At 40.3% G+C, this 52,214-nt stretch overlaps 4 protein-coding genes and 1 pseudogene across 6 annotated transcripts; 2 read left to right on the top strand and 3 right to left on the bottom strand.

The window, feature by feature from the left end:
* Nucleotides 1-18,395: 18,395 nt before the first annotated feature.
* LOC306747463 (trace amine-associated receptor 13c-like) lies at nt 18,396-19,537 on the top strand (annotated as a pseudogene). Its single transcript has 2 exons — nt 18,396-18,565; nt 18,722-19,537. The product of its transcript is annotated as a trace amine-associated receptor 13c-like (transcript).
* A 3,536-nt stretch (nt 19,538-23,073) lies between these two features.
* LOC306748190 (G2/mitotic-specific cyclin-B2-like) lies at nt 23,074-26,319 on the bottom strand. The gene is made up of 8 exons (XM_079231325.1): nt 26,206-26,319; nt 25,949-26,059; nt 24,902-25,171; nt 24,646-24,804; nt 24,337-24,573; nt 23,483-23,623; nt 23,291-23,401; nt 23,074-23,213 (listed from the first exon to the last, which is right to left on the bottom strand). The coding sequence occupies exons 1-8, from the start codon at nt 26,230-26,232 to the stop codon at nt 23,103-23,105; spliced, it is 1,167 nt and encodes a 388-aa protein (XP_079087451.1). The 5' UTR covers nt 26,233-26,319; the 3' UTR covers nt 23,074-23,102.
* A 4,319-nt stretch (nt 26,320-30,638) lies between these two features.
* On the bottom strand, nt 30,639-38,220 carry kmt5b (lysine methyltransferase 5B; the record flags this gene model as incomplete). Its single annotated transcript, XM_079231260.1, has 10 exons — nt 37,925-38,220; nt 35,602-35,847; nt 35,354-35,501; nt 35,028-35,193; nt 34,835-34,944; nt 33,893-34,059; nt 33,588-33,607; nt 32,725-32,861; nt 32,304-32,503; nt 30,639-32,152 (listed from the first exon to the last, which is right to left on the bottom strand). Exons 2-10 carry the CDS (start codon nt 35,756-35,758, stop codon nt 30,639-30,641), a joined length of 2,619 nt encoding a protein of 872 aa, XP_079087386.1. The 5' UTR covers nt 35,759-35,847; nt 37,925-38,220.
* A 4,734-nt stretch (nt 38,221-42,954) lies between these two features.
* pole3 (polymerase (DNA directed), epsilon 3 (p17 subunit)) lies at nt 42,955-46,179 on the top strand. The gene is made up of 4 exons (XM_079231334.1): nt 42,955-43,213; nt 44,437-44,522; nt 44,733-44,851; nt 45,302-46,179. Exons 1-4 carry the CDS (start codon nt 43,148-43,150, stop codon nt 45,496-45,498), a joined length of 468 nt encoding a protein of 155 aa, XP_079087460.1. The 5' UTR covers nt 42,955-43,147; the 3' UTR covers nt 45,499-46,179.
* A 643-nt stretch (nt 46,180-46,822) lies between these two features.
* Nucleotides 46,823-49,694, bottom strand: rpl12 (ribosomal protein L12). Of its 2 annotated transcripts, none has more exons than XM_079231171.1 (6): nt 49,556-49,694; nt 48,304-48,377; nt 47,669-47,767; nt 47,500-47,581; nt 47,307-47,393; nt 46,823-46,971 (listed from the first exon to the last, which is right to left on the bottom strand). In XM_079231171.1, the coding sequence occupies exons 1-6, from the start codon at nt 49,590-49,592 to the stop codon at nt 46,853-46,855; spliced, it is 498 nt and encodes a 165-aa protein (XP_079087297.1). In that variant the 5' UTR covers nt 49,593-49,694; the 3' UTR covers nt 46,823-46,852. The 2 variants fall into 2 exon arrangements, with proteins under 2 accessions (XP_079087297.1, XP_079087298.1); XM_079231172.1 differs by having other exon boundaries at nt 49,435-49,564.
* Nucleotides 49,695-52,214: the final 2,520 nt, after the last annotated feature.

The raw sequence follows: 52,214 nt of genomic DNA, 5'->3' as shown, positions 1-52,214 counted from the left end.
TCAATTTTAAGGACCCATTAAAGGGCACTTTCTTACATTTCCTCCACTGTAGCGGGGACATCATGTTTTCTCCACTGGAAGATAATTGAAAATAAATAAATACTGTATTGTGACAATAATGCTTTATTGCTTTCCAATGCACGTTTATAAGGCTGAGAGCACAATCAGTGATTTTTGTTCTCCTCAGCTTTCCTGCAGAGCCACATCTTGGTAAACTTTACCGGCAAAACACCATCATCATTTCCTGTGCTGGCACACACTTTCCATGACGGCTGTGAGAAAGTGCACAACTATAAAGGTACGTTTTCCAGCGTGAGGGTGTGTGCTCACTAGCTTTTTGTGATTTTTGTTTCGTGTCGGCCTCTCTGATTCACTGGAGGATGTTCCTGGGCCACAGTGTGATGGCATGGGTTGTGTTGACAGTCCTCAGCCTCTGCCGGCCCGTGTGGAGTGGTGAGTACAAACTGACTTATGCTGATGTGACTCTAGTCAGAAACCCTGACCTCTATGGTGACCCCATTTATAATCCTCAACCAAAAAAAAAAAAATACTTTTTCATATTTTCAGAAAAGATAACATTGTGTGACATACTGTACACACACTAATGTTCCACTCGTGTGCTCTGGTTGAGCAGTTATAAGAAGACACTTCTGTCCTCTATGTCTCTATGTTCTCTATGGGAGAGCCACCTGCTTTCAGAATCAGAATCAGAATCAGAAACCGTTTATTGCCAGGAATGTTTACACAAACGAGGAATTTTGCTAGGCGGAAGGTGCAAGCATAAGACGAGACAAACAACAATCAACAGTCAACGACAACAACAGTGCACTGATATTTAAAGTATAAGATAAAGTGCTCAGACAAACAGATAACGTTAATAATGTGAGTGTATGTTAAAGTGACGTGTGTGTTTAAGTTAAAAAGTGTATGTTGAGTGGCATGAGTGTTTAAATATGAAGTGTGCAGTGGAGTGACCGGTGAGAAGAAAGAAAAGAAAGAAAAATTGTCCGAAAAAATGTCCGAAAAATAGTCATTTCATTTAGTATTGAATACGTAAATGTTAAAAAATAAATAGTAACTACACTCATTGACAGTGCATTGTCAAAAGAATAGTACAACATTTCTGGAAATATGTTTTGAAGATTTATACCAATTTGGCTTCAGTAAACATGTAGCTTGAGTTAGCATGTGGTTAGCTTAGCACAAAGACTGGAAGCGAGGGGAAACAGCTAGCCTGTCCAAAGCTAACAAACTCTCCCATCCAGCAGCTCTACGACTCAATTATTAACATGGTATCTTGTTTGTTTGTTAACCAAGTATAAATTATATTTATGGACTATTTCCTTTAGTTTTTAAGATAAGCTAACTAGCTGCTGGCTATATTGCATTTCCCACACAGATGTGAGAGAGGTGTTCTCATCTCACTCTCAGCAAGGAAGAAAAAAAAAGCATTTTTTCCAAAATGTCAAACTATTCTCTTCAGTCTTTCCGTCTGAAGGTGGAAATTATGCTAAAAAGTGCTCGAGAAACTTTTCTCTCACGTCAAACTGCTTTCTACCAAAATAAGGTCATTGAGGTCCTGTGGTGGTGAAACTGAAACCTGAAACGACATATTTTACCATTCATGTCGTTTCTGTTTGTTACGTCTTAATATTAGACTTAACACATTGACATCTTACAGTGGGCCCTGTTTTAACTTTATCTACTTACGCTAAACTGTTAAGTCGTGTTGGGTTATCTAATATGTTTCTGCATGGCCTACATTGAGGGATCACCTGCAGAGCGGCTGCCGAACCACATGAGTTTCATCTTTTTATGTCTCATGTGTGGAACACAGGAAGTGTCGTGTGGGTGTGGAGAGTTCTTTAGGATTTTATATTGTGTTATGATTTGGGTTAGAGAATGTTCACATATTGAGCTATGATTTGGGTTAGAGAATGTTCACATATTGAGCTATGATTTGGGTTAGAGAATGTTCACATATTGAGCTATGATTTGGGTTAGAGAATGTTCACATATTGAGCTATGGTTTGGGTTAGAGAATGTTCACATATTGAGCTATGATTTGGGTTTGAGAATGTTCACATATTGAGCTATGATTTGGGTTAGAGTTGGACCTTACAGCTGCATAATTTCAAAGAAATAATCATCCTGAAAGTGATTATTTTATAGGCGGACCTGAAACCTTTTAATTTTTTTCTGTGTGTCATCTTCATTTACTCTTAACCAGTAACATATAGACTGATATTTAAACACCTGAACAAAATCTCACATGTGTACATTTTATTATAACACCAACATTATTCAAATAGCCCTAGTGGTTGCAGAGATTCACCCTTTATAGTTTGGGGATGACATTTTTGAGGAAAGGGCCTAAAAATAGGATGGTTTAAAAAAAAGAGTAAAGTACAGTAATGAAATTTGTAATTTTTTAAGTAACTGTGAAAAAGAAATTAGCAGCCAATGACCAATTTCCACTGTCCGCCTCTGCCTTTAATCTTTAAAGTTAGTATGTTGCTCCTTTGCAGACAGCTGTAATAAGGACAATACCCTTAAAATAAAGTTTATAATCATGGGGTCAAAACTCTGTGTGGACATAACTTATCTTTTATCTCTCCGCTTTCCTCCGCCAGCTGTGAAGGTGATCCAGCCCTACAGAGTGCTGAGCACCAACGGTAAGGCACAGATAAAGTGCCTCGTCCAACCTCAACCCTCCTTCCACCAGCTCCAACCCTCCAGTGACCAAACCCCGCCCTACCCGTACCCGGACCCCGAGGATCTCCGCGTGGCCCTGCTGAAAGGCCTCTACGGGACCCGGGAATTCTGCTCCTCCTTCATCAACGTCAACGGGCGGAGGGAGCCGGTTGTGGAGAAGGAGGGAGAGGTTAGTCGGAGGGTGGATGGATGCTGAACTAAAATAATGAAACCTTTTTGCATATTTCATGAGAGAGATTTTCTGTGTTTTTGTTCGGTTGGGAAAATGCTGATTTTGCAACTTTTCAATTTGCTGGAAGTGGCTTTTCTTGCCAGGCCGACTGTCAATCAATTCTGATCAAACCACACACTCAAACCAGTCCTAGACAGTTACTAAATACTGTAATCATATTCCCTGAACTTTAACTTTGATCTTCTCTCAGATAGTCGTGAATAAACCAAGTTTACTTATAAAACACATTAGAGCCACAAGGCAAATCAAAGTGCTTTATATATAAAACCTATCAAAACAAAAAAAAACAAAGAAACACAGCGAAAGGGCATTCAAAAGGAATTAATATTAGTATTATTAATATTCAAATATTTAAATATTTAAAAAAGAACCAAAGAGAATCATCATCATCTATTGCCGTCAACATTTCATATGTATTATGAACTGGCCTCACCATAATCCTAAACACCCCGGGTCAAGGGTCAATTAACCAACAGATGAAATAGAAGAATACTCAAAAAAAATATAAAAAATATATATAATAAAGGTCAAGTGAAGATTTCTACCACAACTTCATTTTTCTGTGCATGGAGAATGGGAACATTCTTAAAGGTCACAAGCCGAAATGAGTTAGACTCCAAAAAAATAAAAAGTATAAATCTTTCTACCATAGGGCAGCCTGTCTGGGACTACATCTTCTCTAGTGGAAGGCATCGTGCTACAGGCTCTACTTCCTCACTTCTTCACCACTGCACAGGGGGTTTCATCACCTTCCATCTACAGGGGCATCCAAAGAGGCTCTTCTGAGTTGTTTGCCTCTTTGGGAAAAGTCTCCAGCAGTGTTCCTGACGGCACAGTACACTTTTCACGGATGCAATTTGCAACATACACCCAAGTGTTGCTATTTCAAGATCCTTACTGGAAGTTGGAATAACGTTGTCAGCTTGATCTTGAGGAAAAGTCAATGTCACATTTGTGTGAGAGGGCTTTACACAGGGGTTGTGGGTGTCATGAATGCATTCAGCAAAATGAATGTCAATATTTTGTATCAACAAATGCACAATTTGGCCTGAGGGTGGCGCCAGAGATCACACTGTCCAACGGGAGAAGGGAGCATTATTGTGCTGAGTAAAAAAACACAATGCTAGGCAATTGTTCCGTCTTTAAACAATATGGGTGACTGCGTTACACAATGCATGTGAGTGCTTCCTCGGGTTGTCTTCACACAGAAATATACAAACACGTGCATTTCAACTCCAACAGAGCCAGTGGGTGCAGCGGGCAAGAGGCACCCGCACCTTTCCTTTTCCCAGGACTTGTGAACCTTTCGTAATTTGGCCTGAGAGTATTTGGAATAATTTCTTCCCCATCTATTTCTAGCCTCCTACTTGTCGTTGTTCTACTTGGAAGCCCATTTTCGCCGGTAGAAGTTTAAATTATGAGATAGAAAGTCATAATTATGAGATAGAAAGTCGAAATTATGAGATAGAAAGTCATAATTATGAGATAGAAAGTCGAAGTTATGAGATAGAAAGTCATAATTATGAGATAGAAAGTCAAAATTATGAGATAGAAAGTCGAAATTATGAGATAGAAAGTAAAAATTATGAGATAGAAAGTCTAAATTATGAGATAGAAAGTCATAATTATGAGATAGAAAGTCTAAATTATGAGATAGAAAGTCATAATTATGAGATAGAAAGTCTAAATTATGAGATAGTAAGTGTGCATGTGCTTCAGTGGCGCTGGCTTTTTTCATAAAAAATGTTTTTCACCAGATAACAGGAATAATTTCAATTTTTCTTTCTCATAATTTAGACTTTCTATCTCATAATTATGACTTTCTTATCTCATAGTTATGACTTTTTTATCTCATAATTTAGACTTTCTCATCTCATAATTATGACTTTCTATCTCATCGTTTTTTTCTTTAGGTGGGGATGGGCTTCCATAAATATCTCATGATTTAAACCAATATGTATATTATTATCTGCTGGCTCTAACTCAGGTGAAATGTGTGTTTTAGGTGCAGTGCTGTGCTCAGATGAGAGATGGCGTCGTGGAGGTGACGGTGTCCGGAATGAGGGCCACAGACACAGATTTGTACCGCTGTGACATTGAGATCTTCTTCCCGCCGCCGTACCTGCGGCTCACCGGCAACGGCACGCTCGTTCACGTCTTAGGTGGGTCGCCCACACCGAGACCCGCAGACAGCTCACACATCTTCCTGTCTCACTCTCAGCCTCACTTTCCCCTCCATCCATTTCCTTTTGGTCCACAGGCAGCTCCGGCTGTCCCGTGCCGGCTCAGAGGCAGATATCACACCGGGGTGATGAGGAGGAGGAGGATGAGGAAGGCGATGAGAGGATGGCACCAGTCAGTGTTCCTGTGGTTGTGCTGGTGATACTGGTCATCTTTGTTCTCATCATCATTATCTACTTCCAGGTCAGAACATTATTATTCGATTTTGATTTACACATGTTATTGTTATTTCATTTATTTAGTAGTAGTAGTTATCACTGGCGGATGCAGACAGTTATAATTTAGCGCACACAACCTGGACTTTAACCTAAATACCATATTTTACAGGGTCAAAATAATCACACTTGACAACACATTAGCACTGTGCAGGTGCATCTTCTTTTTTGGTGTGCAAATAAACACCGTAGGATTTTGAAAAGTGGCTAAAGTTGAGAAAAAAAAGACACTTATACACATTTAAACATACATACAAGTTGAATGTGTTTGTTGAAGACACATATGGTCAATTAGAAATGAATCCTAGTATGAGAGTACCGTAAAAGTCGGGTTACAAGTCGCTACTACCTCCTGTCAGTGTTCCCGCTGTAGCAAGCTAGGAGCAGGGCTAGCTAGCACTGCTGCTAGCGCTGCTGCTAGCTCCCCGCTGCTGCTGCTCCTGCTCCTGCTCGCGTCCCCTCTGCCCAAGTCGGGGGTCGAGCCGGGGCTGGTCCCGCTACCTTCGGTGGGTGTCGGGGAGCTAGCAGAGCGCTAGCGGAAGTTAGCGGAGCGCTAGCTGGCTACAGCGGGGAGCTGAAGGGGACACTGACCGAAGGTAGGAGTGGCTTGTAACCCGACTTTTAGTATGATTGGCACAATAAGGGCCTGAAACTGCTTGTTTCAGCATCTATCAACAGTAAGGCCTTAGTGATGCCGGCTTAATGCTTCCGAACTGTATTGAACAGAGTCGTCTTCTCTGACCTTCTTTGCTGTTACTCTCTAATTTAATAAGCGGTAACTATCCCCTTTTGTTTATGGCATTGACATCGGTGTGTTTTCTATTTGCAGGCTCTGCAGTGTGAACGGGTGAGGAGGGAGGTTGCCAGGCCGGTGCCTGCTGGGCTTCACAAGGCGGATGCTGCTGCATTTTCATGTTGAAACTTTGCATGAAACACCCGCTGAATAAACACTTCCCAAAGCCGCATTGTATCAGGAGAGAACCATTGATTTTAAATGGAGGGTCGGAGGAATTATCACCTCTGTTTTGATTGAGGTTTTTATTTCATTTGTATTTTACCGCAGCTATAGAAAATGACATATTTGGTGTCTGTGGATATCTTACTTATTAAGTATAATATAATGTTTACATTGTTGTAAACACATATTTTATTATAAAGCTGAAGCTTGATTGAGTTTTTATTTACGTCGTTGAAACTCTCACTCTGACACCTAGCTCTGAGGCTAGCACGGCTAACACTGTGTATGAATGATTACAAACTGAAATGCTTGAAGTTAAAGTTGGTTTAAAACAGATGAACAAATGCAATGCTTTGCATGATTAAGGCGCATTACAGCAAGTTTACATGTGAATTTATTGATATCTTATGTCAGTTAATGTTGTTGCCATTGCAATGTTCAGAAAATATTCATGTTGTGTATTTCCTGAGAATAAAGTTTCTTTACTTTAAATTGTAGATTTGTGGAGCGTATTATTAGTTGGAATATCCTCTTTTTTATTAAACTTATTCAACTTCCGCTTCTTCCGTACGGATTTTGAACCTCTAAAACTTCTTCATGTTTTCATCTACAGAAACCGTTCAACTATTAAAATATTCCGCTACTTAAGCACACGTAATCATACGTTCAGCTAAAGACCGCTTTTATACTTTATTTTTTGTTGACAAAACCTTCAGCTATTATTCTATAATTTCATATTTTTTATATTCAGCTATATTCAGCTATTTTCAGCTAAATTCAGCTATATTCCGCTATTTTCAGCTATATTCAGCTATCTTTTCAAATATTTAAGCGTTAAGCTTCAGCTTTTAGCATTCCAGCGCATTTTCAGCAGGAAATGCAATTTCTAATTATTATTATTACCATGAGTCTGTACATATATTTAATTCCAGTTATTTGTATTCTATTTTATTGTGTGCATATATATATATATATATATATATATATATATATATATATATATATATACATATATATATATATATATATATATATATATATGAATATATATATATATATATATATATATATATATATATATATATATATTTATATTTTACTTTATTTTAATTTAATTTTGTTTGTATATATCCCTGTTGCTTCTTTATATATTTTATCTTGTGTGTTTATTTGTATCTTCAAGTTGTAAGGCGCTACTATGACAACAAATTTCCCCTTGGGGATTAATAAAGTATATATCTATCTATCTATCTATGAGTCAATCCCCATAGGCCCTCATGTTAAAACTTTACAGCAAGAAATAAAACATTTTACAGAATCGGTCTCCATGTCGTTGTCCTGTTCATGACCACTGGGTGTCAATTTTTATCCTACTCACCCATTTAAAATATATTAAGGCTTAAAATTAAACCATAAACCGTGAAGACGTGCACAGACAAACATACACAGAATCTAATCATGAGCTCCAGAAAACCGAGATGTTGTCAGTTTGCTTTTGACTGTGAGGCAGTTTGTTGGAGGGAACATCATCAAAGCTCTCAGAAGAACGCTCTCTAGGTCTGCATCTTATCCTGCATTCATCTTGAACAGCAGACTGGCCATTATGACGATGGTATTTATTTAGCAAAAAGTAATGCATCCAAATACAGACAGGGACAGGTCAGTGATGTAATGAAGAAGTGAAGAAGACGTATGGCTGGCAGGCTGGAGCACAGGAAGTGGTGTGATCTACAAATCCTGCTGTTCCGTTTGAAAAAAACAAAAACAAAAAAATGTTCGCGACAGGAAAGAGTGCCGCCCACAGAAACTGTGTGTTTGAGTCACAGCTGAGTGAGCTACAACGTGGGGAGTCGTCAAAGCACAGAGGCAAAGACTCATCATCCAACCTCAAAATGTCTGTTTTCCTGTCAAAGAAGGAGCTCGGTATCCGACTGAGCCGTTTGTGTCTCTGCAGTTTTCACCACAGTGAGAGAAGGAGCAGACACTCATAGCCACGAGATGACAGCCGGCAGCTCGAACACCTTCATCGTCTTCATCATCTTCCCCATTTATCTGAGCTTCATCTTCCACCAAAGCCATGGTAGGACTCTCCATTTCACCAAATACTGCCGATCGCAGTCTCGATAGTTTTACCTTGAATTCTGACGCTCATGTGTTGTGTTATAATAAACACAATATGAGCAATAGCAGCCTAATAATTCACCTATTGAGCCAATATAATGTGGACTTTGCATATGCTGCTGTTCGAAGCTGAGATGCTTCTACATTTGTTGAAGTACAATTATGTGTTATTAACACACTGAATAAAGAACACATCGGGACACCACTCAGTTTATTACAAGAAAAAGAAGTACAGACTGAAAACAGAAATCTGAAGACAATTTCTTGGGTTGAAAATGGACAAAGAAAATAAGGCACACTACTTTTTTTTAAGCTGAAACCTTTTCACTCGTCAGGCTTTGAGGTGATCCAGCCTCAGAACCGGACCGTGAACCCAGACGGGTCGGCCTCCATCAGCTGCGAACACACCGCAGACGACAGCTGCGTCCAAGATGTTCGACTCAACGTCATTTCACCGTACGTATCATAATTATAATATTTATTTTTGTATCCGTTATTGTACTGCATCATTTCATCGGCAAAAAAAACAACCCGGTGCACATTCGAAAACACAAAATATTTATAGATTTTTTGGCCGGGTGTGCTATCAGTCTTCTCGTCTCCAACTCTTTGCAAGACAGTGAATGAGTGCGTCTCTAATTCGTCCACTGGTCTGATTAAGGCCTTCAGGTCTAAGGTGGGACACACACGGTGTGATTCTTTGTGCTCTCTCAGAACAGACAGACCTAGAATGCTCTGCCAGAAGAAGAAGAACGACTGTAGGAACGTCACCATGCACCAAGAGAGTCCACAGAAATGGCTGTTCATCTTGCTCAACGTGGGGCCGGAGGCCATGGCCGCGACGTACGAGTGCGAGGTCTCAGTGAACGAAAATAATTACGATAAAGAAAAGAAAGGAACGCCAACCAAACTTCTGCCCGGTACGTTCAGCCTTCAGAACAATTACAGTAGATTTGTATTCGTAGAAATGTTGTCAAATGCAACACACATGTATGTATTCACGTTCATATTCTATACAGGTGCCGCCTTGAGTCAAAGAAACACAAAGTAAAAGGACAGTTATTCCTTTTTTGTTTTTAATAACTGAATGAAATGTGTTTGTGACTTAAAATGTAAAAGAAAGCTTTAAGGGGATAATCACTTTCCAAATACTTCTCTGATGGTGTTTTGCAATGTGGAACCTGTGTGTGTGTGTGTGTGTGTGTGTGTGTGTGTGTGTGTGTGTGTGTGCGTGTGTGCGTGTGTGTGTGTGTGTGTTATGGATCAAACACATCAACACTGTACTTATGTTGTAAACCAGAAAAGTTTAAGCGTGAAGTTTCCGGACCATGTTTTTTATTCAGGTCAAAAGGAAGCGGCCTGCCTCCTGCGGCCTTCGCCGTCTCCTTGTCCTCAGGCTCCTCATTCTCCTCAGCTCTTCTGGATTCTGATTGGTCTGCTGGCTCTGCTGTTCCTGTGCAGCTGTGTCATCACCTCCTTCTACATCAGAATGAGGGTGACTATGTCTCAGTCTCACTTTAGGTCTTTGGTATCTGTGTGTCTGTCTCTAAAAATAAAAAGACACCAACAAACATCTGATTAAGAAAAGAAAACCTTGAGTAACATGTTGCTGTTCTGTTTCTGTGTTTCAGTGCAGCAACTACGAAGCTGAGACCTCCACCTACGTAGAAATGAGGAAAGCCCCTCGGTCAAGGAATCCACCTCTGGCCTCATGCTCAACATAACGAGAGAGAAAACTGATTTTTTTCATGCATCTGACATCCTAGTCTCAAGATTATGTATATTATTGTATATATATATATATATATATATATATATATATATATATATATATATATATATATATATATATATATATATATATATATATAAGTTTATATTATATTATTAAATGAGTTTAAAACTCCAGCACAACTGAAGACAAACAGTCGTGCCTGGTCAAACGAATGCTGAATGTTGAGACCTCCTTCCTCTCTGCTGCTGTTAGCCACGGTATTCATTGTATTCTCCATTACATGTATTCCTCTATGTTGTCTGTTTTATCACAATGTCTTAAATGTATCTTTTATATCTGTTTACATTGTATCAATACAATGAAACAGGAAAACCTGATCCAAAACTATCCTTCCAAACTCAAAGCTAAACAGGTTAAATGTGTAGAAATGACATGACAGACATTTAACTGAAATGACAAAGTATAAGGTAAGAGATAATCTTTTCATCCATCATCCATCTATATATATATATACAGTGAACAATATTACATAGTGGAGCAAAACGATGTTATATTCAACGAATGAACATAAGGTGATAACAAGATACGGGACATGGCACAAACATGTAGTGCAATAATATTAAAATATAAATAGTGTAAATGTTTGCGTGTCACCATCTTGTAAACTTTGAGGACTAGAACATAAAATGTATGCAGGTAGAAGCACATGTACAGCTCCTGCTACTTGTTAAAGGTGAGTGTCTCACCGGAGGGCAATTTTTATTTTTACATTCATAACATATTTTCGTCATAAAAAAGGCAACCAGCAATTTCTATACATTTTTTATAATCGTTTTTAACAGTGCAAATATATATATATATATATTTTAAATAACTTATTGAAACTGCACCAAACCAACAAATGCAAAACCTGAATATATTTGTACTTTATTCTATTTCTTGCCAGACACCTGGCAGCGCTTCTGCTCACACAGCTGAGCCACATTGACCCTGATCCAGGTCACAGTGAAACCTGATCCAGGTCACATTGACCCTGATCCAGGTCACAGTGAAACCTGATCCAGGTCACATTGACCCTGATCCAGGTCACATTGACCCTGATCCAGGTCACAGTGAAACCTGATCCAGGTCACATTGAACCTGATCCAGGTCACATTGACCCTGATCCAGGTCACATTGACCCTGATCCAGGTCACAGTGAAACCTGATCCAGGTCACATTGACCCTGATCCAGGTCACATTGACCCTGATCCAGGTCACAGTGAAACCTGATCCAGGTCACATTGAACCTGATCCAGGTCACATTGACCCTGATCCAGGTCACATTGACCCTGATCCAGGTCACAGTGAAACCTGATCCAGGTCACATTGAACCTGATCCAGGTCACATTGACCCTGATCCAGGTCACATTGACCCTGATCCAGGTCACAGTGAAACCTGATCCAGGTCACATTGAACCTGATCCAGGTCACAGTGAAACCTGATCCAGGTCACAGTGAAACCCTGATCCAGGTCACAGTGAAACCTGATCCAGGTCACATTGAACCTGATCCAGGTCACATTGACCCTGATCCAGGTCACATTGACCCTGATCCAGGTCACAGTGAAACCTGATCCAGGTCACATTGACCCTGATCCAGGTCACAGTGAAACCTGATCCAGGTCACATTGACCCTGATCCAGGTCACATTGACCCTGATCCAGGTCACAGTGAAACCTGATCCAGGTCACATTGAACCTGATCCAGGTCACATTGACCCTGATCCAGGTCACAGTGAAACCTGATCCAGGTCACATTGAACCTGATCCAGGTCACATTGACCCTGATCCAGGTCACATTGACCCTGATCCAGGTCACAGTGAAACCTGATCCAGGTCACATTGAACCTGATCCAGGTCACATTGACCCTGATCCAGGTCACATTGAACCTGATCCAGGTCACAGTGAAACCTGATCCAGGTCACAGTGAAACCCTGATCCAGGTCACAGTGAAACCTGATCCAGGTGACAGTGAAACCCTGATCCAGGTCACATTGAAACCTGATCCAGGTCACATTGAAACCTGATCCAGGTCACAGTGTAAACCCTAATCCAGGTCATAGTAGAAACCTGATCCAGGTCACAGTGAAACCTGATCCAGGTCACAGTGAAACCCTGATCCAGGTCACAGTGAAACCCTGATCCAGGTCACAGTGAAACCCTGAGTACAGCTTCACGATGGGCATCACTAAGCCTGGACCTGTACTTGCATTTATTAAAGTTCATAGTGGTGAAAGGTTTCTCACAGATATGTGCTTCCATAAAGGTACATTACCCGACTGATACCTTTTGTCAGCTCAGGGAAGGATGGAGGCAATTCTCTCAGAAATGGTCCATCATGTCTGGTTTTCCTCTCTGAGTTTATCTTTTAGATCTCTGTTGCAAGTCAATAAATTCCATTTGCAACAGACTCAGGACTGAGAAGTGACTTCATACTACAGATCAAGCTTCATGGTGTGTGCACATGGAACATTAATATTACAACAGTTTTCAAAATATGTTCTATAGAAAAACAAACTATTTCCAGTGTTGACACAATGTGTATGTTTCAGTTTCGTTTTTTCAAGAACAGTTTTCAGAACAAGAACAACAAATGTACTCTGTATGTATGTGTGTACTATGTACTCTGTATGTATGTGTGTACTATGTACTCTGTATGTATGTGTGTACTATGTACTCTGTATGTATGTGTGTACTGTGTACTCTGTATGTATGTGTGTACTGTGTACTCTGTATGTATGTGTGTACTGTGTACTCTGTATGTATGTGTGTACTGTGTACTCTGTATGTATGTGTGTACTGTGTACTCTGTATGTATGTGTGTACTGTGTACTCTGTATGTATGTGTGTACTGTGTACTCTGTATGTATGTGTGTACTATGTACTCTGTATGTATGTGTGTACTATGTACTCTGTATGTATGTGTGTACTGTGTACTCTGTATGTATGTGTGTACTGTGTACTCTGTATGTATGTGGGTACTGTGTACTCTGTATGTATGTGTGTACTGTGTACTCTGTATGTATGTGTGTACTGTGTACTCTGTATGTATGTGTGTACTATGTACTCTGTATCTATGTGTGTACTATGTACTCTGTATCTATGTGTGTACTGTGTACTCTGTATGTATGTGTGTACTGTGTACTCTGTATGTATGTGTGTACTATGTACTCTGTATCTATGTGTGTACTATGTACTCTGTATCTATGTGTGTACTGTGTACTCTGTATGTATGTGTGTACTGTGTACTCTGTATGTATGTGTGTACTATGTACTCTGTATGTATGTGTGTACTGTGTACTCTGTATGTATGTGTGTACTATGTACTCTGTATGTATGTGTGTACTGTGTACTCTGTATGTATGTGTGTACTGTGTACTCTGTATGTATGTGTGTACTGTGTACTCTGTATGTATGTGTGTACTGTGTACTCTGTATGTATGTGTGTACTATGTACTCTGTATCTATGTGTGTACTGTGTACTCTGTATGTATGTGTGTACTGTGTACTCTGTATCTATGTGTGTACTGTGTACTCTGTATGTATGTGTGTACTGTGTACTCTGTATCTATGTGTGTACTATGTACTCTGTATGTATGTGTGTACTGTGTACTCTGTATGTATGTGTGTACTGTGTACTCTGTATGTATGTGTGTACTATGTACTCTGTATGTATGTGTGTACTGTGTACTCTGTATGTATGTGTGTACTATGTACTCTGTATGTATGTGTGTACTGTGTACTCTGTATGTATGTGTGTACTGTGTACTCTGTATCTATGTGTGTACTATGTACTCTGTATGTATGTGTGTACTGTGTACTCTGTATGTATGTGTGTACTATGTACTCTGTATCTATGTGTGTACTATGTACTCTGTATCTATGTGTGTACTATGTACTCTGTATGTATGTGTGTACTATGTACTCTGTATCTATGTGTGTACTATGTACTCTGTATGTATGTGTGTACTATGTACTCTGTATCTATGTGTGTACTATGTACTCTGTATGTATGTGTGTACTATGTACTCTGTATGTATGTGTGTACTATGTACTCTGTATGTATGTGTGTACTATGTACTCTGTATTCATGTGTGTATTATGTACTCTGTATCTATGTGTGTACTATGTACTCTGTATGTATGTGTGTACTATGTACTCTGTATCTATGTGTGTACTATGTACTCTGTATCTATGTGTGTACTATGTACTCTGTATCTATGTGTGTACTATGTACTCTGTATGTATGTGTGTACTGTGTACTCATATACTCATATTGCATAAGTGCAAAATGAAAGCCCTTGCACACAGGTGTCCGTAAACACACAGCTTTTGAGGGGATTGGAGTGTTGGTCCACTTTGCACACCGCCTACTTTGACTTGAGGAGCCGGTTGCACCAGTTATTTCGTACGTTTCAACAAAAGCTTTGTCCCCAACGCGAGCATTTACTAGTCAGACTTAATCGCCAATTTGGAACGAGTTGCACCGCACAGACTGAGACTGTGTGACGGACACAACATTAGCTGGTTAATGTGCGGCCTGAAGAATAAAACTGGTACATGGAGCACGGTCCATATGACCTGACACTAAATACATTATGTTTAATAATGAACGTTGATTGTGGAGACTTAAAATGACACTTCACTAAATAAGTAAAGTAGCCAGTTAGCATAGCATAATCATATATTTTGCTCTCATTATAAACTGTATGAATTGTTCTTAATCAAATAATGCACATATTTCTCTATTTGTGCAGACAAAAACAAAAGCACATGGCAAAGCAGTGGCTTGCAGAGCCTCCATCGTCACACTATGGAGGACAGAAAATGACTTAAGTATAAATAAATGCAGGAATAAATACAGGAATAAATAAATAAATGCTTAAATAATTTTATAAATAAATACAGGAATAAATGTATAAATAAATGCAGGAATACATAAATAAATTCTTAAATAAATGTAAAAATAACTACAGGAATAAATAAATGTAAGTTGATACATAAACAGAACATCATTAAATAAATCTATTTATACATTTCTGTATTTCTTTATAGTCTGTATTTATGTGTCCGTATGTATTTCTTCATTTATTTATGCCTGTATTTTTGTGATACAGGCATAAATAAATGAAGAAATACGTGTGGACACATAAATACAGGCATAAATAAATGAATAAATACAGAAATGTGGACATAAATTTATTTAATGATGTTCTGTTTAGGTATAACTGATATTTATATATTCCTGTATTTATTTATTTATACATTTATTTAAGCATTTATTTATTTATTCCTGTATTCATTCATGCATTTATGTATTTATACTTAAGTCATGTTCTGTCCTCTATATCACACAGCCTCTTCTGCCGGTAAGACATCTTTCAGAGCATGGAGTTACACTCACAAGGTGCAAGTATTATCAATGTTCACCGTGGGTAATTGTTGGTCTTGTCAGACGAGGTTGCATCATCTGTTGACAGGCTACATTCTTTTCTCTCCTCACAGAGTTTACATCATGGGTTTATTTTACATCATCTGTTTACTTTGGAAGATGAATGACTTTCTTCACGCCTGACTGGAAGGATCCCTCTGAGATCAAGAAGTGAGCAATCATCCGACATCGACCCAAGAAGGTGTGAATCCTTAATGAGAGCGTTTCACCAGAGAGCGGTGACTGTACGAGGATGTTTGTTGTGTTATGTGGTTGACACGAATGCAGTCTCATGGGCTTGGGTGTGTGTGTGTGTGTGTGTGTGTGTGTGTGTGTGTGTGTGTGTGTGTGTGTGTGTGTGTGTGTGTGTGTGTGTGAGTGTGTGTATGAGATGGAGAGAAAAGAATATTGTAGGCAGATTTTTTGTTAAGCATGAAGCAATTTCGGTAAAATTAAGATTTCTAGCTCTCTTTGTCTGGCAATGTTTAATCTGGTCAGTGCTCTCTACACGAAACCCACATTTGAGTCATTTTTTTTCAAAATAAAAGACCCCCAAAATCCAGTGAAAAGGCCGATACTGACAACAGCTGAGAAGGCGAATAAATAGCACGTCACTTTTAAAGATATTTTGTGTATAATGTCTGTGTAACGTCCAGTTCTTATTCCCAACTCGTCACATGGGGACTGATGGGTGCAGTTTTTAACACGAGGTTAACGTTGGGAGTTCAAACAAACTATTTGGTTGGATTTCACAAAGGATAATGGTTCGTGCTTGAATAAATACAATTAAGGTAATGCACGTAAGTCAGGGGTGTCAAACTCATTTTCACCCCGGGCCACATCAGCATCATGGTCGCCCTCAAAGGGCCGGTTGTAACTGCACAGTGGCGGGCCGTGGATTTTCTACCTGCGCATTCAGTGGATCAGCTGTTCGGCGCTCCCTCCCCCCCGCAAGCTAAAAATGTAAATGTCAGTTCCTGTGGGATTCCTCGTGACTTTGTTGGTATAAGTCATCCAGTGTGAAACACTGCCTCTGGCGGTCAGTAAGGATGAAATAGAACAAAAGTTACGAAGGTAACTGCGGTTCTATGAATCCTGGATGACCGCCAGAGTTCTTGGTCACTCGGAATCTCGTGATTTCGCGAGAAGATTCCGCAGAACCGAGCTTGGGATGACGCGGTAAGTTATACCCGGCTGGGGGTCACCCGAGGTCACACGTGACTTTGTTGTTATAATTACTCGATATTGAACACATCCAGTGTGAAACACTGCCTCTGGCGGTCATCCAGGATTCATAGAACCGTAGTTACCTTCGTAACTTTCGTTGTCTGATGTTGAGAGACCTCAAAACTGCCCTAACGTCACATGATGATGCGTCCCAGTCGGATTATCTGTCCGCTGCCTCATGCCGTTGCCCAGCCAGATCTTTGGCTTCTTCTGTCGCCGGCCCTCAGCCCTTCACTCCAGCGGCCCACCTGTGCAGCAGACTGCCCCTACCTCTCGCCTCCTTGCCACCCTCCTCTGCCTACACATCTGGTGCCGTATTCACACACGTTTTAAGGTCCTCTTAAACATTTGACCAAAGAGTCCCAGCTTAAGGGTGATTTAGGAAACGTATCCAAGCAATGGCAAGAAAGGGACATTTACCTTAGTGAGGAAATGTGTTTGACCCTCGTGCTAATTATGACCTTTTCTTTGAAAGAGGTGTGATTGGTTGATCCAAAAACAGAAAAGAAAATGCACTGGTAGTGACAGACTGGACAGTGAGCTCAAGAGGTCGGAGCTCAGACTTAGCTTTCATCAGTTTCTATGATTGCAGGCCAGCAGGTGGGCAAATACATCTGTAACCAGCGAACACTGTTTGTGTTGTCATCTTTTTCATTTCTGGCATAAAGCGTTACTGCATTGGATGAGAGATGCTTACATCTCTAATGTCCTGTCCCTGTGTGATCTATTCTGTAGCGTTTCTATATATTCAACTCATAGTCATTTAGCGTTTGGAGAATATATCTTGTACTTAATTGTCTTTTCCACTGTTGTTATCCTCTGCTTAAGAAACTCCTCTGCTCTCTTAAGGGCCTCAAGATGTTTTGTGAATAGCTTTACATTTTTACCAGGATCTTGTCTGAACTCATAAGGGGGAAATTCATGAAATAAGAACTCTTTGTCGGGAGCTTCATGAATAAGGCCCCTGGCCTCAAGGTCTCAGCAAGGAGGGAAACTTGGGAACTCCACAACACTTCCCCAATGTCTTCTGCTGGAGAATTGGCTCAGAAAAACATCATACGTGATATGATTTAAATGGATAGCTGACACTGAATGAAACTTTCACTTTGCCCCAGACTCACAGCTATTACCACTTAAAAGCCATGTGCTGTGGATGTCATCCGTCCCTGTTGGGGCCATCTGGGTGTAAAACCTATAAATGAGGACAAGACTGTACATGTATGACTTCAGCACAGCCACATTTGACCCCCAACATTTGGTGGATGGCCAAAGGTGAACATAAAAACTGATCACAGTCACCCCCAACATTGAGGAAGACGAGCACAGAAGCTATTGTACTTCAATCTCTTTGGAGAAGACAACAGCAGCAGAGGGGAGGAAGAAGGAGGCGTGGGCACTGAGGACAGAACTACATCAGCTGTGTGACAGAAAGCTTTGGCCAGACCGCTGCCACAGTTCAGTGGCTTCTCCTCTCTGGTGATGGAGGCCTTGGAGGGAACTGAACATTGCTTCCCACAACTCAACAACTCCTGCAGAAAGCCATTTCGTCCTCACCTTGAAGACATGTTGACTGACATTCTGTTGTCCTCCATCTCTCTGCTCACTGCGGCTCTTAACCTGCTGGTCATCATCTCCATCTCACACTTCAAGTAGCCAAATATTTCATTTATTTGTGAAACTGATAGATAGTAATAACAAGTGTGATTGCAAATTAGTAGACATTGCAAACAATTGTATTGGGTATTTTTTTCTGAATGATTAATTCTGTAAATAATGATGCAAATATTGCTGGTTTTCCCCTCCAGGCAGCTGCACACCCCCACCAACCTCCTCCTCCTCTCTCTGTCCGCCTCAGATTTCTTCATTGGTCTCATCATGTTCTCTCAGATTATGCTCTTAGGCGGCTGCTGGTTGCTCGGTGACCTCATGTGTACTCTGTGGCTGTATCTAACATACACCATTACGTCTGCCTCAATAGGAACCATGGTGCTCATATCAGTTGACCGATATGTGGCTATTTGTGATCCTCTGCATTACCCCACCATAATCAAGCTAACAAGAGTTCAAGTCTGTGTTTGTCTGTGTTGGATGTGTTCTGTAATCTTCCACAGTCTGGTTCTGAAGGATGTCGTAAAACAACCAGCCAGGTATAACTCCTGCTCTGGAGAGTGCATCTTTGCCACAAACTACATCGCCAGACTTGTAGATATTATTGTTTCTTTCATTGTTCCCATTACTGTCATCATATTTCTGTATATGAGAGTGTATGTGGTGGCTGTGTCTCAGGCTCGTGCCATGCGGTCTCATATAGCAGCTGTGACGAACCTGCAATCAGTGAAAGTAACTGCTAAAAAATCTGAACTGAAAGCAGCCACTAATCTTGGTGTGTTGTAGTTGTGTTTCTGATATGTCTCTGCCCGTATTATTGCGTCACTCTTGCAAGCCAAGAAGACCCGATCAGCACTTCATCTGCATCCATTGTAATCTGTTTGTTTTATTTCAACTCCTGTCTCAACCCTCTGATCTATGCCTTTCTCTATCCCTGGTTTAGAAAATCAATTAAGCTCATTGTTACTCTGAAGATACTGAGGCCCAATTCCTGTCTGGCCAACATGCGTTAGAGAGATGCTGCATGGGGTCTAAGATTAGACCCTAACCTGAACAGAAATATGTAGACTTTTATTCATGTTTTTATGTATTTACCACAGACATTACGCATTAATCAACATGTCAGTTTCCACCTCAATTTAAAAGTGCCAGAGTTAGCTGAGAGAGAGCTCATTTCTGTCTGTAGTGCCTGTGCAGGTTATTAAAATGTAGTGGCCTATACTATAATACTATACAATGCAATACATGTGTTCATTACAAAAGTAGCAGAGTTTTAAAGCAGTGAATATATGTAACGGCGGTGCCAGAGATGATGTAGTATTATATATTGTGATTGCAGGTTTAGTTTGCTGCCATCTCTTTAGTTTTTGTTTAAAAGTTAAGTCAATAGGAAAACTGTAATGGTGGCAAGCATCTGCAACATGTACAAAACTATTTAAATCTAAAATATTGTGCTTTTGAACTATATGACATCTGTTGAATGGGATATGAATTTTAGTTTTGCTGTATTTGAAGAAGTAACGAGATATGTTAAATAGACTTGTATGTCTATGAGGATTGAGTTGTTTTTTCGTCTGATGACTCAATCAGGAGAGACTGCATTCATACATGCAATACATGGCGCACGATAAAGGTTAAATCTGTATTTACTTAACTATTTATATTGTAATTAAGGCAATCAAGATCAACCGATTTGGCCATAACTGCAGTTGTATAAATCATGATGTCATAACCAAAAGAATTGAAGAAGCTAGAATATCTGTGGTGTCCTGATTCCTGCATTGAGTTGTGTGTGCGGTGAAATCACAAGTGTGTGTGTGCGCTGGTTTATGTTGTGTGTGTGTGAGTCTTGCTACTCACCTGAAGTGTAGCGTTAATCAATTCAGAGGAAACAAACACTGCAGCCTCACATCCCCCAAAGAGGGCCTTACAGCAGGAGTTTGGGAGAATTTGAAATGAATTTGAAATGACATGGGAGTCATGTGAACCGCGGACTAACTAAACAGTATAAACACCATAGTGGGAAAAAATACGACTCTGGTATGAAGGTTCCATTTAGTGACGTTGTGGTGTGTTCAAGCTCCATCCAGCAAAATAATGCATGAAAGTAATATATCACGTTATAATGGTTGTGGTGAGAAACTAGAAAAAAGCCAACGCTTTGAATGATGTTTTCAGAGAAACATACATATTGGAGAGGGAACTATGACCTGTTTAACTAGAATATATCTAACCTGCTTATAATACATTGTCAAAAATATTACTATCAATAAAAATGCAATCTTTTATTTCCCAAACATTTGAATTGTGTATTTTTATTCCAATCACCACTATAGAGGACTTGAACAAAGTAAAAGGAAGTAGTTGATTATTGTACTACATATTTGTTGTTCGCTAGCTTTAGGCCTATTAGACATATTATTGTTAATAGTTGTGAATACTCTGAAACCATGATATTTCCTATACATGATATTGCATTTCTAACAATGTTTAGGAAAACCGTGCACAGATTTCAGTTTAAATCATTTGAGTCTCTTGTCCTTCAGTGAAAAAGTCATGTTTTTTTATATATATATTTCTATTTGGGTGTGTTGAGATGTACTTGTAGCGAATTTTTCAGTCTGTGTATATTTTCTTCAAATAAATATTATATCTTTTGAACAGAAGCAAGAATTATTAGTCATTTCTCTTTTATAAAGCAAGCACACTTTCAATTATCAGTCAAAATAACGTTTATTTGGAAGTTGAAACACATTTGGAATGTAAGTCCTCTTAACTTGAAATGGCAAGTTGTTTACATGGTGAAGTTATTCTAACTTGTAACTGTGTGTTACATAAAAGCTCTAATGTGCGTTTGTTTGACTAGCTAAGGAAAGTTTTCTTGAACTGATAATGTAAAAACATATCTTCTCATCTTGGCCCTTTGACCTCTTCTGTACCTTCAATGCAGGATTTAAGTGACAAATCAACGATGTAGGTCAATTATATGCGTGTTTAATAAGAATAAACCAACCGTCTCTTTACTTTTTTAATTGTCATTATTTATTGCCTCATGAGCAACACATGCTCACTCTTCCATGTATGTTTGGTTCTAAAATAACAAAAATATAACAGTAAATACATGATGTATGCAACTCTGCTGCAAAGTAACCATGAACATTACATATCAGAGGAAATAAACGGCATTAAATACATCTGTATCAATAACCTAGCTAATTAACAAAGACAAGTAAATGTAACTTAATGTATACACGTATACTGCCACCTGCTGGTAGAAAGGTGAACCTGCACTCTGGTCTCCTAGACAATGAGATGGAAATATAAATATGATGCTAACAGCAACAACTCTACACACATTTTGATTAAACTATATTACGAACTGTGTTGCAATGCAACGATTAATTGAAAAGTTGATTCGTGCCGTGTCCATGACATGCACATTAAACTGCCTGTAGTCACTACTGTTGCGAACAAACTCACGCGCCACAGTCCCTCTTTTAACCTCGAAAACCCTACTGCGGCTGCGCGGCGCTGCAGTAAACACAACGGGCTACGCTGCAAAAACAAAGATGTGCTTACAAAATAAACACATTCTTAATTAATTGTATTTTTTTTGTCTTTCAGGAATACGTTTATACATTGAGAAAATATTTGTTTAATTTGAGGCTGATTTCCTGATTGTTAAAGAAAAAAAGCAGGGGGAAATAAATTGAGGATGCAGGGATTTGTAGTTTTACATAAGTCAAATAATTAAATTTATATTTGATAGGAATACAGTAAAGATAATATATAGTAAACTGAAAATAGCCAACTGTTGAGGTACTTTTACTACCTCTATGACTAATGTAAATATTGTTTATTTACTTCACTAGTCATGAAAGCTTTAGTTTCTCCACAATACAACATGTTTTACAAATTAAACGGTATAAGAGTAGAGCGTGACAGAAGTTTGATTTAAGTACATTATGGAAATCCTTGTTTCAGATTCCCTGCACGTTGTTACTTTAATGTTTGGACAAAAACATTTCTAATCCACTGCAAAAGGTACAATAGAGAAATAACCGTTCCTGTCCAGGAGGAACGACGCCGTGACCTCAGACTCAGTCGCTCACTTTGGGGGTTAACGTCGCAGTGGCCTCCATTAGGTCTCCTCACCCACGAAGAGGCGTCGCATGTCAGTCAAGTACTCGGCTCATTGAGCGCTACAGTGCAAAGAGGTTTTTGTAGCTACATTAACGCACATCTAATAAAGTTGAGATTTATTTTTAAAGCAAGCAGCATCCAGAAAATGTGTCATCTCGTAAACCACTAGTTTAATTTTAGTTAAGGATGAACAGGCTGCTAAACATTACAAAAGGTGCACTGGAGTAAAATCTGAAACACCAAAGATGTGCCATCAATAAATACAAATAAATCAGCGTCCAAAGATTGAACAAAAATCACAAAGCAAGGATGAAAAATTAAAAACATTTTATTTAAAAACTAGTCTAGAGTCTCAACAGATTGTGATCAATCTAAAAAAAAAATATATATAAAGTGCGAGTGTGACGTCCGCTGACGAGAAGGGAGCCGACCGCCTCAGGGCGCCTTGGGCAGAGCGGCCGCCATCGTCTTCACGGCGGCCGACGACAGCTGAGGGACGAGGCTGATCTTCATCAGCTTGCTGCTCGAGTACTTGTTCTTGACGGCCTGCGGGACAACAACTCGCGTCAAGTTTCCAGTCTCAAAAAGATGCATAAAGCCGTCGCGTCAAGGCTTCAACTCACCTGGAATTTCGACTTCCCCTCGTTCACCGTCACAACGTTTCGGGCGATGTGCTGCATGATGGGCTTCAGGTGGGCGGCGTCGTAAGTAGAGTAGTGCTGCTGAGCGGGAGACTGAGGAGACGGAACGAGTCAGACAAGACGCGCTCAACAAAGTGGTTCGAGTTTCCCGACGGGGGATTCAAGCAAACTCACCCAGGGCAGCGCCTCGAGCAGCAGCTGGGAGAGGCCCAGCGAGGCGGCGGCGATCTCAGAGGGCCGGTAGTGCACCATGTCGTAGTCCAGCAGCGTCAGCTCCATCAGGTACTTGGCCAGCGTGTGCCTCTCTACGTCAGACTGAGACAAAACAGCCAGCTTACAAATCCTGTGGACCTTTTCACAACTGTAAATATGAAATAAAGTTATTTGTCATGATTTCTGCATTTAAACGGCCGATTAGTCGCAAAGATTTAAACACGAGTCTCACTTTTGGCATTGAGAGCAAGTAAAGAAATACCAAGTCGACTTCTAGGTCACCAAAAAGGTTGTGGACCGACACTTATTCAGAATAAATGAGTCGGATCTCCCAGTCGTTGCCACTCAACATTAACGTTATCTGAGCACTATCTTATAAAATAAGATAATCCTTTATTAGTCCCTCAGTGGGGAAATTACAGGATTACAGCAGCACTGCTCACAAATGAATGAAGATAAAAAGCAAGTAATATAAATAAGTAGTAAAACAGTAGAATATTAATATACAGACTGAATAGAAAAGTATATATATATAAAAAGTACTTAAACGTAATATTGCACTTGATTTAATATCATTGCACTGTCGTCTAACGTCTCATGTTTGCACCTTCCGCCTAGAAAAATTCCTCGTTGTGTAAACATTCCTGGCAAATAAACCGTTTCCGAATCTGAAAAGAATTACATTTTCTTTAAAGCAATGAACTCGTGTACGTGGGTCGAGGAGAGTGAAGCGCAAACTGCAAAAAAAAAAAAAAAACCTGTTTGACACCGTCGTTCCACATTAAATTATATTGCCGTAATAAACCCCAACTCACACTGGCCACCTTGGAGGCCCGTCGGAGGAAGTGCAGCGGAAGAGGTCGTCCGAGGGCAAAGTTCAGCGTCTTCAAAATCTGCTGCTCCATCTCCAGAATCTGGGCCGTGGAGAAGGCGTTGTCCGTGATGTAAGCGAAGTCTCCGACCTCCGGCGCGTACATCTCCTCGTACTTGCAGGCCACCAGCATGGCGGTGACGCCGACGAGCTGCAGCTTCCTGCGGGTGACCGGCTGGTCCTGCGGGCAGCCGGGGGTCGGTTACACAGCTCACACACACGGGGAAGAGGAGACCAGAGGGACGGTTCCTACCTGGAGAAAGCGATCCAGGATGGCGACCGTGAGGTACAGAGTCTCCTGCAGCAGCTGGAACCTGGAGTGGACCTGGACCAGCCAGTCCACCAGAAGGGCCCGCATGCGCGCGGAGATCTCGTAACCCTGCATGTAGTTGGCTCGGACGGCTTGCTCCACCTGTGGAGACGGAGAGCGATGAAACGCGGAATACAAAATAGGTGAGCAGAGAGCTCGGCTGACGGAGAGGGGGGGGGGAATAAAATAAACGCGTCACCTCCAGGACGTGCAGGTAGTTGTAGATGTCTTTGACGTACTCCGAGCAGAGCTGCGGCTGCTCCGCGTCGTGCTCGTCCACGTCCTGCACGGTGAGCAGCGCCTCGGAGAACGCCTGGCAGAGCGCCTCCGCCTCCCTCATGGACACGTCGGCCGACTCCTCCGAGGTCTCGGGGAGGGGCTCGGCGGGCGCCGGGACCCGGACGACCGGAGGCACCGCCGGTCTGTCCTTCTGGGCGGGTTTGGCCGGTGCTTTGGCCGGTCCGGTCCTCTGGGGAGGCAAAGTGAAGGCAGCTTTATGTAGAATGCTCATTGTGACCACTGGATTTCCATGAGCAAACATGTGAAGTCTGGGTGTAAACAGTAAAAAGTGAGTAAATGTAGTATTTAAACTAACAATGAGAATACAAAGCACACAGTAAACCTTAAATGACTGAGACAATAGTTTGATTAAAAGAATAAACATTTATATAAATGCCTGTATGTATGCCTGCTTATATCTTGAGTTTTTTTAAAAGCATATTCATTATTTCAAACTCGGCATAAATGAACAACATTTCTCCCCCCAGGACTTTTCCAGAACTGGAAATAATTTAAATTCCATGACTTTTCCAGGTTTTCTATGACCGTAAAAACAGTCATAGAAGAGAAAAAAAATATTTGGGAGTTCTGGAAGTTTAGAAGGATCTTTTTAAATGTAATGCTGGAAGTAACCAACCAAACTAAAAGAAAACATTTTTTTTTTTTTAAAGGTGGCAACCACATGGTTGAAATAACTTATTGCAAGTTGCTTTAGATTAAAACAATGCATCAGCTAGATAAATCTAACTGCATCTTTTCCTAAAGTGCACATAGTTGCACTAAAACATTACACAAACAGACGGTCCACTTCCGGAAAGCTTTCCACGTGACTTCCGTCTTGGACTACACGAGTGTCCACATACTTTAGGCCACTTGGTGCAGCACGTGCCCAGGTGTGTGTGCGTGTGTTAAGGTCATGATGTGCTTCACAGAAACGACAGTCAGATAGAGGTCATCGTAAGGTCACCTTGGTGTTGACTGCTGGCGCTGCGGTGAAGTTGGTGATCTCTCCGAGAGCAGCTCTCCTCACACCAGCGGGGTTTTTAGCCATTTTCCCCGGGTTCTCTGCGGCCGGGAGCTGCTTAAAAATAATTAAAAAGACAATACTAAAAATTAAGACATGCTGCCTGGTGCAAAGCGTCCGTTAAACGTGTTCAAGCGCAGGAGAGACAGAAAGCCACACAGGCGATAACGTTAATGGCGAGATGGCGTCGGTTTACTCACCACAAGACGAGCGTCAACGGAAGACATGTCGAGCAGGAACGAGGACAAACTGCGAGTTAAAGCTGCGGCGCGAGGGGTTTCTTTCTGGGTTTCTTTAAGCACGCGATACCGACAAGCTCCGTGGACACCGAGATCTGCAGGTAAACAGCAAAGGCACGAGCCGCGTTCAAATAGCACTCCGACGAATCTGATTGGTTGCTGCGTCGAGGAGGTCGCTCCTGATTGGCTGACAACCCAAACGAAGGTCACGGGTACAGTTGTGGTGATATTTAAATGTAGGAAATTATAGTTTTTAAAGATACTGTCGTTCAGTTGAATGAGTACAACTCTGACGTGGTTACTGAGCTCAAATTTGAATGAATTCAAAACGTCATTCTAGTAAAAGTACATAAGTATTCGCAGCATAATGTACTTAAAGTACCAAAAGTACAAATTAGACCCGTTTCAGATTCATATATTATATTACTGAATTACTGATTATTGTTGATTCAGAATGACTTTGGCATCTTTTCCCCACATTTAAATCCATTATTTCCAAGTGTTGAATAACTTGGACTTAATAACTAATTTCCATCTCATGCTATATTTAATACTTTTACTCCACTACATTTTGAGCCACTATATTAATTTGACATCAGTTACTTTGCAAATTTGCATACACAAATAAGTAACGTATGATGTACTATTATACATTAAGCTAAAATATAATTATATAAATATATGTACCAAAAGCCATGAACACACTGATGCATAACTAGAATCCAATAACACACGTCCATTTACAATGAGCTAATGTGTACTTTTGTACATTCACAGTGAGGAAGACGACAGCAGGCTCGAGTTTGGTGTTTTCGCATTAAAATCTGTGACTTTTAAATGCCAAATATATGTGTGAACATCTGGGAAAAGATCAGGGGGAGGGGAAAAAACTATAGCTGGATAAAATAAAAATAAAACAACATTTGTATTTATTCCCTCAGGGTTTGAGCTGAAGTCATACATGTGTTAAATGTTCCACTGTCGTCACCAACAGCCTCTTACCTGTTGACTGGGTTTATGTGCAGATAGTTTATTCATCAGAGCTTCATTTGGTGAAAACACGAAGAGAGTGAATAGAAAACATTAAAGTGGAAAGCGACATCATAAAACAAACAGATTCCCATCCCAGTTCATTTGATCCTTTGATAATACAAACAGAACCAAACCTCGTCACACACTAAAGACGACTTACTGTTGCAAAGAGGGACTGTCAATGAAACTTATATTCAAAGCATCATTTGCAAACTTTCTTATCTTTAAATTGTGTGGTCATGTCTGATTTAACTGTTTCTGAGCAGGAGACTTTGCTTCTTTTTTTTTTAAACAAACCGAGTTTTCTGCAAACTGAAGTTATTGGTGGGATTCAACAGTGAAGATGTGTACTAACATAAAATATTATCAAATACACAGAGCTCTATTGTGGTTAAAAGTTATTGAAAAAACATAATGGCTGACATGCTCCTATATCACTGTGGAGTATTTGGACTCAATCACCAAACACCGTCCGGCTGCCACAACTCACTGAGCACCAAATGTGGATTCATCCACCACTGAAAATAGTCCCCAAAAAAAGCACTATTTTCTCCCACTGATTTGATTAAAACCAGCTGATTTAGGAAATAACTGATACTAGAAACATTCATATATATATATATATATATATACACATATTTTTATATTTATTTCTATGATATATATATTTCAATAAATATTTTGTATATGTATATATTTCTATAAATAATGATATATATAAAATGATATGTATAATTATATATAAAAATACATATATTTATATAGAAAATGTATATATAGTATATTTAGAAATAAATATATAAAAAGGATGTTTAATTATATATAAATATACATATATAAAATGATATGTATATATTTCTATAAATATACTTATATATACATACACATGAATAATGATATATACATACATTTATATTTATTATACATATAAAATGATATGTATAATTATATGTATATTTCTTTAAATAATTATATATAAGATGATATATATATATATATAAAATAAATAATTGTAAAGCTTTACATCTTCAGTAGGAACCAATGGGCTTGGAGCTGAGAGCGACAAACAGGAAGTCAGAACGTATTAAAGACGGTCTACTTTTTTTGTCGGATTTGTTTCCAATAAAAAAAAAAATATAGATCCTAACTAATATCTGCAACAGAAAATATAGACACAAACTTTGCCGTCAACATCCGGTGGACCTCAGAACAGGCTCGGGGGAAACAAGAGTCACAAAGAAACTTTATATAGTTTTCAAGTATTCAAAACTGTTAAATAAGTACAAGATGTGTTGACAAGATTTACATATCGGACAATATATGCACCGTCCATTTTTAATTCTCTTTACGTTTCCCACTACCAACGCAACACGCTAAAATGTCCGCATACTATTCACATTTGTTTTCCTTTTTTCTTCTCCTTTCTTTTTCCTTTTTGGATCAAGTGGCGATCTCGACAGCGGTCTGTTGGACAAAGAGCACACAGACGGTACACCTGGAACAGTTTACAGTGATGAAGACGTCCGACGAAGGGGAAGGACAGACTGAGCCAGGTTCAGAACGGTGATTAGCTGCTGGTGATATGAACAGTACGTATTAACACAAGGAGACGTGGGTTAACATTCAATCTCAGTTGATCCCTCGATCTATTGGACAGCTCATTTATAATCCACACAACAAAAATAAAATAATATACAGAGGGACTGTTGAAGTGTTTCAATATCTCAAGGGGAAGCAGATGGCTCAGCATCGTCACTCTTCGTTGATTAGTCACAAATTTGGTCTAAATGTGTCAAAAAGCTCTTTGTTAAGGCACCTAATGCTGTTGGATAGACAGTTTTCTACATTGCAAACAGAAAAAGAAAAAAGCACCTGTGAGTAAAAAAAAAAAGAAAAACAGGAACTTAAATATGCTACGAACACAACCGATAAAAGACGTGTATTTCTACTGAATTTTGGGGGCCGGTTGACGTTAATGCTGCCGCCATCTACCAGTGAAGAGTCCCCCGGGACAGGAAGTCAACCCAAGATGGCGAGGAGATAAGAAGTAGCACCGTAGAGGAAAACAAGTCATGATTCTACGCTAGTTAAGAACATTTCACATGTGATTTATTTTCCTCCCCAAACCCATAGTGTCGAGTGGACATCTTCACCTCCAAAATGTCTGATTAGGTAAATAATAAAGTGAGAAAAGAGACGTTCAGTCGAGGGACGCGAGTCGGTCTCTGTCCATCACTTTCCTTGATTACGGGTTTTTAAAAAAGAAAATAGGTAGCCTTCATGTTTGGGATGTGGTTTGAACTGCTGACGCGTGCCATGTCACCATTACACAGTAATAACCCGTGTGTGCTTTTATTTCTTGGAACTCTGCATCTTAATTAATGTAATTTATTTACAGCGCTCTTAGGGAAGGGGGAGGGGGAGGGGGGGTCAAAACAAAAAAAACTACTAAACAAAAAAAACGTTGTGCAACTCCGTTATGTCTCTCGTGTGACGACGCGCTGTAGTTCCACACGCGTGTCGTTCCACACGCGTGTCGACGTCGTGTCAGCGGCCTGCAGTTCATTCACTTTTGGTGCATGATAAACACACATCACATATACATATATATATATATATAAAAAACCGTCTGCCTCAGCAGCTCTTTCTATGATGAACAATATGATTTGCTTCAAGGGGTGTGAACATTGCATGATTGGACTCAACAGGGTGATTAACTTACACAGTAAATAATGTTGATAATTAATGAATTACTGAAATTCAAAGTGGTTCTTTACCAGGAGAACTACTGGGATAATGGCAACATGGCACCTGGATCCAAATGATCTGAACCGACTGATCTCATAATGCCTCTGGACCAACCGCACCGTGCCACGCAAACAAAAAGAAGAAAGGAGAAAAGAAAGTTACAAACTAAGACAGAAATCAAAAGTTCCATAAAAACCTGCCTATGAGACAGAGGGGATAGTCACCATACTGTACACTTTCTACAATATCCATGTCCTTCATGGATATAACAAGTGCATTCACTTAAAGGAACCGTTTAACGTAAAACAAATACTCCTTATTCCACTTACGGTCAGATTATTCAGAAACTATAAAGAGGACAACTTGACAAATTGCTGCGGTTTAAATTTGGAATAGTGCGCGGATTGAAGGGCAAGTTAGCTGTTTTTCTTAAATAATGTTATTTCAAGAACTTGATGATGAACAACAGAGATTTGTTTTAGGTCAACAGCACCTTCCATCAGAATTTTTCAGCGTTTTTTTGTTTGTTTTTAAATTACTGTACTTCTTTTACATCAACACAACAGTTGATTAGCGAGTCGTCTGTATTTACAGGGAGTGATGAGCTCCACAGCTTATGCATTGAGCCTCAGGGACTGATCCTCTCTCCTCCTGGAGGAGATATCGATGTCTATGGAGTCTTTACCCACGATGAGTCGGAGGCGCTTTGCTGGAGGAAGTGGAATGAAATCGTCTTCAAACTCATTGTCGAAGTAGTCGTCCTCGTCGTCGTCCTCCTCGTCAGACGAGGACGAGGAGGACGACGAGGACGACGACGAGGAAGAGGATGAGGACGACGGCTCGGCCAGGACCTTTTTGGTCCGATGTCCACCATTCCTGGCCTCCAGACTCTGGCCCATGTCTCCGTTATAGGACATCTGGTCCATCTTCGACTGGGATATTCTGCGCGCGTCGTCCTCCCTCTTCAGATGGATCTTCAGCTTGGTGGAGTTGCTGTGCACCACGGGGGAATAGCCGTTGTTCAGTTTGGCGATGTACGAGCCGCTTTTGTCCTTGTCGTGGTCCTTGCTGAACTTGATGCTGATTTTGCTGGAAGAGGCCGAGTTGACCGCGGAGGCAGAAAGGTTGGAGGAGCCCACGGGGTCGTTGGCGTCGTTGGTCTTGCTACTGCTGCTGTCCCTCCGCCGGCGGAGCGTCAGCTTGGGGATGCCCGTGTTGTTCTCCAGGATCAGCTGGGCGTCGTATCGCGTGATCTGCCGCTTCTTCTTCCCCTTGTCCTGCGACCGGCAGCCGCTCTTACCCTTGTCCCTGCGGAGGGACTTGCTGCCGTTGGAAACCCCGTTGTAGTCCCTGTGCCGGTCGGCGAAGCTCAGCAGCACGTTCCCGCAGTCGGGGAAGTTGCCGGCGTGGCCGGCGGCCACCGGCGTGAACGGCTCGCCGTACGAGTCCTCGCATTTTATCGTCCGCTCCGTGCGGAGCCGCGCCGGCCGTTTCCGCCTGGAGCACGAGCCTCTTCTGGCGTAGCCGCCGTCCAACGCCGGCTGCTCCAGGCTGACCCCGTGGCCGAGGTACTCCTCCAGGTCCGCCGGCTCCGTCTTAATGACCACTCCACCAGGGACTGGGCTCAAGCCGTCCATGGCGCTGGGCTCCAGCTTAACGCCGGCGGCCGTTTCCTGGGCCTTAACGAGGGTCCGCGTGGACCTGCGAGTCCTGTACGTCGAGCACTGGCTGCCCTCGCTGCCCGGCCCGTGCGGTAGACTGCCGTTTTCCTTGGCGGCGTGCCGGGTGAGGCAGCCCCGCTGGCCCAACGTCTGCTGCATCAGCTCCTGTCCGTCCTTCTCCTTCTTCACGGCGACACCTTTACACAGCGACACCTTCGAGTTCCTGAGACCCAGCTGGCAAGTCTCTCCTTTGGCCAGCGCCTTGGGCTCTGCGCCCCGCATGCGACTCCGCAACTGGACTTTACTTAGTGAAGGCTTGGATTGGGATTTTAGTCTCTTTGGTACCCTGTTATTGTTTACACGACCTTGCTTTGAACATGAGGTAGTAAGGGCTCGCGACAAAGTCTGTCTGGATTGAGTCCTGTTTTTATACTTCAGGCCAGAAGATGATGTTCTTTTTCTGGCAGCTGGTGGGAAAAGATAAAGTGTTGCACGTTACGCATTAATAACATATTCAGAAACCCGCCTACATGTTGCCTGGGTGACATTTACAAAATCAAATAGGATGCCTCAACATTAGTAATACAAGTAAACTGAGAAAGACACATGAACTCTTACATTGATGTGTTTTTGGCATTTCCTGAGAGTCACCGTCGGTGTGGGAGCCTACAGAGTGACTATCTGAGCTCCTGTTTCCTTCCCCCAGCTTCTTCAGCCTGTTGAGCCGCTTGTCCGTCTCCCGCAACCCGTACTTGCTGTTGATCACCGGCACTTCCACTGGCAGCCCAGCTTTGGATTTGAAAGCGCCGGTGCCCCGTCTGCACCACAACAACAAAATGAGTGGAAAGAAAAATCAGCTCTGAAAGTTCAAATTAAAAAAAAAAAAGCTAAAATGTAGCGCTTTCATATTTGTATCTGTTGGCTCAAGACACTGCATGCAACATATTTTAATGACTTTTCTTTTTTAATTAACGGCACATATATAATATACATAATAAAGTCATATTGTTCCATATAGTATATTTGATGATACACATACCGTTCACATGTATAGCATTCACAAAATTCATTGTTTTCCCCAAAGAACCCGTCTCCGTAATAACATGAGATTTCCTCTCCCGGTTCAATGTCCCTCAAAACCTTCACACAGGCCGTGTCCCGTCCTGTCGACACAAACTACACAACACAATGAAGACAGGTGTTAGTTTGCAAAGCCTCCACACTGATTGTTTTAAGTTTTCCTTCATGGGATAGTAAAGCGGGGTTGTGCGAGGAACTTATTTATAGAGTATTACCGACAGTAAACGGAGTTTGGAGAAACGGACAAGAGAACCAACGGGATCAATGTTCTGCTGTGGGCGTATTTAAAGAATCAATATCAGTTTAAGCTATATTTAGAATATTACAATTTACCTTGCAGTCAGTTTCTGACTCCTCAAAGCCACAAGACTCCATAAAAAAAAAAAAAAAAAAAGTAATTTAACCTGGCTGACTTTGGGGAATCCGACCAAACCTTTAAAAACACCAAAGTCACAGAAAAAGAGAAACTAATTGACCAATCATGGCAGCGGTAGACGAGCCCGTGTTCTAAAAGGCGCAAAATCACCGTTTCTGGCCATGGAGGCTTTGAAGAGAACACAGAAAAGTGCTGCAGTTCTCCGGCATTAAGGGCCGTCTGACGCCGAGGTAAAGCCGTGAAAATGTTATAAATATATCGTACATTTAAACTGATGTATTTTAGCCACACCGAAAAATGATATTTCCACAGCAGTACATGCTGGTACTCGTGTCTGTTCTCCAAACTGCCAGCTGGCATCCACCCACTAAGGATAAGTACCTCACAGAACCACACTTCAAAGCATCATGACTTTCCCTTTAAGAGACCGTTTCAAAAGAGCCTACCTTGCAGTTTGGTCGACAATCTGAAAAAAGAAAAAAAAACACAATTAAATTAGTATTCTTATGAAGAATGTTGGACTCGTGGAGATTTATATTTATCACAAGAAAACAATTCCCCCCGATTCAGGCATTTCCTCTTGTTTTTACAGCACCGATAACACCCGAACATTAGCCGGCTTGACTGGGAAAAAATATATACGCACTCCCCTCCCCTTTTGACGCCCTTATCCATCCAGGGAAAAATGATATACCGATAAACCAGACTCCCAGTCCAGCTCTGATCATCTAGAGACTAGAACGACTAATACCGTGATTGATGAACGCAGCCGGTCCCAGCCAGAGCTGTGCACAGTTCTTGCGGGTCGAGTACATGACGCTGAAGTCATTCTCGCCGTGCCGGAGCAGCATATTTTCCTCACTCTCTGAAAGCTCAGCAATGCATCCCACCAGGTACTCGATCTTGTCATTTCTTTTCCTGGAAAACACCACAAGGCAGAAAGGTTGCGTTACACACGGCAGAGCGGGTTGCACCAAAAAATAAATAAATAAATAAATATATATATATACACACACACACATACATACACATTTTATTTTTATTATATATAGGCTGCATGCAGATTACGTAGCCTGGTGCATGTTATGCGGAAGCTAGGTGCACAAATCAAAGTCACGCCCAGAAACTTTAAGCCGTACCCAATAAAACACCATAAACACTGACGTTAGCACAACACGCTAACTCTCGTGACTCAGCGGCACTATGGCGAGCGCAAGAACCCGCTTGAGGGTCAGACACAACAACAACGTTGAGTTTATAAGACGGTCAGTGTGTGGGCCATGCGTTTCAGTTGGATCCCCCATTGTGACCTGTTGTCTTCTGGGAAAGGGTTTGTTCAGTGTTCTATAAAAGTAAATACTGCTCATATATTTATGAAAATAGTAGAACCAAAGTTCTACATCAGTCCCCAGCAGGAGATTTTCAACACTTGAACTACTTGTCTGTTCAAAATAAATGAAAAGAAACGGATCCTCATCCAGTTGCGTTATTTTTCCGTGACTATGTCTACCGTTACAACCAGAGCGCCCGGCTAAGGTGGTTAATATTGATGCATGAAACCACAAAATAGTCATTCAAACAAAGATCAATTAGAACAGTTAAAATGCATTTAGAGGGTGGGTGCTAATGGGAGCAGATTGTTCACTAGTGGTGCTGTTATAGTCAGAAATAACAGGTGGCAGCATGTCCTCACCATTCCTTTGTTGCCACAATTTTAGCTCCATTTTGCTCTGATGAATAGCGATTACAAGGGAGAATCTCAAACCCGCTGTCTGTGGCAAACATCCGCAGATACACAAATACCTGTGCAGAACATAGAGTTAGTCATTTGGTTGTTTGTGATGCTGGAAGAAATGCAGGCAAAGAGCTCAGAGAATGTGTTTTACGTGTTGCTTGAAGAGCCTTTCTTGAGCTTTCGTCTTGTGGAGAAAGAGATTTCGGGACCAGTCTCCCGTTGTCAAAGCTCTGAAAGCTTTCTCCAAGTTGTCGTGTTTCTTGAAGCGCTCGATGATCTCCTTCAGCTCTTCTTGTCTTCCCTTAATCGGTCGAAATCTGTGAGGGCGCATCAGTGGCACAACGGGAACACAAATGTGAAAAAGCAGAAACAAAAACACAACTCATTGCGAGGAGGAGACACATGTCCAACATCAACGACAATACGACTGCGAAGAGGCGGCACGACCATCAACTCCGCTGTGGAGGATCTGCTGACCTGGTGTTCATTTTGTGAGTTTGAAAGCCCAGATACGGATCCAGGATGAGGCTCGTGGTCAGGTCATCATGCTCACACAACTCCTTGGCAGTCATTCCTGAGGTGGGCACATAGCGCTTCTCTGCCTCCAGACTGGCTGCACTGAACCCTGTAAGCAGCAAACACAGACCGGTGTTAGTTCATGCGTCTGGTGAAGAATCCACACGTTTGTTGTTCTGCGTTTATAAACATAAACGCGTTCAACTCACTGCGGCTACATCTTCGACTTCTGTTTGTGTTGTGGCGCAGGGATGCCCGCTGTGAGTGCTGAGAGCGAGTCTGGCTCACATGTTGCTCGCTGGTCAACTTGTTTCCGTGTCGTCTGCCATTTAATACCATGTTCTTGGATTCGCCCAGCCACTTCATGCCCACAAGCCCCCGGGTCCAGTTGCATTTAGTCTCCGAGATGAACAAACACTCTTGAGTGGGGAAGACTGGGGTCTATAGTTTGAAACCTGGAGGCAGAGCAAAGAAAACAAAAGCAAACATTACTAGATGCCAAGAAATCTAATTAGTTTACACAGATTGAAGGAATACAAAACGGGATGGAAATGAGCAGGTGGACGCGTTACCAGCTCAAAGACTGCCAATAAAAACAACAAAAATGTTTATGCATCTTACTCATTTATTTGTTTTATTATCTTTGCCCTGTTTACTCTTACGGAATTTCATTTAGGCTGTGATCTTATGCAGCTTTACAGAGATAGATATATATCACAGTGAGGACACTTTGGGATACAACAACTCAGGCCACATTCTGTCATAATGCATTACATCATTATGGACTATTATCTGTGTACATTGCACATGAAATCCATACTTCTGTGAACTTTTACACATTCTTTGGATAATATTGTACACATTCTGCACAAAACTGAGCAGCTCTCTTATTTGAAAAACGGATATATTGTTTATATATTTTCCTCAGTTCCTTGACCCTCGCAGTATTTTCTTTGATCTTTTTCTCACTATGTTTATTGTTATGCACAAAAACATGTTGATGTGTAAACCTACTCGACAATAAACCGGATTCTGAACTCAAACAAAACAACTTGGACGAGTGTTGAAGTCGACACAGTCATCATCAGGCTGTTGTTGTTTACACAGTGGTAGGTATAAGCAGTGCTGGAATATAATGTACAATTTTGCAGTGCATGTACATAACTTCCCCCCCCCCCCCCCCCCCCCCCATTTACTGCTACTTTATACTTCTGTTGTACTCCAATACATCTCAGGGGAAACTATTGTTTTGTTTTTTACTCCACAACATTTCAAAGCTTAAACCACTTTGCAGAATTAGATTAATGATTCAAAAATATGAATACACTAATAAATTGTGATATAGGCAGTATAAAGTAACCAAAACTAGCTCTGCCTTTACAAGCTGCAATATTAAAACGACGAACATATCAATAATTATGATCCATTCTGCATCAGTATCTCTAGTTTTATTTAATTTATTTACTATTGCAATATTGTTTTACATGCAACAGAGTATATTTTTCACACAGTGGTACTACTACTTCTGCTCAAGTGAAAGTTGTGAACACTCCTCTGTGACAGACAGGAAATCAGTGTCGAGGAAACAAGTTTAAAATAATCCTGCAGCGCCGCCTAACGGCATCTCCAAATATCGCACTGGCTTACTGTCAAGTGCACCAGCAACGGCTTTGGTGCCATCACACATAAAGTATCGCCTTTATGTTAATGCATGGACCACATATATACATATTCACCAAGAACTACGATCATATCATATAATATGTGTACTTCTACCACGCCAGTAAACGTTGCTTCCAAATGCGCAATTCCGTCGCAAGGATCATCATCTCATTTATAATCGATGCATAAAAAAAACAGCCAACGTTAGACACAATAAAATCACAATATAAAAAAAAAGGAAAAGGCAGGTGGGAACCCGGAAGGCCACACGCACGCACAGCCGAGGCCGAGCTCGCGTGAGGAGGGTTATCAATAAAAGCTTTTGCATTGTTTGCTAACTGTCGTGTGCGTCTCCGCCCGTTAGCATTGAGCTAATCGACGCCGGGGAGCTGCAACCAAACCCCGACCAAGTTACCGACGTTTTAAACAAAAAACACACACACGACCACCACCAGTTATAACGTGTGCTCCGCCTATAAACACACACAAAGACCGGGGCACGGAAAGGACACACAAGGCTGGTTGATATTTAACGATATCACACCGAAAGACAGCCACTCCACCTCTCAGGCGACATCGAAATGATCCATGATGCATGCCGATGTCCAGCTAATAACCCAGCCGAACCCACCATGTACTCTCCCCCTTGTATTAAAAGCGAAAACTAACTCTAAATGTAATAATAGCGTGGCTGTACCTCTGTAAACTTAAACTTCAGTAAGCTAGCTTAGCTCCCGTCTGCTCGTAGTCAACAACAGACGGTCGGCGATAACAAAACGTCACCATTTCTCCCTCTTAACCAACATAATGTGGATATAAAAACCCTCGACGGTGACCTCCGGTAGGTCTCCCCCTTCCCCGGTACGTTACCTGCCACCCAGCGGGGACCGCAGCGGGCTAACGGGTGATGATGATGATGGTGGTGGAAGCCATCGGGCCGGTTAGCTTCTTCAACGGGGGCCCGAATGTAAATCACTCGCGAGCGAATTTAAAAGTTATTTAGCGTGCCGTGAGTCCCCCCCTCTCGTCGGCTGCGGGTTCGATTCCCGCTCGTCGCCAGACCGAGAGGTGTGACCCAAAAGGGTTCGGTTCCGGGCCTTTTATTGATCCCAATAGCTGGCGGTTTAAATAGCGTAAATCGCTCGCACGCGCTGGGAGCATTTAAATGTCTCGAGTCGGAAGCAGAACAAACACACTACACTCACAACAGTGGTTGTGTGAAAAATAAAAAAACAAGACACGAAATAAAACTCCGTTAAAGTAATCCGATTTTGGCACGAGACCCTAAACGAGAAAATATCACAGGAAACATTTTTTTTTTTTTTTTTTTTTAAACTAACATTAAAATTCAAGATGGCGGAGAGAGGGAGCGAGAGAGCTAGAGAGAAAGGCGCAGCACCGTCGCCATCCCCGACAGAAAATAGATCCAGCAGGAACATCGTTTTCGTGCGTCGGGACAGAAATGAGGAACAGTAGTCGAGGGTTTTAGTCTGAAACTATAAAAAATAAAAAAGTGAACGTTGTTGTCGACTTTCCGTAGCTTTCTTCTCCGTCTTTCTTCTTGGTTATGTTAGTTTGAGCCAGTACTTGTCGGATGTACACAAAAAGTAGTGCTGCATAAACAAACCTCTTTGCGCTCCCCTAAAGAATCCAACGCCAGTGGGGAGACAACAGTGAGGTTCTGCCCCGTTCCGTGCAGAACCTCATCAGAACCAGTGAACTTAGAACCACATATGTAAACCTCGGGACTTCTCCGTTTTGCCGCACTATTAATGAGATGTTCCTCCTCTGAACTCTTGGTGGTGGTGCGTAAATTGGCTGCTCATCGGGTCTTTCTGCACAGAACCAGACGATGTTCCAGCCGGATGGACATTGATAATTGTTCCACATCACTGATTTATTCTTTGACATTCACTTAATGAGTTGAATTGTTTGCTTGCTTTTTCTTTTTAAATTGAATGTCCACAAAATATTCATACAAATTAAAAACAACAACACGCCAGTTTTAATTCATGAACGCCGTTTTTGCTGTTAAACTATTGTAATTATTAGGATTGTTATTATTTCATTTTAATATTATTATAAATGCATTCAACATTTTATTTAACAAAAGTAGAGGAGTATTAGAATAAGATTGTACTTAAAATACCCAAACTGAAAGTAGGCATTATGCAGGATGGCCCGTTTCAGAATGATTTATCATTGGAAAGGAATCATTGAAACATTTATATTTCAGCTTGTAAAAGTGCAGCCAGTTGTAATTACTTTAAATACTGCTGAGTGACTTCACTTAATTACATTAAATCATAATATAATAGTTGATTTAGATTGTTATTAATAATTCAAATCTGCAAAGTTACTAAAGTTTTAAAATAAATGTAATGAAGTGAAAAGTAAATTGACTGAAATTGATTTTTTTTAATTCAAAAATAGAGTCTCTAAAAAATATCTCGGTCCCAGTTTAAATAATGTAAAATCTAGTCTTGCCTCAGAGTTAATAATTCAGAGGTTTTTTTTACTCAATTTAGTGTTCATATTTAACTCTACATGATGATATATTTACTAGAATTGGATTAAAATCTATATAGAATTGAATATAGAATTGGATTCAACTATATAATTGATTCTATATACAATTAGATTCAATTCTAAATATAAATCTATTTAGAATTGGATTCAGCTGTCTTAACATAAACCTCCTTAAACAAGGATGGGTCAAATGCAGAGAAGAATTTCCCCAAGGGGATAAATAAAAAAGGTTAATTTCTTCTTAATTTCTTCTTCTTCATGGCGGCGGAAACAGAATTTAAGGAACCGTGTTGGGCGTGGTCACGCTGTTTTACTCCAATAGATTTTATTCTGAATATTCGTTCCTTCTCTACTGGCTACAGCTGGTAATTACGCTGGCAAATTATGAAATATTACTACTTTAGAGGAAAATAATAGTAACTCCAGAAAACATTTGATGTGACATTTGATATATTATTTATATAAATAGATATTCCTGCAGCTTTCTATTGGCTGTTGTGTTAATCCTGACCGTTTGGATTTAGTGGGATTTAGTGTGAATACATGTGCACTGTCTCTTATAAAGACATAAATAAACAAACAATTAGTTTGCTTGTATTTTATCTACTCTTTAATTTCATGCAAAATAAAAAAGTCCAGTAGTTCCACTTAAAAAAAAAAAAAAATGCAATAGAAAAGAGAAAAAAACGTTAAAGCATTAACAACAACAATCTAAATGAACCCATCTCCCCAGAAAGCCTTAAAGTGCTTTTAAGTCACATTTTATAATAAAGTAGCAAGCGGTTCATTGAGTTATTGGTGCTTTTTGTTGTTGTCATTGTTACTTTTTTGCCTTTCTGTCACTTGATGTGTGAATATATTTAAAATTATTAAGAGATTAGTGCATTTGTGGAGGGCTGTTGAATTGATACACCTTGAACTTAAACACTGACTGAAAAACAATCATATCTTGTACAGTTTTACATTTTTGGGAGGAACTATAGCTCCACATATACAGCATAGTAAACTATGCTCCACATATACAGCATAGTAAACTATAGCTCCACATATACAGCATAGTAAACTATAGCTCCACATATACAGCATAGTAAACTATGCTCCACATATACAGCATAGTAAACTATGCTCCACATATACAGCATAGTAAACTATAGCTCCACATATACAGCATAGTAAACTATAGCTCCACATATACAGCATAGTAAACTATGCTCCACATATACAGCATAGTATACTATAGCTCCACATATACAGCATAGTAAACTATGCTCCACATATACAGCATAGTAAACTATAGCTCCACATCTGCAGCATAGTAAACTATAGCTCCACATATACAGCATAGTAAACTATGCTCCACATCTGCAGCGACCCGTTGGACATGTTCAGGTGAACACAATGAGAGCGATTGTTTCCAACCAGCACAGATAACGGAGCTGAGGGAACTTCAGTCCTGAAGCGCCGCCCAGACAAGAAACAAACTCCAGAAGCTTGAACTTGGTGGGCGTTTGAAATTTAGCCTTTCTTTACAGAAGGCTTTGCAACGTGTGGGCGGCCTGCATGTGTGAGGAAGACAGTTACCATGGAAACCACCTAAATACCTCTGACCTTCTCCACTCCGTTAGTGATGAAGGTGTGAGCCGAGCTGGAAGTCTGCCCAGTGAGTTTTTTAATATTCATCTGTACACTGCAAATAATGTGTGACGAGGCCAGTGGGAGTATCACTTCAGCTAACGACATCTTTACTGACAAATGTATCAGTATTATTATTATTGTTTCACTCTCATTCATTCCTAGCAGGTCAGCTGGTCACTTTAATGAACGTTTATGTACTTTATATATTTATAGATAATCAATAACACAATATGTATAATATGTTGAACATCTTCAGGTTTTAGCTTTTTGGTCCGACAAAACAAATAGTTAGAAGATGTCACTTAAGTCAAATTCTGATGGAGTTTTTACAGTTTTGTGACCATAGTTTGTGACATTTCATAGACATAATAAATGATTGATTATTGATTGTCCCATTAAAACACCAAAACCAACAATGTGTTGGTATGTCTCTTCATTGGTTCCTACTGAAAACACATATCTTTAAAATGAAACAGCTCAAAAGTTGTTTTTTTTAAAGCAGCAAAAAAAAGCAGTTCCCAGTAGTAAAATAGCGCATTTGTTGGAGACTATTTTCAGCAGCGGATTAATCCACATTTGGGGCTCTATACAGTCAATTCCAAAGACAGGTTGCAGGAGATTTTATTAAGGTCGCCAAATACATTTGCAGAATTTCTTGCATAGTCTTTTATTTAACATAACAACGAGGGAACCTGATTGTTTGTATTGTTATACTTAACCGATTTACTTAGAGGAAATGTAAAGAATGAGCTCGTCTATTAGTTCTGCCTTAATGCATTTATCTGGTGTCATTTATAAAATGTTCAATATGTGTATGTTTTCAATAACACATGGATTAAACACAGTTGTGATTTAATAAACGTACATCTCCTCTTACTGGCTGGTTTGTCAATTCAAGATGATATAAGGTGATGCACACATTTTCTCTCCTTATGATTAATAGATAAGTCCTATTGTGAATTGAGACACATTCGCTGATGGTTTTGATCTTTTCTTGGGATTTGTTGACAATACAAACACAAGAAATAGAGCCAGCAGAGTTGCAGCCTTATTGTTACAGTTGATTTTGTGATGGGCGATGTCTCAATATGGCAAACTGATAACTGGCTGTGGTATTAAACACACGTGGTTATCTGTGAAGTCACTCACAGCCAACAGTTCAACATTATTATTTTCACAGCCATACAAACAGGTTTGTACATGGAAAGCTTTAGTAGTTCTTATGCACATTACAATTATAATAATATAACAGTCACAAACAAGTACAACAAGAATAATCCATAATTTACATTAATGCAACAGTAATAATAATCTAATTATAGAACATAGAATAGTATAACTGTCACAGGGGACATATTTCTGCTTTAAGTACATTTTCCCAACTATTTTCCCAACTATTTTTATAGTGGTAGTAATTCTACTTTGGTAAAGGATCTAAATACTTCGTCCACCGTGTAAGCGTTATTTTATTATCATTTTTATTTAGCATTTTATTACTATATGTCTGTCTGTCTGTGTCTTTTGTTTTGTTTAGAGATTTTCAATGTTTACGTAAATACGTCACAGCCACGCCACGTTACGTAATTACGTAACCCCCAAGCCACGTTACGCACACACGTCACGTCAGGGGTCGGAGTTGAAAGCTTGACGGAGGAGGGCTCGTGCTCGCGCTCGGACGGTTCGCGGGAAACGTCCCAAAACAAATCGGTTCTGGTGGCACGCGGGCAACTTCGGACACAAGTTTGAAACTAATCGATGCGTTAAAACCGATCGACCTGATCGACATAGCGTCGTCTTACCATAGCAACTAAATACTACTGTGACGCTCCACGAGCGCCGAGCTAACGCGGCGGTTAGCACGAGCGGTAACGGTGGCAACGGCGGTAACGGGTTTAAGGGTTTTAACGGACTCGGTAACCAGGGAGAGAAATGGCGGAAAGACCCGAAGACCTGAACCTGCCGAACGCGGTGATCACCCGAATCATCAAGGAGGCGGTGAGTGTGAAAGCACGAAGAAGAAGTACAAGTATCAGCACTACAGTGTACGAATACTCCGTTACAAGTTAAAGTCCTCCATTCAAAATGTCTCCTGTGACCAGTGGTGGTAGAAGTATTCAGATATCTTACTTAACGTTTAGTCAAAGTAGTAGTGCTAGTACTACACTGTTAAAATACTCGTTTCATACTCAACGTATCAACTAAAAGTATCAACATGAAATGTACTAAAAGTACCAGTAAAACAAATGCCCCTAGTGGCCACTGTTGGAAGAAGTATTCAGATTTTTTACTTCAGTAAAAGTACTCTTATTACAGTGTACAAATACTCTTTCATTAGTATAATTCTTGCATACTACATTCAAAATGTCACTTAAGTATAAGCATAAAACGTAGAAAAAGTACATATGTATTTTATTATTAAATTCAAATGATTGATGTATCAATGTAATCTTCATTATATAATAATAATAATATATATACTGTTGCAGCTGGTGAAGGTCTACATTACTGCTGGGTAGCTAATCTATTATAATAATACTTCATCATTTATTGTTTAGATTCTGCAAAGTTAAAAGTACAATTTTTCCTTTCAAAATACAGTAAAGTGTTTCCATTCTATGATACTTTATACTTCATGTATAAAGTATCATAGAATGGAAATACTTTAGTTCCTCAAAAATCAAGTATAGTATTATTTATGTATTATTTCATCACTGAACCTGTCAAGTGAAGTTTGTACTACATTATTATACATTAACATTATTAGATTATTCGGTCATCCATATTTCAGCCTGGGCCTCTGAAGAAACAATATTAAAAAAACAGTTTTAAAATGAAATAGTGCAGGAGTAACATGCAGATAATATTATTGTATTTAATCTCTAGAACACAGGTTTCAAGTTGAAGTATATATTATGACACCTAAGTGTTACTCAAAATGAACTTAAAAATCCTTTAATATATTTTAGTGAATACATCTAGTATTTGTTTGTGTTTATTGTAGCCCGTGGTGGAAAGTAACTTGGCTTCATGTTGTTTTTTTGTTAATGCTCTCTTTGACGTTATCGTCCCTGAGTTAATAAATTAGTTTTCTGATAAAGTGTTTTTTATATATATATATATATATATATATATATATATATATATATATATATATATATATATATATAATTGCTACAGCTCTGAGTGTGACTCCTCCGCACCGTTTGTTTGCCTCACAGCTCCCAGATGGGGTGAACGTGTCGAAGGAAGCCAGGAGAGCCATATCCCAAGCTGCCAGTGTGTTTGTGTTGTACGCCACGTCCTGGTAAGAACAAAAACCCTCCGACACAAATCTGAAGTGTGTTCACACTCATTTTGTGAATCAAAAGCCAACTGTTAAACACCAGCAGTAGGACTTCAGAGTGCTTCAGTGAAGACGTTTTAAATCCTGAATGATTTGTCAAAATTGTTTTCGTTCCATCACTAGTTCAATAACGTTTAATAATTAGTTTTTTCCCTGTTTATCTCTTTGCAGTGCGAACAACTTTGCCATGAAAGCCAAACGGAAAACTCTGAACGCGGCAGACGTTTTGGCTGCGATGGAGGAGATGGAGTTTGAGAGATTCCTGGAGCCGCTCAGAGAAGCTCTGGAAGGTCAGTGACGAGGTTAAAGAAGTGTGTTACAAACTTAAGAGGTCAACTGTCCCGTCACTTTGACCTGAATTCAAAACAAATCCGTGTTACATAATTTGAACACATCAAACCGGAGTCACTTTTCCCTAAAACCGCAGCAGCGTCCTTTCTATATAATTTCTGTTACACTTGATTTTCCCATTTGTTCACAGTGATTACTGGATATCCAAAAAGATTATTATTGACTTCTTAACTTTGTTTTTAACTTCTTGTATAAACACAGTACTTAATACCTTTCATAATGATCAGAGGTGCTTTCAATATCTCTGTTGTTACTGTAAAAAAAGAAAGTGTCTCCTTAAGATGTTGCTGTAAAACATCTGTATTCCTAAACGTGTGAAACCAAGCACAACACTGATGATGATGATGATGATGATGATTAGTTAAAGTTTCTTTGTGTTCCTCCTCAAGTGTACAAGAAGGGCCAGAAGGGAAAGAAGGAGGTGTCCGAGCAGAAACGCAAAGATAAAGAGAAGAAGACCGACTCCGAGAACGACAAGAGCCAGGAGGAGGAAGAGGAGGAGGAGGAGGAGGAAGAGGAGGAGGAGGAGCGCATGGAGGAGGAGCCTGAAGCGGAGATCGACTGCGAGGAGGAGGTGGAGAACTGACGAAGCACCATGAATCAAAACATCCTGGTTCACGGAGCAGTGGGAGGAGCTCAGAAGAGAGCGGGGGTTACATTAATAACTTCTTTGTGCAGCTGCTGTCTTCAGCAGTCAAACCACAACGACGTCATGCACTTCCTGCTCTTTGGTCCATTTGATCTTCTTCTTTGTATATATTTGCGTCACCTTTTGATAGAAACATTGTTGTCCACCGTAAGCGATACGCTGTAATTGGTGCGCGTCGGTGTGATTACACTGATTACACTCAGGAAGGAGCGAGAACACGGAGAGGAGTTTGACCCGAGTCCAGTTTGTTGAAATGTTTTGGTGGTTGTCATTCTAAACGATAAACGGTAGTGAAATATCTCAATGGGCCTTTTCAAAGTCAGCTTTGAACAAAAGGAGCCGTGGGTTCCAGGACATGTTTCCCTGTGTGATGCGAGACTTAAGTAGCCGTAAACAGGGTTACAGTCTATTTAGTCAAATGGAGAAAGTTAAATTGTTGCAAAATTTAAATGAAGCACCTCTGTTGGGTCTTCGTACTGGAAGTGTTTTTTTGCGTACTGTCTGACAAACACCAAGCGTGCAACAGCTAAATGGAACCATTCCGTGTCAGTAGGTTGTTTGTTCCCGGGCTGCTGAGTTTCTGAATTATTTGTACTTTTCTAGAATTGTATATGACTTGCTGAGATTTAATAAATATTTTGTATAAAAAGCAAAACTGGTTGTTTCATGACTGTCACCCACCAGCTGTTACTCTGATCTTCCTTCAGAAGCTGAAGAACAAACCTCAAAGGTTCATCTTTTGAGTAAAGCCAATCCAACGATAAACTAAAATGAATAATTTAAGTAAACTCTACAAAAACGTATGCAGCATTTGTTTGAAGGACAATCTACCAAATATTTTTACTGTCCAAACTCAAGTAATGTAAGAAAAAAACCCCGATGTACTATTACATAGCTGTAAGGGCCATAATGGAACATGAAGCACTTTTAAAATCTGGTCTGAAAGTACAGAAGCTTCTGTAGTCACATGATCAGGGCAACCATTTTATTTTCATAAGTCAATTTAAAAGTTATACATTTAAGTTTCATATTAAAGAGTTAGCAAAAAGTTACAACCAAGTACTATAAATACTAGAAATCCCCTTTAAATGAGTTACTAAGAAAGTAAATTGAGTGTTATTGATGCTCTTAATACCAAACCACCTTTAAGTTACTTGTTAAATATTCCTCATGGTTTATCGAGTTATATTTTTGTATTCATCTTGTGATACAAAACCTGAGTTTAAATGTTGTGCAAACAGATACAAAAACAAGTTCAGAGTTCAGTTTGTGAACATTTTATTTCGTTCATTTACTCTGACGGACACTCCACTTTTCCACTGTTGATGTCGTCGATGACGTCGTGGGGAGGACGGCCATCGACGGTGCAGCCGACGGACTGAGCGGTGCCCAGAATCTCTTTGATGGTTCCTGAGCGGGAAGACGGCAAACAGTACAGATCACCAACGGCTCTTTGCTTTAATTATACTAAAAAGTACTTTAACTAACACATGTGGAAAGCAGACCACTTGTTACTACAAACTAATTCATGGTGGACGATAGTTTAAACTGATGCGAGAACACTAGTTCACACGTTGTAAATGATGAATTGTTCCGGTCTTTACGGCACAGAGTTGTCCATTATTTTCGGGCAGACCTGTTTCCTAAAAGCCGGGTTCACTCTGAGCCTCCACTGGATTATACTCAGTCACTCTGACAGACAGGCATAGTGGCGGGAGGCTGGACAGCAGAGCTACGGTTCTTACCGGAGAGTTCTCTGGCGATGGAGCGACTGCGCATCACGCGAGCCACGGCCACAATCTCGTCGAAGGTGACACTTCCGCTGTGCTTGACTGGAAAAAAGCAGCAAGAAAGGTGTTGATGTGGTTTAGAAACACAGGTAACCCACTTCATTCTTTTGGTAAAATACAGTTCCACTAAAGGCCGCAGTCGACTTACTGTTCTTGACCTTCTTCCTGTCGCGAGGCGGCTCCTTCAGAGCCTTGATGATCAGAGCGGACGCGGAGGGAACGACGTCCACCTAGAGAAGACGAGCAGAAGGGGACGTTATACCACGCACGAGTCCCGCTGCGGCATTAGAGGAGTTGAAGGAGGCTCGTTGTCGTACCACTGCCTGTCTGTTCTGGATGGTCAGCCTCACGGTGATCCTCAGGCCCTTCCAGTCACCGGTGGCCTTGGCGATGTCGTCACCAACTTTCTTGGGAGACTGATGAGAGAAAACAAAGCGGGTCAGCATATAGGGACGTAAATATAACACTGCATTTGAATAATTTACGATATAAAACTGTTGCATTTATTAAAGTTTCTCACAAAAACTACACATTTCTTGACCACATCATGATTAATCGTTTTTACTGAACGGAGCTGGAATGCATCACGACGGAACCTCAGTACGTTAGCAGTTAGCTTGAATGCTGCTAACGCAACATGTTAATGCAATTTTTTTATAGCATTAACGACATCCTGACCACATTGTTTTACTGAATACCAACTGTTAGTTAAACTATTTATTTTACACCATGATCTTTTGTTTTAGACAAATCCAGGATGACAACAAAAGGGCGCCTGGGTTTTTGTTCCAGTCTTTACGGCACAGAGTTGTCCATTATTTTCGGGCAGACCTGTTTCCTAAAAGCCGGGTTCACTCTGAGCCTCCACTGGATTATACTCAGTCACTCTGACAGACAGGCATAGTGGCGGGAGGCTGGTGGGTTTCTCACAAGACATTTTAACTTCACTCACCAAACCCAGAGGTCCGATCTTGGGGGCCAGTGCTGAGGTGGCTCCAACTTCTCCTCCTGTGCATCTCATGTACACTGCAAGACAAAGAGAGCCGTGAGCACAAACGGATCAAAGGGATCCATTTGATCTACAGACAAACTGATTTAGGGCAGCTTCACAGAACTGCAGATACGCTCCTGGAGTCTGCAGGGACACACCTGGATAATAACATACTATAATGTAAGATTCAGGAAGAACTCACCCAACACAAAACCAATGTAACAGTGCTACAAATGTTATACAGTGAATTCAATTGTTCCAGTCTTTACGGCACAGAGTTGTCCATTATTTTCGGGCAGACCTGTTTCCTAAAAGCCGGGTTCATTCTGAGCCTCCACTGGATTATACTCAGTCACTCTGACAGACAGGCATAGTGGCGGGAGGCTGAACAGCAGCATACAGCTTGATTACTCATTAAAATGTAATAAACTGAAAATGATACTTAGTTTAACTACTTTTGTATCTCCTGATACAAGGCAACGTTCAATTTGAGGCTTTCAGAGGTCAGGTTGAAAACTAAAGGGGTTTAATTAAGTTATAACAACGTTTACACTGAATGATATTAATAGCTGAGCACATTAATACACAACTTCAGCTGAATTCACGTACTCACTATTTAGGTAAAGTCTGAGGTTGCATGCCACAAGAAGCACACATGCACCCACTTTCAATACCAAGAGTTATTTCAAGCATTTTATGTATGAAGTGCAACAAATTACATTGTCCAGTGCTGAATGTGATCGTGTTTGTTGATTTATGATAATCAAAATGATTATTGGAGGAATTAAAGATCAAACAAAAGAATAGATTATGGGTGTTAAATAAAGTCAAATAGATGAATACCTAGCTAAACATCTTGCTTTCTACCTGACGTCACGAGGCTAGCTAAACTAGCCAACAGAGCTAGCTAAAACAGCTAGCACTCGCTCCCACGTGGGATAGCGTCAACGTCCCAGAGATCACATTTCTCATCAAACCTGTCACAAATAAAACCAGATTCCACCCGATGAAACCATATAAACATGCAAAACTAAGTCGGACACATTTCCCCCGGGTCGCCGTCGCGTCTCGCGCTCCCACAGGTTTCTTTACCGTTTTCTCCGGGCCGTTCACAGGCCGGCAGACACGGAGGCAGCCGGCACAGAACGACTCCATCTTGGCTCTGAACGAGCGTCTGCTTTTACTACCCAGTTGACACGGGAAAAGAACATACCAATCTTAATCTCGTTGGGGTCGAATTTGGGAGGCATGTTGCCGCTGTGTAGGTTGAGCTCAGTTCAGCTTGGTTGGTGAGGGTGTCGGATGAACCCGGGTTCGGGACGACCGAGTTACTGTTGCACCTTCACCGCTAACGGGAGAAAGAAAAGGAACGGGCACAAGGACCGCGGAGGGATTTTATAGCCCCGCCAAGTCTCGCGAGATGTTGGGATTCCGGTCACATGACGTTCGTCCAATAGGCTCGCTCGAGATGCAGGCGGCAGCCGCAAGGGGCGCTGACATAAAACTGCGATCAAGTCGGACAGTTTTCAGCTGCCTTCAAAAAATGCACCGGAAGTCACAGAGACGGTCACTTCCTGTTAGTTCAAATCTGTAGGCTACTTGTAGTTTACAGACCGCGTTCGGTTTTATTCATATGTGTTTGTAAATACATATTTATGAAGAAATGAGCGTGTAGCTGCATTGCATGCTATCCTTTTTCTTTTTATGTGTGAAATATATTACTACTCGTTTTAATATGTGTTGTATAAATAAGCTTTATTATTATTAACCACACAAGACGAGAACATACAATATACAACATATATATATATATATATATATATATATATATATATATATATATATATGTATATATATATATATATAGTAACTGAGGCAGCAGCAGAAATACACCTGAGTTATGAATAATAAACGTACATATGCAGTATATATATGTCAAACACATAATTCACAGTGATAAAACAACATATAAAATACAGTTATAATACAATTTGATGCATTATAGAAATGGGAGAGAATACTATAATACGTTTTAAACTTGTGAGCTAACGTTACATGTTTTCAGCTGCTCCATACAAATAACTCACAATTAGTTTTTTAAACAAGCAACTTCACTTTAAACTACTTTGGATACTTTCAGGTAGTTATTGTTTTGTTTTTTACATGATTTGAGTCAGTTATAGTCTTTTATTCAGTAAACAGTGAGTTTGTTTTACGATTCTCTCATCTCTCTTTTGAAGAAGGAAATCTGTATTTGCTTTATGTGTATTTTGACTTCCATGCAGTAAGTTATGGAGCTATAAGAGACCAGTAAAGTAAAGGTAAATGATTAAGTTGGTTTAGAAAATCCTTCATTTCATAAAGTAGTCTATGATATTATATTTTCTTTGAAGTTGTTTACATGTGGTTTCCAGTTTATTATCTATTATCACTCCCAGCTCTCAGTTTCATGAGTTCACTTTGTGTATTTGTTGCGCAATTCACAAAAAATGATGAATTTTGCCAAAAAATATAAATTCAGAACATTGAAATATAATCATGACAATATAGTGGTAATATAGTAGAATTATACAGCGATATAAGCAACATAATGAATAAAATTTTGAGGGATTTGCTGAAGTCAGAAGAGACCAACGAGCTGCATGTGGGAGCTGAGTGGATGAACAGGGTAAAAGGATGAAGCTGCTCGAGTGTTGCTGGAATATTAAGTATATGTCAGTACAGTGGATATTACTCAGTGGTGCAATGTAATAAGCATATTTTTGAGGTACTTATTTGTCCATGTTCTGCTTACATTTCTAGTCCACAACATTTATCTGACAGCTTTAGTTACTTTACAAATTAAGATATTAGCACACAAAACATATGAAGAGCTTATAAAATTGGATGTTTTGTTATATTTGTCAAATTAAACAATTCGACTATTGACTGAAACTTTATTGGCAAATATTGTTTGTTAGTGTAAAAACATTTCAGTGTTCCAGCTTCTTAAATGTGAAGATTTGCTGCTTTTCCTTGTTAATAATTGTGATGTTTTAGTAACAATGTTGAGGTTTGTCCTGCTGGTTTATTCAGTGTCTCGCTGTGTCATTTACGTCGCTATTCACATTTGTGAATGAATGTTTGAATAATGAAATGGCTGCTGAGCATTAGTACGCTTTAAAAACACATTATAGTGACAATTAGATGTGAACAAATAATAATACAGTTTGGCTATTGAGGCTTTCGGGGGTCTCAAGTATCAATCAAGGGGTGTTGGAGCCTCCGAGATCAGACCATGTTTTGCACACTGATGCTATACGCCTCCGTTATCAGCTCTCACCGACTAGACATTACTTAACTATGAACAAATCCCGAACAGAGTACCTCTAAGTAATATTTTCAATGCAGGAAAGAGTATTACAGTGTGGTATTAGTACTGTTCCTCCAGGGATGTGACTGGCAGGTGTTTTCCAAGTCCGCTTTCAGCTGAGTCACCTCTCTCGTTTTGCAGTTGGTTGCATGTAAAAACAGTGTTTTCCTGTTTGATTCCTGCAGGACTTTTCTTTTTTCTTTATTTTTTTTTGACTCAGAGCTGCTCTACAGGAATAGCAACAGAACACAAGAGGGAGTAAGTGGGTGAGAAGCAGAGATCATCACTGTTGTGCTGTTTAATATGCATCATGAAAATCTGTCAGAAGACAGTCAGAAATTCGCAGCTCATATTATGAAAGGAAACCTTCATCTGTATCTTCAGAAAACTCTCAAACATTTAGTGGAAATGCCACATCTGAATAATCTTTTTCAGGAAATATTATCAGCTTGTAAAGCTCTTTTTTTTTTAATTTAAACACCCCTTTTAATGTTAGAAATAGATAAGACATGTTTTCTTT

This window comes from Taurulus bubalis, assembly GCF_910589615.1.
Source record: "Taurulus bubalis genome assembly, chromosome: 15".
NCBI lineage: Eukaryota > Metazoa > Chordata > Actinopteri > Perciformes > Cottidae > Taurulus > Taurulus bubalis.
The sequence above is the reverse complement of the archived record's forward strand: the minus strand, read 5'-3'. Positions and strand labels throughout refer to the sequence as shown.

Bases quoted from the DNA above. Each gene is read 5' to 3' on its own strand.
- LOC306748190 (XM_079231325.1), bottom strand. From the start codon at position 26,232: ATGTCTTCCGTTGACGCTCGTCTTGTG. The intron at 23,624-24,336 runs GTGAGTTGGGGT...GTTTTGTCTCAG, and splicing joins GGGCCTCCAAGGTGGCCAGT to TCTGACGTAGAGAGGCACAC. The intron at 23,402-23,482 runs GTGAGTTTGCTT...CCGTCTCCTCAG, and splicing joins TGCTCGAGGCGCTGCCCTGG to TCTCCCGCTCAGCAGCACTA.
- pole3 (XM_079231334.1), top strand. From the start codon at position 43,148: ATGGCGGAAAGACCCGAAGACCTGAACCTGCCGAACGCGGTGATCACC. The intron at 43,214-44,436 runs GTGAGTGTGAAA...TTTGCCTCACAG, and splicing joins CCCGAATCATCAAGGAGGCG to CTCCCAGATGGGGTGAACGT. The intron at 44,523-44,732 runs GTAAGAACAAAA...ATCTCTTTGCAG, and splicing joins GTGTTGTACGCCACGTCCTG to TGCGAACAACTTTGCCATGA.
- rpl12 (XM_079231171.1), bottom strand. From the start codon at position 49,592: ATGCCTCCCAAATTCGACCCCAACGAGATTAAGATTG. The intron at 47,768-48,303 runs GTGAGTGAAGTT...TTCTCTCATCAG, and splicing joins AGATCGGACCTCTGGGTTTG to TCTCCCAAGAAAGTTGGTGA. The intron at 46,972-47,306 runs GTAAGAACCGTA...CTTCCCGCTCAG, and splicing joins CATCGCCAGAGAACTCTCCG to GAACCATCAAAGAGATTCTG.